This window comes from Lactuca serriola, chromosome 6 (genome assembly GCF_051521515.1).
Source record: "Lactuca serriola cultivar US96UC23 chromosome 6, Lser_US96UC23_V15, whole genome shotgun sequence".
NCBI classification, from domain to species: Eukaryota; Viridiplantae; Streptophyta; class Magnoliopsida; order Asterales; family Asteraceae; genus Lactuca; species Lactuca serriola.
Window position 1 is genome coordinate 86,955,649 of NC_136413.1, and position 72,089 is coordinate 87,027,737.

The 72,089-nt window shown below is 39.4% G+C and overlaps 2 protein-coding genes and 1 non-coding gene across 3 annotated transcripts; 2 read left to right on the forward strand and 1 right to left on the reverse strand.

Annotated features, from left to right (window-relative positions):
* Nucleotides 1-6,055: 6,055 nt before the first annotated feature.
* On the reverse strand, nt 6,056-17,740 carry LOC145059981 (uncharacterized). The gene is made up of 3 exons (XM_079007728.1): nt 17,099-17,740; nt 7,335-7,510; nt 6,056-6,509 (listed from the first exon to the last, which is right to left on the reverse strand). Exons 1-3 carry the CDS (start codon nt 17,738-17,740, stop codon nt 6,056-6,058), a joined length of 1,272 nt encoding a protein of 423 aa, XP_078863854.1.
* Nucleotides 17,741-18,832: 1,092 nt separating this feature from the next.
* On the forward strand, nt 18,833-18,939 carry LOC145060782 (small nucleolar RNA R71). The gene has a single exon (XR_013686966.1). It is a non-coding gene; the product is annotated as a small nucleolar RNA R71 (small nucleolar RNA).
* A 12,518-nt stretch (nt 18,940-31,457) lies between these two features.
* Nucleotides 31,458-32,006, forward strand: LOC145059982 (uncharacterized). Its single transcript, XM_079007729.1, has one exon. The coding sequence runs from the start codon at nt 31,458-31,460 to the stop codon at nt 32,004-32,006; it is 549 nt and encodes a 182-aa protein (XP_078863855.1).
* The last annotated feature ends 40,083 nt before the right edge of the window (nt 32,007-72,089 follow it).

Here is a 72,089-nt window from a genome sequence, read left to right on the forward strand (position 1 = left end):
GTTGGCTAATTTCTTGATTAAGTAAATGATCTTCAAATTAGCAAGAAACAAGTGATTTTTTGTTAGTCTTACTTCACACAATCAAAAAAACATTTTCTCCAACATGGTAGTGGAAGCTTTTGACTCCTTTTGGATTTGGTAACTTTTTAATTCTTAATGCTTGTTGACTTTCACTAATTACATGCTTAATGGAATTTGTGACTTTGACTAAGTAAATTGTTATGAGCTTCTCTAACCATTTCAACAACTAAGAAAAGTCTAGGTAATCTCAAGCTTGTTTGATTTCTATAGACAAATTATGGATTTAAAACAAGTATTCCACCATTGGATTCTAATGATATGTTCATAAAAACAAGACAAAGTGAGTAAACCTCAATTCAACCATCTTTCTCTTACTGATTTTACATCAAACTCTTATTCTTGTCGAAATTGTCCATTTAAATGTTAGTTTAATTCTAGCTTGTTTCAAGTATTTCAAAACACCAAACCCCATTTTTAGTTTATTGTCATCTTATAATTATTTTTGCAAAGGGAGCTTTCATAGAGTTCTAAAATTGAACCAATCTTCATGGAAATGATACCTTTACCACTATACACTATTTTAGTGTGTAACATTTAGGGTATTTATTTTTTGGCTTCGACAACCACCAAATTTTGGCGCCGTTGTCGGGGATTGTTTTATTTTTAATCAATTCATTTCTCTATTCCTAGATCTTAATGTACATGTGCTTTTATTTATGATGTGTATTTAAGGTGTTAATATTTTTATTCAAGTTTTAAATTTATAAAAGCTATTTCCTTCACTAGACTATTAAACACACTAGGCAGTGTACCTAATCGTGCAATAGTATAGCTATGGTAAGAACGAGTGTCAAACTCAAGGAACGGTGTTTTAACTAACTTTATTCTACTATTAACTAAATACTAATTAAATTAGAAGAGGTTTTGTTTTCCTAGTCTTACAAGATTAGATACTTTGATTATCAAATTAACTAATTATCAGTAAATTAAGCTAAAACTAACTAAAGCAAATTAACAAGTATGAATTAACCAAGGCAAGTAAGCGACTTTCATTTAGCTTAGATTAATTTGTTATTATGGTTAATTTATGGAAGTGCAATGGATTTAGTTTCTTTACTTACCGATTCCTAAGATGACCAAATTAATATTCACTAATTTAATCCTTTAGCAAACTAGTTTATTTATTCGGTGATCAGGCGGACAAACTTACAAGTTCACTAGTGTTTAGTTAGAATTGATTAGACTTATAACTGATTGATCAATTAGTTTATTGATTCAATTCAATATATGATTTGTCGTCATATATTAGCTCCTATACGTTTTTACCCACTTTTCTACTTAACCCTAGGTTTTGTTCAAAACTCTAGTCCTATAATTTTGCAAATCATAAGATCATAGGATTCAAATTCAACTAAGATAGATGGTCATACTAGCCTAATAAAATTCAACAATAAGTAGAGAAAATAGTTATCAAAAATACTTGAGGTTCTTTAGTAAGCTAAATCAACAAATAACCAAATATCTAAATCCAAACCATAAATCAACAACAAATGCGTAATTCATCCAAGGCTAAACGAAAGCCATGAGTATTTAGCTCATGATTTCAGTAAACAAAAGCACAAAAACGAAATTCAAGGTATTTGACATAGCAAAATCTAATGAAAAATCGAAGTGTAGAATTTAGTTGCCTTAATGCTCCTCCTTCCAAGGTTATGAATGAAATTCTTGCTTCCAAGCCTTAGAATCAGTGTTTTAGTCATCAAAAGTGTCGAATTCTACAGAGCCAAAAGTTCCAATTCGCGGGTTATGATGATCTATGTATACTTTTCCCGAAATTATAGCACCACATCATGGTGATCGTCTTTATCCCGTGTTCTACAAGTCTTCAAAGCTGATTGGGATTCTTCAAGTTGCCACGCCGTGTGGAATTTACCACCGTGTTGGGGTATATTTTCTTCATTTTAGAGATTTGGTTCAAACTCTTAGCTTCCAGCATCCAGCTTCCAGCTTACAACTACCTTTTGTGCCAAGCATGTCTTTTGGTCCCTACAACATAATTCATAGCAAATTAAGTGTCTTTTGTTCGAATAACGGCGTAAATATAATTAAAAATATTAAGATATGTTGTATAATTATGTGCATAGATATGCACATGTCGAAATACCCCACACTTATTCTTTGCTTGCCCTCAAGCAAATTGATTTTGAATTTCTCCTGCAAAATACAAAAAATTGATTTCAAACTTAGCCATTATCCCAAGACCTCAATGCATGTATTTGTGTCTATAATTCCTAAGAACTCCCATTCCTAAATACTCACAGTCCTTATGAACCTTCACCCCTTAGCTTATACGACACTCAGTTTTGCAACCCTCGAAATCAATCCTCATAAATCTCTCTTGAACTCAAGATATTTTTGGCTAAAGAACCAAGCATACATAAATTCTAGAAATTACAACTTTGATCCCACAATGGAGCTCTTTGAATTCTTGAATTTCTTGTTTATTTGATTTTTGATTTCTTTGAATTCACCACCTTCTTTTTTTGATTTTTGCTATCTTCAACTTTTTTCATTTCTTCAGAATATCTGATCTTTTGATCTTCATACTATGATAGCTCCAAAATTATTTTACTTTTTGGTAATTTCTCTAATTTTTTTACATGCATTCTCACTCTTTTTTCTCTTTCACTCAAATCCTACATGTTTAAGCAAGGAGCTTAGCTTCAACCTTTATTGGTTAAGGTATTAGTCTAAGTGCAATGACTACCTAAGCTTTCCTTGACGGATTTCAGGTTTAGGCTGCAAAACATGTTATGTCATATAAGCTACCAGATTACCTTTCATACTTCATGACTTTTAACTAGAAAATGGGAAGCCACAAATACACTATAACATGTGTTGGCTTGGGTAAACATTTGGGTTCTCATCGGATCATCCCATACATCATTGGACAAATTTTTAATTATTAGATAAGTTTCCTATGTTATACTATTTAGAAACTATTAATGCAAAAAAAATTAAATCAAATTATTTTTCTTATGCAATATACCTCCTACCCCACACTCGTTTCATGTAATGCCCTCATTGCATGGTAAGCAAAACATAAACTTAAAAATAGGGAGAAAAAGGAACAGACTCCCCTGGGATAGAAGATGCATCTTCAAATGTGGAAAATACTTCTAGCTTGCTTGAACATACGGGAACAAAAGTAAAAATTAGAATAGCAGCCTCCTTGTGCTTTGAACAACTCCCCCACAGCATAGGAAAGTGTCAACCATGTCGTAGCAACCAGGATAATTCTTCATTATGTCGTGAAATTCTATGGTGTGGGAACAACCCATCCATACCATGAGAATGAATATGAGATAGGAAACACTACTCTTGATCATGTAGAATACTGAAATTGCTAGAGCAAACTTGGAAAATGGACTCGAAAATCAAGAGGTCGTGGTGGATATCACCGCGTCATGGTAACCCAAACAAAACATTTTTTGGTGTTATAACTACAAAAACACGACGTGGTGTGGAGTACCACGTCGTGGTGGCCTTGAAAGTGCAAAATCTGGTGCCCTTGAGTACTTAAGTGAGAACTATATGCTGAACTAATTCATGTATAAAGCTATTGGACGTGACTCCTCACTCTATGACTCAAATAAACTCCCGAAAATATGCTCAAATCTTGCTTCTCTTGACGTCTCCTAAGCGCGATCTATAAAGAGCCTTCATTTGACATTAAATTCCCTTACTTGGAGTCTAGAATAATACTTGGAACTAAAACAAAGAAATGTAATGCAAGAAGGAAACATGTTCAACAACCAAAACACGAAATAAGTTTCCAACACACCAAACAAACAAAATAAAAACATAAAGGAACAAGTCTTAAAACCAAGAAATCAAAAGGATAATTCTCAATCTTCTTAATCATCAGCTCCTTCACCACTACCACAAGCCCCACCTTGTTGTTCCCACCATAGTTCCTCCCAACTTGGTGCAAAAGGGTATGTAGGAGGAAAATGAGCGGCCCTGGCAAAATGGATTTTCTCCATAAGATAGTCGATACTCATGTTGATATAATTGCCACTCCTTCCTAAGTTATCTTAAAACCTCCGACTAGCAACAATGTACTGGTCCACGGGCATCTCATCAACCTCGGGTACAACCGGTGGCTCGTCCTCTCCAGCTTCCCTACCCCGCTGCCTTCCTCGGCTTGGAACTCGCTGTCGGGGAATATCATCCGGAATGCTAAAATTTCCAAACCCACAATCAACAAAGATATTTTATCACTTGTAAAGAAGGACAGAAAATGGCTTTTATGGCTCCACATTCAACATCATAGCTTCCCACTTTTCAAGTACTCCAAAGGAACGTGCAAGCCACGTAATCAACATTCCACCATATAATGGGGACCCACGCCTATCTTTGCCTGCCCAAGCTGTAAGGAATTCATCCAAGTGAAAAGGTAAATCCAAAAATATATCGTTTGAAGTAATGGCCCACAAAAAGAAGACATCAACAGTGGGGCGTTTGTCCCCTTCCTGAAGCTCGTTGATGGTGTTAGTGATGAGAGGGTGCAAAAAGAGGTGAATGGTTGACCAAATGTCGCTTTCTTTGGCAGTTCCCTTATCGTAAGTCCTGTTGGCAATGGCATTCCAATGCTCCTCTACTTTAAAACCGTTCAAATTACTTATAGCAGCTGCAATGTACTGTTGATAAGACTCCGAATGAACCTCGGACGGAAGGTAAATTTCCGTCCTATGTGCAAACTCGGAAAGGCTATGAGAGCGTCTTTCACCACCAAGGAAAAATGTTAGATTGTCATTAGCATATCTCCCGGTTTTTCGTGCAAAAGAAATTGTTGCTAGATACTCTTGAACCAATTCCTTATACACGACATCTTGAATTTCAAAAATTCGACGCCACCCCAAGCACATAAATTGGCCATGAATTCCATTAAAAACCTTGTCAAGATAAGGTTCAATGGCTTCCGTTAACCCTGTTTGTCCCATCTAATACCAATCCAAGACCGCGGGAATATGCACTTTTCGTTTCTTCATCAATTCAAGTTTAGCATTCCAACGAGTGTAAACCTCGGGTGCAACATCCCTTGGGAAAGAATACCACGGAAATGCGGGGCGACCTCCTGGTTGTTTGCGTCTTAAATAGTTAGCAATGCCTGCAAAAATAACCACAAAGGATACCCAAAGAACCATATATATGATTACACCCAAAATGCAACATAATAAACTGGAAAAGACCCCACCATGACGAGGACCACAATGAGTCATCTTGGTCGACGCACTGTCGGGCCTCCTAGTTAAATCGGACTATTTTCACTCCAATTCAACTCAATAAAAGTTCAGGGTTTGTTCAAGGCATATTAAGGAGTAGAATGGTAGCAAAATGATGGTGTAAAACAACTAAATTTGGGTCCAATATTTGCAAAAATCAGAACCCTAGGTTCCTAAAATCGGCCATAAATGTGTTCTAATCAGTAAATATATGCCCTTTACTAACATAATAACGACTAAGAGTAAATAAATCACTAGAGATCATACCTTTTACTGAATAAATGCAAGAAATTGAAGGAAGAAAGATGGAGTTCTTCGTGGGGTGGCAAGCACGACGAGAGAGAAAGAGTGGAGTAAAAGTGAAATGTTTTTGACTGGAGTTGAATAAACCCTAATTTTACTATAGTTATTTTGGCACCACGACGTCGCAGATTCACCACACCGTGGTGAATCATGTTTTCCCGAATTACATGCTTATTCAAATTACCACCTCGTGGCGAGTTAAAAATCTTTCTTATTTATTAAAGTCTTAAAAATATCCACCCCACACTCGTGCTATGCCATACCCCACATCGAATTCATAGACAAATCACAAGAATGACAGAATAAAACCTAAATAAAACTAATAAAATAAAATAAAAGAAAAGGGAATAAAATGCAAACTCAAAATCACAGGTTGCCTCCTGCAAGCGCTTCTTTTTGGGGAGTCATAAGTCGGACTCCTTTCCTCTTCACGTTGTCTCAGCTCATGTGAATTTGACGATTTCCCCCTCACTTTCTTCAACTGGCATTCCTTCTTCATAATGCTTCACTCTATGTCCATTAACTTTGAAAGGGATTCCAGCTTTCGATATAAGCTCAATAGCTCCATGTGGGAAAACTTGTTTGACAGCAAAAGGATCGTCCCATCTAGTTTGCAATTTACCCAGAAAAAGCATTAACCTTGAGTTAAAGAGTAGCACCTTTTGTCCCTCATGAAAATCCTTATTACCCTTAAGTCTCATGTCATGCCATTTCTTACTCTTGTCTTTATATATCAAGGAACTAGTGTAGGCTTCGTTTCTAAGTTCTTCAAGTGCATTCATTTGCATTAACCGGTTGGTGCGAAGTTCAGCATGCTCAAAATTACAAATCTTCAAAGCCAAAAATGCTTTATGCTCTATCTCAACTTGCAAGTGGAAATTCTTTCCATAAACTAACCTATATGGCGTAGTACCAATAGGTGTTTTAAAAGCTATTCAAAAAGCCCAAAGTGCATCTTCGAGATTATTCGACCACTCCTTTCTGTTACTTCTAACCGATCTCTCTAATATCCTTTTTAATGCTCAGTTTGTAACTTCAGTTTGCCCACTCGTTTGGGGATGATAGGATGTTGAGAATCAATGGTGGAAACCATATTTCTGCAACACCTTAGCCATTTGAAAATTTGCGAAGTGGGTGCCCCGATCACTAATAAGAGCCTTAGGAACTCCAAACCTTGAAAATTACTTTTTAAGGAAACGAACCACCACTCGAGCATCATTAGAAGGTAGTGCTTGTGCTTCCTCCTACTTGGATACATAATCGATAGCCACCATTATATATTTATTTCCTTTTAACATTGGGAAAGGTCCCATAAAGTCATTCCCCTAAATATCAAATATCTCACAAAGTTGAATGTTATTTTGGGGCATCTCATTCCGTCATGAAATGTTTCCCGTCCGTTGGCATGAATCGCACTCCTTAACAAATTGAGTAGCATCTTTAAAAATTGTAGGCCAATAAAAACTGATATCAAAAAGCTTTTTTGCCATATACTGCGCTCCATGATGTCCTCCGGTGAGCCCACTATGGCAATGTTTCAAGATTTCCTGACTCTCTTTCTCGAACACGCATCTTCTTATCATTCCATCTGGACAGCTTCTAAAAAGATATGGCTCATCCCAAAAGCAGTACTTGATTTCTAAAAAGATTTTCTACTTTTGTTGTCAGTTCAAATATTTTAGAATGTATTCACTTGTTAGGTAGTTAGCTATATCTACAAACCATGGTAACTCTCCTGCTATAACCATAAGATATTCTTCAGGGAAATCATCGCCCATCTTGTTTTCTTCTAATTCCTCCAAATGCGGGTTATCTAATCTTGATAAATTATCGACAGCCACGTTCTCCATTAACTTTTTATCCCTTATTTCAATATCAAATTCTTGTAGAAGCAAGACCTAACATATCAATATTGGTTTAGCCTCCTCTTTAGCAAATAGATTTAAGGGCAGAATGGTCGGTAAAAACTATTGTCTTTAACAGAACCAAATATGGATGGAATTTATCAAAAGCATACACCACCGCTAGTAGCTCCTTCTTGGTTGTAGTGTAGTTTTCTTGAGTTGGGTTCAAAGTTATGCTTGCATAATAGATTGGTTGAGGATGTTTATCAACCCTTGTCCTAAAACAACTCCCACCGCATAGTCACTAGCATCACACATTAGCTCGAAAGGAAGGCTCCAATTTGGAGCTATCATAATAGGGGTATTAGTTAATTTTTCCTTCAAGAGTTGAAACGCTTCGTGACATTCTTTAGAAAAGTCAAATGGGGCATCCTTCAAAAGAAGTTGAGTCAATGGCCTTGTGATCTTTGAAAAGTCTTTAATGAAGCGGTGGTAAAATCCCGCATAGCCTAGAAAGCTCCTTACCAACTTTACATTTTTTGGAGGTTGCAATTTTGCTATAGTATCAACTTTTGCTCTATCCCCTTCCTTGAAACTATGTGTCCCAACACAATTCCTTATTTTACCATGAAGTGGCACTTTTCCCAATTAAGGGCAAGGTTGGTCTTCTCACATCTTGCTAGCATTAGATCTAAGTTGGGCAAGAAATCTTCAAAAGAGGACCCAAAAACCGAGAAGTCATCCATGAAAACCTCCATAAATTTCTCGATCATTTCACGAAAGATAGCCATAATGCACCTTTGGAAAGTAGTTGGTGCATTGCATAACCCAAAAGGCATGCGTCTATATGCAAATGTTCCACTTGGGCATGTAAAAATGGTCTTCTCTGGGTCTTTTCGGACAACCAACTAGAATTTTAAAATGTCCAGAAAAGCCATCAAGGAAACAGTAGTAGAGATGACCGGAAAGTCTTTCGAGCATTTGATCGATGAATGGTAGCGGGAAACAATCCTTTCATCTAGCGTCATTAAGCTTTCAATAGTCTATACATACATGCCACCCAATCACTATTCTGGTTGGGATTAACTCATTATCTTCATTAGTGACTACCGTTATTCCTCCTTTCTTGGGTACAACGTGTACCGGACTTACCCATGGGCTATCGGAGATTGAATAGATGATACCAGCATCTAAATGTTTAACAACCTCCTTTTTAACTACTTGGATATTTGGTTTAAGTCTTCTTTGACGTTGTTGTTGGATAAGGTGTCTAAGTCCATAACTATTTTTGGTATGTACTTGACCCGGTTTGGCATGGTCTATTTGGGTTGCATGGCATCATGCTTTTCGGTAGACTAAAATGAGAGAAAAGGACACTTAATGTTTATTAATATATTATAAGTTCTAATATATTAATAATAATATTTAATTAGTATTGATCAAGGATTAATTTAGAATTAATTTTGTGATCAAAAGGAGACTAATTAAATATATGGGTTGACTGTGTAAATCATCCATTCTTTTGTAGTGGGCTAATAATCCATGGTTTATCAAGTTGGTCTAAAACCCATAAGATGGTCCATGGATGCTCCATGCTGTTTTTGAACCCATGGATCAAAAAATAAAAATCCATGTCAATTACGGTTTACATGGTGTAACCCTAATTGTGACACATTATATAAGCATCACGTTGTAGACCAAAATCGGCCACTAAGTGAGATAAGTGAGGGCTAGCCGATTTTCTAAGTGTGTGCATTTCTCTCTAAGTTATTCCAAGTGTATTTGTGTTGTGTGAAGCATTTGAGGCATCACATTTGGGGTGCTATGCTCACAAGGTTCTCAAAGGAATTCAAGCAACAAAATGTATGTTTTTCTTACTTGCTTTTATGTTTAAAAGTTCCCCATGCATGCTAGATAGGTTATGAACCTTGGAAAAACAAATTTGCATGTATCATAGTAGAGCATAGATCCGAGGTTTTTAGGGTTGCATGTACACCATAGGAGTGTTAGAATGCTCAAAACCCATCAGTGGTATCAGAGCCTAGGCTTGTTTTCTTGATATTTGATGCAAACTTCCTGAAAAATTCAAAAAATTTGTTGTCTGGACAGTGGACTCGCCGAGTCCATGGGGTGACTCGATGAGTCCAAGGCAAAATTCATCATAGTCGTCGAGTAGGTGCTTGTGCTCCACCAGTAGGAGGCTCTGACTGTAGTTTTTCGACTTTTGCTGTTGGAAATGGACTAGAAACATTACCCTAAATTGTTTCGGTGTTTTAAAACTTGTTTTAGATGGTGTAATGGTTGTGCTAATCCATTTACAATGACCAATATCAAAATTCCATGATTTATGTGTTCATATGATTCTTGAAATTTTGATATGAATGTTCATGTGCTTATGAGTTATTGTTAGATCATAGGAATTACTTACTAAATTGTTTAATGATTAATTCTTGATCAATTATGTGTTTTAATGGGATCCATAATTTTTCCTCAAGTTATGGATCACCAAAAGTCACTTTTTTTTAATGTCCATTTAAAACACATAAGTTAGATAAACATGAAGAGTCTTCACTTTTATGAACCATTAACTCATATGTTATGAAATTAAAGGTTTTGAATAGTTTCAAGGCTTTCCCTCAAGTTTGGGAATTTGTAAAGTTGCACACATTTAAGGATACTTTAATTCCAAACCCTTAGAGTTTTAAAAGTTAAAATTCAACCCTTATACTATTATAACATTAATGGTTAATAATCATATATATGTATAAGATCAAGTCGTTTTACTGTTAGTAGGCCTCATTCACGAAGCCGGTCTATAAGGGGGTATAAGGTTGTTGCCTCTAAAATGGAAGCTTAATGGGTGTCCACTCTCACCCACCGCTTCCTTGATCGGTGGAGGGTCATTACCCGAATGGGTAGGACAGTGACTTTAATTCTCATTAAAATTATAATGATTATTATGAAGTAACTAAATGTTTTATAATTCCCAATCTTACTTACTTTAGGAAAATGTGAATATGGTGCTAATCCATGAAATTCACACTTTGTACCTTACCAAGTCGTTGTTGGAGCGTGCGTGGGTAACTGAGACATTAACTTGGACTAGTAAGGAAAACAAAGGGTGCCTTAATGTTTATCATAGATCGAAGGAGCGCGTGTGGGTAACCGGCACATTGATTAGGTGATAATATTAAGGGTACCAAGTAAATTTTCATGGTTATTCACACCTTATTTTGTGATCCTCGGCATACCAGTCACAAAACTTGAAGGGTACAATCGAGATTGAAACATGCCATTGAAAAGTTCAATGAATCTCAAAAGAATCTAGGAATTTCAAAACCAATTAAAACCTAATAATTCATTTCATTTTCGTGGTGGAAATTGGTGAATCGTCATTTACCTACCTTCAAATATGTTATAACTTAGATTACAACATCCCTATTCTAAGTTATAATATATTGTGTTGGGTCCTAGCCTTGATATTACATTTGATTGTCTTATTAAGGACTCTATATATCTAATCTAAACTTGTTTTATTCTTTTCAGATGTCTTCCAACAACAATGCTTCGGGCTCTAATCCTACCGGCTCCTTCTCTCTAATGAACCTTTATGGGAGAGTCATCTTCGATGGTTCCAACTTTTTCGATTGGATCCGGAACATCAGGATGGTTACTCGCTACAAGGACAACAAATATGTCCTCGATAAGGAGCTGAAGGAAATCGATGAGTCTACTACTACTCCCTAGGAGATCGCTGACTTTAGGAATCATGAGAGAGATGCCACCAAGGTGGTATATATCATGATGGCCACAACGACAGGCGAGCTCCAAAAGTCGTATGAGGACTTCTACCCTTTTGAGATGCACCAAGATTTGATGGAAAGGTACCATCAAAGTGCTCATCAAGAGTGGTATGAAATAATCTCCTCCAAGATAACAACCCGAATGAAGGATAGTGAACCCATCACGGGCCACATGCAAAAGATGCAAAGTTATGTGGACCGTTTGCTAAAACCGAATGTGAACTTCCCTGAGGAGTTGGCAATTGACATCAATTTGCATTCCTTACCTTCTTGTTATGACCAATTTTCTATGACATACCACATGAACAAGGAGGAAGTTACCCTCAACAAACTTCAATGATTCTTGAAAACCACAGAAAGTGGTCTTAAAGGTAAGTCGGTTGTTAGTTCTACTGCTCCTACTCCTACAGCTACCCCTGTTTTGGCTATCGGGCAAGGCAAAGGGAAGAAGAGGAAGACCCCTTCAAAGGGTACCAAGGGAAAGTCTCTTGAAGGCTCCTCATCCGGAACCAAAAGTGGTTCTATCACTCCTTTTGCCAACCCCGAAGATGCTGATTGCTTCTACTTCCAGAATAAGGGGCACTGGAAGCAAAACTGCCCAAAGTACTTGCAGGATGTCAAGGGTGGGAAAGTGAAACCATCCCATGCAGGTATTTACACTATATTGTTTAATAACTCACCATATTCTAAGTCTTGGGGTCCTTGATACAGGTTGTGTTATTCACATATGTTCTAATTTGCAGGGCTTAAGAAGAAGTGAGGATGTGGTGCACGGAAAGATAAACCTAATCATGGGGAATAGGAAGGCTTCACCTGTTACCAAGATTGGAGTTGATAATTTGTTGTGAAGTAGTCGGTTAAAGTTAGATTTGAATAAACGTGTTTACTCGTCTTAAATGGCGAGAAATATTATTTCCTTTCATGTTTTGTACAAAACACGGGTTTACCTTTTCTTTGGTATTAATGCTTTCTTTAATAATGTTCTTTATTTTAAAGCATTACCTTGTGATGGTGTGTATGAAACTGTTTCGGTTGTAGATAACCTAGGAAATAATGTGTTGTGTATTAATTCTTCTACTAGCTTGGATAAAGCATCATTATGGCATTGTCGTCTTGGTCATGTAAGCAAAGAATGCATAGGCCAACTCCAAAAGGATGGAGTCTTGGAGTCATTTGACCTAAAGTCAGATGATAGTTGTGAATCTTATTTGCTTGGTAAATGGAAAAAATCACCCTTCACTGGTACTTGTGTAAGGGGTGAGGGTTTATTGGACCTTATACATACTAATGTATGTGGACCCTTTAGAACCGCCACTAGAGATGCTAATTGCTATTATGTGACTTTTACTGATGATTATAGTAGATATGGTTATGTCAACTTAATCCAACACAAGTCAGAAACTTTTGAAAGATTTAAAGAGTTTAAACAGGAAGTAGAGAATCAATTGGACAGGAGCATTAACATGCTTTGATCCGATCGAGGTGGTGAGTATCTTAGTACATATTTCCTCGACTATCTTATGGAGTGTGTGATTGTCTTATGTGAAACACCTCCCAAGACACCACAGTTGAATGGTGTAACTGAGAGGCGTAATCGGACTTTGTTGGACATGGTTCACTCCATAATGAGTCGAGCTTCGCTACCAATCTCTTTTTGGGGGTATGCCTTATAGACTGCCGCTCATATCCTTAATCTAGTCGCTACAAAGAAGGTTGCCAAAACACCTCATGAGATGTGGACTAGGAAAGTTCCCAATTTGGACCACATCATGATTTGGGGTTGCAATGCTTTTGTGAGAGGCGAGATTCAAGATAAGCTCAAACCATGAATTGAGAGATGTATTTTCATTGGCTACCCACACAAATCCTTTGGTTACCTCTTCTATAGACCCAGTAAGAATGTGGTCTTTGTGGCAAGGAGATGGGTCTTTTGAGAGAGAGAATTTATAAGCCAAGGAAACAGTGGGAGGCAAGTTGACCTTGAAGAAATTCAAGAGTCAAGTGGTGAAGGAACCTCAAACACTAGCAACCAACCTAAGGAGGAAACTCATGTTGAGCCAGCTGACGAGTCTGTACCTCTGAGGCGTTTCACTAGAGTTAGGTATGCACCTGAGCATTACTATGGTTTCCATATTACTGTGGAAGGTGATATATTTATAAGTGATAGTACACTGGTAAATTTGGATGAACCTAATAGCTTTAAGGAAGCCATGGCAGGACCGAAGTCTGCTAAATGGAAGGAGGCTATGGACAGCGAGATACAGTCCACGTATGACAATCAAGTTTGGAACTTGGTTAACAAAGTACCAGGTCGTAAAACAGTCGGGTGCAAATGGATCTTCAAGAAGAAGACCGACATGGATGGTAAGGTGCACACTTATAAAGCGTGACTGGTTGCAAAGGGTTTTACTCAAACTCATGGTATTGATTATGATGAAACCTTCTCACCAGTGGTGAAGATTAAGTCTATCAGGGTTATGCTAGCAATTGTTGCGTTTCATGATTATCAAATATGGCAAATGGATGTCAAAACTGCTTTTCATAATTGTAGTAAGTTGGCTGAAGATGTTTTCATGAGTCAACCAGAGGGTTTTATCAGTGCGGAGTACCCTGCTAGAGTGTGCAAGCTTGAGAAATCCATTTATTGATTAAAACATGCATCTCGCAGTTGGAATCTTTGTTTCGATGAAAAGTTCAAAGAGTTTGGCTTCTCGAGAAGCGAAGATGAGTCATGCGTAGATGTTAGAGCTAGTGGGAGCATAGTTAGCTTTTTGGTATTGTATGTGGATGACATACTACTCATAGGAAATGACACCCCAACTCTCCAGGAGGTGAAGTCCTGGCTTGGGAAGTGCTTTGCTATGAAGGACCTTGGAGAAGCTGTCTATATCCTAGGGATAAGGATATTAAGAGAAAGGAGTAAAAGACTAATTGGACTTAGTCAGAGTACCTACTTGGATAAGGTGCTTAATAGGTTCAGCATGCAGGATTCCAAGAAACAAGATTTACCAATCCAGAGTAACGCCAAACTGAGTAAGACTCAGAGCCCGAGTACAGATGATGAGATAGCTGAAATAAGTCGAGTACCATATGCTTCCACTGTAGGCTCAATCATGTATGCTATGACTCGTACTCGTCCTGATGTGGCTTTTACTTTGAGCATGGTCAGTAGATATCAGGGTGACCCTGGCAAGGCTCACTATATTGCGGTATAGAACATTCTCAAGTATCTTCAAAGGACTAAGGAATGTGTCCTTGCCTTCGGTGGGAGTGATGACTTGAGAGTTATTGAGTATAGTGATGCTAGCTTCCAAACTAACAGGGATAATTTCCGCTCTCAGTCAGGCTGGGTCTTTACCTTAAATGGAGGAGCAATTACTTGGAAAAGTTCCAAGCAGGAGACAATAGTTGATTCAACCTACGAATTAGAGTAGATAGCAACAAGCGAGGCGGCAAAGGAGGAAATATAGCTTAAGAACTTCATTGGAGACCTTGGAGTTGTACAAGCTATAAAGGAGCCTATGGATATTTTCTTTGATAGTGAAAGTGCAGTTGCCTTAGCGAAGGAACCAAGGGATCACGGGAGATCCAGACACATCGATAGAAAATACCTTTTTATCAGACATCAAATAGAAGAAGGAATCCTCGTGGGAAAGAGGGTATCATTGGATGAGAACCCAGCAGATCACCTTACGAAGGGATTGAGTAGGGTTAAGCATGTACAACATTCGAGGCGCATCGGGTTGAAGGATGATATTAGTTTTATAGATTAGATAGATATTTTTGACACTTGTAAAATGTAATCGACATTTGATGATGAATATAAGTTGTTGTTTATTTATGAGTAAAGTGTTGCTATCATTGTCAATTATTTACTATTGTTTTAGCTTTGCATGTTTTGACTTCCAGAATAATTATTTATTCAAATTCTCCACAGTCGGTCATATGTTGGAAGTAGGTATGAATCAAGACTGTCATGAAGTTGGCTTGTAGATGTCTAAGTTGTTGGACATAGCAAAGAGTTGATGCAACATTCTTGAGTACTCATAAGTTCTGAGTATTGGATTCAACCCACGCTCACTTGTATCACTTCATGGAACTTATCTCGAGTGATCGTGAGACGGTAATATCATATAAGTCTTCAAACTTAGAGATATGAGTTGTTGACTATGACTTGGTTATACATTGATTGTACAAAAACGCATTGCTAACTCGATGTTATAAAACATGCCTTTGTGTATAATTCAACAAGTAGTAGAACAACCATATGAGTCGATGTTTATCTGTTCCTTCTTTGATTAGAAGTGATATCTAGGCCCCTCGTTGATTTTGTTTTGACCTGTGTATCGGGCCAGGTCAGAACTGAATTGATGTGTTCAATTTAGTTCTATGTCAAACAAATCGGAAATCGGGAAACAAACTGTTGGACAATAAGTATGACATTGTTCCATGTATTTGTCCGGCAGATATCTTGAGAGTAGAGGATTATATGATCACTTATCTTAAATGGTGTATCATCATCTTCTGAGTTCCGAGAGACCTTGAAAGAGCTACGATTGCTGATCGGTTCCTGAATTCATACTTGCAGTAATAGTTATTAGACTTATCCAAGTGGGGGACTGTTAGATAAGGTGTCTATGTCCATAACTATTTCTGGTAATACTTGACCCGGTTTGGCATGGTCCATTTGGGTTGCATGGCATCAAGCATTTGGGTAGACTAAAATGAGAGAAAAGGACACTTATGGTTTATTAATATATTATAAGCTCTAATATTAATAATATTATTTAATTACTATTGATCAATGATTAATTTAGATTTAATTTTGTGATCAAAAGGAGACTAATTAAATATATGGGTTGATTGTGTAAATCATCCATTCTTGTATATTAGGCTAATGATCCATGGTTTATCAAGTTGGGCTAAAACCCATAAGATGGTCCTTGGATGCTCCATGGTGTTTTTGAACCCATGGATCCAAGAAATGAAAATCCATGTCAATTAGGGTTTACATGGTGTAAACCTAATTGTGACACACTATATAAGCATCATGTTGTAGACCAAAATCGGCCACTAAGTGAGAAAAGTGAGGGCTAGCCAATTTTCTAAGTGTGTGCATTTCTCTCTAAATTATTCCAAGTGTATTTCGTGATGTGTGAAGCATTTGAGGCATCACATTTGGGGTGCTAGTCTCACAAGGTTCTCAAAGGAATTCAAGCAACAAAAGGAATGTTTTTATTACTAGCTTTTATGTTTAACGGTTCCCCATTCATGCTAGATAGGTTATGAACCTTGGAAAAACAAATTTGCATGTATCATAGAAAAACATAGATCCAAGATTTCTAGGGTTGCATGTTCACCATAGGAGTGTTAGAATGCTCAAAACCCATTAGTTGTACTATGGGCTTTGCTCCTTGTTCTAAGTTAATCTTATGAGAACACTAGGCTGGACTAATCCCCTTGATGTCAGTGATCTTCCATGCTATAGCACCTTGTCTTTTCTTTAGTACCTTTGCAAGGCTTTCTTATTCATGTGTTTCAAGATCGGAAGTTATGATTACTAGTCTTTGTTGTCCTTTTTCCGAGAATGCATACTCCATGTGTTCGGGGAGGGCTTTTAGCTTGATTTTCTGCTTTTCGTCAATTACCACGACGTGGGCATCCTGCCACGTCGTGGTGTCACAACTTTTAATTCCAGATCATGAGAAAAAACTTTTCCACGAAGTGTTCTCCTCACCACATCGTGGTATCTCTTCTACCTCTTTTATTGCTTCATTTTACTCACCTTCTTCCAATAGCTTCTCTAATTCTTGCAGATCTCGTTCGGCATCAAAATTACCTTCTTCAAGCACCATAAATTCCTCGTTTCCTTTTCCTTCCATCCTCCTAGATCCTTTTCAAATAATTCGTCAAGCACATCGATGGAAAAGGCTATATCATCACTTGTTCTTGAATGTTTTATGGCCCAATTTACCCCAAAAGTGACTGTTTCTTCTCCTACTCGAAGAGTGAGTTTGGACTCTCTAATGTCTACTGAGGCTCGGGCGGTGCTCAAGAAGGGTTTTCCATGGATTATTGGTACTTGTTTGTCTTCCTCCATATCTAACACAATAAATTCCACAAGAAAAACAAATTTGTCAACTTTAACGAGCAAATCTTCACATATACCTCTTGGGAATGTCATGGTCTTGTTAGCTATGTGTATGACCATGCGGATTGGTGTTGGTTCGGGGAGATCAAGCTTCTTGAAAAACGAGTAAGGCATCAACTTAACACTTGCTCCCGAGTCGGCTAGAGCATGAATTGTTGCTAGATTCCCGAATGGGCATGGTAAGGTTATACTTCCCGGATCACCCATCTTCTTTGGTAGCATATTTAGCATTGCAGCTGGACAAGTTTCATTTAATACCACCTTTGATATTCCCTCCATTTTCTTCTTGTTTATTAAAAGGTCATTGAGGAACTTCGCATATTTAGGCATTTCGATTAGAGCCTCAAGGAAGGGAATGTTAATTTCAAGAGATTTTATGTGGTCAAGGAACCTCCCATATTCTTCAGCATGCTTCTCTTAAATTGCTCTACTTGGGAATGGCAATGGTGGGTGGTATGTCTTTATGGGTTCAACATTCTTCTTTTCAGCTTCTTTCCACGCCATGGCATCAGTACCACGTCGTGGTGATTGTTCAGATTTGTTTCCTTGATTTTCCTCTTGATCTTTCTTCTCTATATCCGGGTTGTTACTATCTATAGGAGTCAAATGAGTAATACTTTTCCACTCCTAATGGTGATGGCTTGGATGTGAGCTCCTCTCGGGTTTGGTTCGGTATTTCCCGAAAGTCCTCGAGGTGATTTTTCATTGAAATGCATAGCTAGTTTCCCAAGTTGTTTTTCTATATTGAGGATCGAAGCTTGTTGATTTCTCAACAGTACTTGCTGGTTTTTCATCATCTCTTGTTGTTCCTTCATAATTAATTGTTGCTCTTTAATTGCCACTTCAGTTGCCTCGTGCCTTTTTTCAGATGTTGCTGCAAATCGGGTGAGCATAGTCTCAAAATCAGTTTTCTTTTCAACCGGTGGTTCCTCTCTTTGGTAAAAGCCTCTCCCTCTTTGTTCATACTTTTCTTCCATGGTCTTCTTACACTCATCATTGGGTAACCACTTCTTCTTAGGCTTTCTCCAATCTTCATCTAGACGATCACCACTTGAGTAGCAAGCTTCAACCTTTCGGTTTTCATTTTCATCAAGGTCACATCCCTTAGTCAAATGTGGCCTGTTGCAATTTTCACACCCAACCCGAATAGCATGGATTGGTTGATCCATCTTAGTCATTCTTCTATCCATACTTTGCAACATTGCCATTACTGCTGACATATCTTCCGAAGCAGCATGGGCACTTCCCCTCGTTACATCATTCCTCGAATTATGGTATTTTCTAGAATGTTTAGAGAATTCTTCGATGAGCTGCTTAATTTCTGCCTGATTTTTCTTAGTTAAGGGGCCTTGAGAGTCAAGAAGTTGTCAAGTGGTGACGTTCACCCCATCATAAAAGATCGAGACCTCTTGTTGCACATTAAGGTCATTTTTGGGGCAATTCCTTATTAGACCTTTATAGCGCTCCCATGCTTCATATAATGACTCCTCCAATTGTTGTTCAAAATTGGCAATGTCCTTTTTGAGCTTAGCTACCTTAGATGGTGGGCAAAATTGTTCCAAAAACAGTTCACGCATCCTTGCCCATGTCGTTACCGCGCCTGGTGGTAGTGCCTTAAGCCAATCCTTAGCGGCTCCCATAAAAGTGACAGGGAGAAATCTTAACAGTACAGTTTCTCTAGGCACATTTAGGATGTTAAAGTAGCTGGTGATGTCGTTTACTTAATCTAGATGATTTAAACATCTTCGTGATCCTTTCCAGTGAAAGGAACCTCCTTTAGTGCAGTAAGTATGTACCCTTTAAGTTCAAAAGTGGCAGTGGTGGGTATGGTGGGGTGCACGAGGCCTAGTCCGGTGTCGTCTTGAACTCTCTTCTTATACGCCTCCATCGAGAGGTCAGCAATGTTTTCCATGATGTTGTCGGGGTCTGTGTGTACTTTGCTTTTTGTTTTAGATTCGGTTTCGCTTTCCTCTCCTTTGGTTTCGTACTCGGTTTCTTCCTTAGTTGGATTGCTCTTAGCGTCTTCGTCCGTAAGTGTCATGCTGGATTCTCCTACTTTTCCCTTCATTTTGCCAAAAACCGACTTAATATTCCTAAAAGGTGACTTCTTTGGAGTAGGGGATTTTCCTTCGGTTTTGTCTTTCTTTTTACGAGAAGCGGATTCCGGGTCTTCAAGTGGTGCAATCAAAGATGACTTTGATCCATGGGTCATAAACGATCTGCAAATAAACAAAGGAAACGTGTAAAAAGAACAAAAACGAAATAAATAAGAAAGTTCTAACTGCTATGATGCCACGACGTGGTAGAAATTACCACGTCGTCGTGAGTCAAAAGCAAGTAAATCCTAAAAAAAAATAAAAACTTACTAAACAACTACTCAACCTAATAAAATAGCAGAATAACTTAACTAAGATTGCACCGTTCCTCGGCAACCGCGCCAAAAACTTGATGTGTATTTAATGTGTTAATATTTTTATTCAAGTTTTAAATTTATTAAAGCTATTTGCTTCACTAGACTATTAAACACACTAGGCAATGTACCTAATCGTGTAATAATATAGATATGGTAAGAACGAGTGTCGAACTCAAGGAACGGTATTTTAACTAACTTTATTCTACTATTAACTAAATACTAATTAAATTAGAAGAGGTTTTGTTTTCCTAGTTTTGCAAGACTAGATACTTTGATTATCAAATTAACTAATTATCACTAATTTAAGCTAACACTAACTAAGGCAAGTAAGAGACTTTCATTTAGCTTTGGATTTATTTGTTATTATGGTTGATTTATGGAAGTGCAATGGATTTAGTTTCTTTAGTTACCAGTTCCTAAGATGACCAAATTAATATTCACTAATTTAATCCTTTAGCAAACTAGTTTATTTATTCGGCGATCAGGCGGACAAACATACAAGTTCACTAGTGTTTGGTTCGAATTGATTAGACATATAATTGATTGATCAATTAGTTTATTGATTCAATTCAATATATGATTTGTCGTCATATATTAGCTCCTATACCTTTTTACCCACTTTTCTACTTAACCCTAGATTTTGTTCAAAACTCTAGTCCTACAATTTTACAAATCACAAGATCATCAGATTCAAATTCAAATAAGATAGATGGTCATACTAGCCTAATCAAATTCAGCAATAAGTAGAGAAAATAGTTATCAAAAGTACTAGAGGCTCTTTAGTAAGCTAAATCAACAAATAACCAAATATCCAAATCCAAACCATAAATCAACCACAAATGCTTAATTCATCCTTGGCTAAACGAAAGTAATGAGTATTTAGCTCATGATTTCAGCAAACAAAAATTACAAAAATGAAATTCAAGGTATTTGCCTGTAACACCATGAATTTCAAAATAATTTTTCGCATAATATAAAAACATTTTCATTTAATTTTCATAAAACATCAAGTTTAAAGCTCCAATCCATATCATACAAAATCCCAAGATCACATATCATAAAAATCCCATGCGTGTGTACAGATCAAGCTGGCGCCTTCCCACGGTCATCACTAGTACCTGAAACAAACAACACTAACACTATAAGCACAAAGCTTAGTGAGTTCCCTAATATACCACACATATCACATATTAGCCACTCGAGGCTATAACTCTGTGGGTCCGTAGACCCTACTCTGTGAACCTACTGGTTCTAACTCTGCGAACCTTCCGGTTCCAACTCTATAAACATGCACAACATAAATCACATAGAAATAATGCAGTACAACACATAAAATACATATAGCATACAAATACTCTGTTACATAACTCTGATTACCTACTCAAGGTAAAGTATAGTGAGAAGACTCACCTCGTATATCTCGATAACTCGCGAATCCTGGAAATCACTCGTGCTCGATCCTTCGAGCTATAATCCTCCAATAACATCATATATCTCTAATTAACACTTTCACCACTAAGGTTGACTACCCTTATCAAGTCAACACTGGTCAACTCTGGTCAATAGTCAACAGTCAACTTTGACCGGACTCGGCGAGTGCACTAGGGTGACTCGGCAAGTCTATACGTGTTCACTGACTCCCTAGGATCCTCTCCTGACACGTCGAGTACACCCCCAACTCGATGAGTCCCACCTGGCATGAATCGCGGGGACACCACGACTCAACTCGCCGAGTCTCAAGAACAACTCGGCGAGTTCCAAATCGACTCAGTCCACCTGTCAACCCTCTCTAACTCTCACTGACTCACTGAGTCAACCCTTAACTCGGCAGGACCACTCGCTGAGTGGTTAAGGACAATCTTCATGCTACTCGCCGAGTCTGTTCTTCGGACTCGGCGAGTCCATGCCATGCATCAACTCAATCTCGCTTCTGAGGTCAGATCCGCTCCATCAACTCATAGATCTGGCCCTCCCAAGCTCATTCATCACGTAAAGTCATAGTCTTGGCTACCATGCAACACCTACAAGGCTCCTTTTGAAGAAATGACCTCTAAGATGGCAACCTAAGTCTCCAACCCAAAAGGAAGGACATAAAGCATGGCATTTGGGACTCTCTGGACCTACTAAGGTCCAGATCTAGGTACCATATCCCCATGGGACCTCTCACACTCCAAATACAAGGCAAACAAGTCATGAAGAAACCCTAGATTTGACCATATCAACAAAAATACGAGAATAAGCTCTGAATGATACCTCAACAAGCTTCCTCTGACGAAATGGAAGTAGATCCAAGCTCCCCAACTCTCCTAGCTTGATTTTCCCTTTCCTTTCTTGCAAATACACACAAAATTGGTGAATAATGGCCTCTTATCTTACTCACAAGAACCCTCAGCTGTTTAGGTGCTCACAAGGTTAAGGTAGCCGCAATGAAGGGCCATAAGGTCCTTTAAATAGGGCTTAGGACCGGGAAATTAGGGTTTCATTAAATAGCACGGACTCGCCGAGTCCAGGCGCAAACCCGTGTCCAGAACCGCGATCCTACTCGGCGAGTTTGAGCTCCAACTCGCCGAGTCCCCTCACAAAACACCAAAAATATATGAATAAAAGATACCTGGAAATCCGGGCTGTTACAATTCTCCCCCACTAGAACTAGAGTTTGCCCTCGAAGTCTTGCTTTGCAAATTGCTCCGGATGCTGCTCACGCATCTCACGCTCTCGGCTCCCAGGTCATCTCTGACCCCTTCCGATGTTGCCACTGAACCAACACCAGGGGTACATCCTTTTTCCTCAGAACCTTGATTTTCCGATCTCTGATGGCCACTGGTCTCTCGGCATAATTCAGGCTCGCATCCACCTGAATATCCTCTAATGGAACCACTGCCGACTCGTCGGCTATACACTTCCTCAACTGCGACACATGAAAAGTGTCGTGAATCTGCCCCAACTCTGCTGGCAAATCCAAACCATAGGCTACCCGGCCTACCCTCACAATCACACGAAAAGGACCAATATATCGGGGCCACAAATTGCCCCTCTTCCTAAATCGAATCACTCCTTTCCAAGGAGAGACCTTCAGGAGTACAAGGTCGCCGACCTGGAACTCAAGCTCGGACCTGCGCCTGTCTGCGTAACTCTTCTGTCGGCTCTGAGCGGTCAACAACCTCTGTCTGACCTGCTGGATCTGCTCTAACGTCTGAAGCACGATCTCTGTACTGCCCATTACTCACTGTCCATCCTCTCCCCAACAAATAGGGGTCCGACACCTTCTCCCATATAACAACTCAAAGGGTGGCATACCAATGCTCGAATGATGACTGTTGTTGTAGGAAAACTCCGCCAAGGGCAAATATGCATCCCAGCTACCCCCAAAATCCAACACACATGCCCGGAGCATGTCCTCGAGCGTTTGAATCGTCCGCTCACTCTGACCGTCTGTCTGGGGATGATATGCGGTACTAAAATGTAGTCTAGTACCCAACTCCTCATGAAACTTCTTCTAGAATCTAGAAGTGAAGTGCACATCACGGTCTAAAACAATCGAGATCGGCACCCCATGCCGAGATACCACTTCCCTCACATACACCTCTGCGAATTTCTTTGCTGAAGAACTCTCGCTGATAGCAAGGAAGTGAGTGTTCTTCGTCAATCTGTCCACAATCACCCAAATTGCATCAACTCCTCTGGCAGTCCTTGGCAATTTGGTGATGAAATCCATAGTGATCTGTTCCCATTTCCATTTGGGAACCTCCAATGGCTACAACTTACCATGCGGCCTCTGGTGCTCGGCCTTAACCCTACGGCAGGTCAAGCACCTCTCAACAAACCACGCGACATCCCTCTTCATATAGGGCCACCAATACTCCTTTCTCATATCCAAATACATCTTAGTGGCCCCCGGATGGATCAAAAATTTCGACCGATGCGCCTCCTCCATCAAAATGGTACGCGTTCCTCCCACAAACGGTACCCAGATACGCCCCTGGAATGTCATAAGCCCCCGACCATCAGTAACGAACTCTGAAACCAAACCAACAACCCGTTCCTTCTTTTGCATATCAGGTTGCACAGCCTCGGCCTATGCCCCACGAATGGCGTCCAACACTGGAGCTATCACGGTCAATCTCAAACATACATCCCGCAGCGGGGTGCTCTCCGCCCTGCGACTCAATGCATCGGCTACCACATTAGCCTTGCCTGGGTGGTACAGGATCTCACAATCATAATCCTTGACCACATCCAACCACCTTCTCTGACGCATATTCAGGTTGGGCTGATCCATCAAATAGTTCAAACTCTTATGGTCCGTGTATATCATAAACCGAACCCCATACAAGTAGTGACGCCAAATCTTGAAGGCGAATACCACTGCCCCCAACTCTAGATCATGGGTGGGATATCTCGTCTCATGAGGCTTCAGCTACCTCGATGCGTATGCTATCACATGCCCTCTCTACATCAGCACCGCTCCCAACCCCAAAATTGATGCATCACAGTACACCACAAAGTCCTCCATCCCTTCCGGGAGGGCTAACACTAGGGCTTCGCACAACCTTTGGCGAAGTGTCTCAAAGGAGGCCTGCTGCTCGGGGCCCCATGAAAAAGCAACACCCTTCCGGGTCAATCTGGTGAGTGGCACTGCGATCTTAGAGAAATTCTTGATAAACCTCCGATAATACCCTGCCAACCCCAGGAAACTCCTGATCTCGGAGGGTGACCTCGGCACCTCCCAACTCATCACCGCCTCAACCTTGGCCGGATCGACCAATATGCCTTCCTGGTTAACGAGATGTCCTAAGAACTGGACCTCCCGCAACCAGAAATCACACTTGGAGAATTTGGCATAAAGCCTCTCCGATCTCAAAACTCCGAGAACCTCTCTCAAATGCTCCTCATGCTGCTCTCTAGATCTCGAATATACCAGAATGTCGTCGATAAATACAATCACCGACCGATTCAGCATCGGCCTACACACTCGGTTCATGAGATCCATGAACACTGTCGGGGCATTGGTGAGCCTGAAAGGCATCACCACAAACTCATAATGCCCATAACGCGTCCTGAATGCTGTCTTCTGGACGTCCTCATCTCGCACCCTCACCTGATGATATCCAGACCTCAAGTCGATCTTGGAGAACCAAGATGCTCCCTGCAACTGATCAAACAAATCGTCGATCCTCGGCAACGGGTAATGGTTCTTGACCGTCAGCTTGTTCAACTCCCGGTAATCACTGCACATCCGGTGTGAACCATCCTTCTTTTTGACAAACAGGATAGGCGCTCCCCACGGCGAGCTACTCGGCTGAATAAACCCCTTTCCCAGCAGCTCCTGAAGCTGCGAGGATAACTCTTGCATCTCTGGAGGTGCAAGACGATAAGGCACCTTAGCGATAGGCGCGGCCCCCGGAACCAAATCGATACTGAACTCCACTTGCCTCACAGGAGGCACACCCAGTAACTCCTCGGGAAATACATCCGGGAACTCACGCACCACTGGAAACTCCTCAACTGAACTCGGCCTCTCGGAATCCACCCGTGTATCCAACACATACGCCACAAAACCTTTACAGCCCTGCTGTAGACACTGCCTCGCCCTAGCGGCCGAACAAAATGCTGATCCTGAATGTGTACCCTCGCCGTACACCGAAAGAACTCCCCCACTAGGGTCTCGTATGGTCACCAGCTGTCGCTCGCAGTCGATAACCGCACCGAATCGACTCAACCAGTCCATGCTCACAATGACACAGACATCACCCATTGCAATAGGAACTAGATCAATCGGGAACTCCACACTGAAAATCTCGACTACGCACCCTCGGAGAACCTCCGTGGCATATATCACCCTCTCATCAGCTATGGACACTCTCAGAGGCCGACTCAACGCCTCACGATTAATACTGATATGCTGACTAAAGGCCAAAGATACAAAAGACCGACTCGCACCTGAGTCAAATAACACCAAGGCAGGTACAGAATTCACAAGAAAAGTACCTACGCACAACATAATATAAGCATAACCTCTCAACATCAAAATAAATATATGAAAGAACACATACCAGCCACGACGTCGGGCGCTGCGCGGACCCCCTCCGCGGTCAGCTGAAAAGCTCTCCCTCGTGCCCTCGGCGCCTCGGCCTTCACTGGTCGACTCTCTGTAGCTCTGATGGCAGCAGGGGCAGATCCCTGAGGTGCTCCCTGAGATGATCCTCGCAACTGCGGACACTCTGCCTTCCGGTGTCTGGTCTGATTGCAGTGAAAACACACCGCAAACCCCTTGGGGCAGTCCTTGGCCATGTGCCCCTCCTTGCCACACTTGTAGCAAGATCCTGCTCTACAGACTCCGTCATGACCCTTGCCACACTTCCCACAAGTGCGGCCCTTCTGGCTCCCTGGTTTGGGATCAGCGGGCTTGGCCCACTTGGCTGCCGTCTGAGACTGTGCCGGTCGCCGATCCCTTCCCTGAGACTCCGCCTCCTCCCCGTCCTGAGTCTCTAGCTCAATCTCCCTCTTCCGGGCATTTGCCTGAAGCTCAGCAAATGTCCGGTACGAGGAGTTCGCCGAAAACTCCCGAATGTCTCGCCTCAAGATACTCAGATATCGGCTCATACCTGCCTGCTTGGTGGACACGTGCTCAAGGCAGAACATCGCCCTCTCATGGAACATCCTGGTAATCGCTGTAACCGACTCAGTACCCTGCTGGAGGGTCAGAAACTCCTGGGCCAAACGCTCCCTCTCCACCTGTGGAACGTACTCATCTCAGAACATGGCAGTGAACCTCTCCCAGGTCACTATCGCAAGCTCAGCAGGCGTAAAGTGCGCCGTCACAAACTTCCACCAGTCCTTCGCTCCCAAGCGAAGCTGGTTCAGCGCGAACTGAACCTTCAAATGCTCAGAGATGAGCAAGTGAAGAAACACCCCTCTATGTCAGAAATCCAACTCATAGCTGCCACCGGGTCCTGGGTCCCATCGAACTCTGGTGGTTTTGTGTTGCTGAACTCCCGGAACAGCAACGCATCACCACCATGCGGCCTCGCGGCAGCAATAGCTGCGGTGGCCGCTGCAACAGCAGCCTCAGAAAGAGCGGTATAACGCTCGTCAAAAGTCTCCATCAGCGTGGTCTTAATAGACCCGAACATCTCTGGTATCTCTGCCCTGATGGCCGCAGCCACCTCCTCGTGGATGATCCAGCGGATCTCCTCATCACTGGTATCACTGCTCTCAGGCATCAAACGTGTCCTGACCATGATCTACCTCTGAAATACAACATACGATAAATTAGATTCCATTCGAGCATACTCACACTCGATAACTCATTCCTCCTTGATCCTTGGTATTCCAAAGATTCTTACTTGGGCTGTACACCGCTCCGGTGCTTTCAGTAGTACGGGCCCAATACTACTGTCAGCACCATATCAGAATACACCCCAAGTCCTCTTCTTCGGGTCCCAAATTCCAAGTACTCTATCATGCATAGGCCACTCTCTAAAAGATCTCTCATAAGCCCCTCGCTGCTACCTACTCACTCTCAAGCATCTCATAGCAGCTCACCTCTTCCTAGGCTAAGGCATCACAAATCAGGCCACTCTAGTCCTAATAGGAATACCTAGCCTACTCTAGCATGTGGATACATCATATCAATATCAATATCACATAACATGAGGGTATTTTGGGAAATCACCGCTCGGGCGCGGACCGATCGTACACACACTCTGCTCTGCGTTTTTTCCAAAATCTTTTACTCTTTTTGAAAATACTTCTCAAATCCTCAGTTTGAGTTCAAATACACCCGAAGGTGTACTCGAATCCCTCAAACCAAGGCTTTGATACCAAATTGTAACACCATGAATTTCAAAATAATTTTTCGCATAATATAAAAACATTTTCATTTAATTTTCATAAAACATCAAGTTTAAAGCTCCAATCCATATCATACAAAATCCCAAGATCACATATCATAAAAACCCCATGCGTGTGTACAGATCAAGCCGGCGCCTTCCCACAGTCATCACTAGTACCCGAAACAAACAACACTAACACTGTAAGCACAAAGCTTAGTGAGTTCCCTAATATACCACACATATCACATATTAGCCACTCGAGGCTATAACTTTGTGGGTCTGTAGACCCTACTCTGTGAACCTACTGGTTCTAACTCTAGGAACCTTTCGGTTCCAACTCTATAAACATGCACATCATAAATCACATAGAAATAATGCAGTACAACACATAACATACATATAGTATACAAATACTCTGTCACATAACTCTGATTACCTACTCAAGGTAAAGTATAGTGAGAAGGCTCAGCTCGTATATCTCGATAACTCGCGAATCCTGGAAATCACTCGTGCTCAATCCTCCGAGCTATAATCCTCCTATAACTTCATATATCTCTAATTAACACTTTTACCACTAAGGTTGACTACCCTTATCAAGTCAACACTGGTCAACTCTGGTCAACAGTCAACGGTCAACTTTGACCGGACTCGGCGAGTGCACTAGGGCGACTCGGCGAGTCTATACGTGTTCACTGACTCCCTAGGATCCTCTTCTGACACGTCGAGTACACCGCCAACTCGTCGAGTCCCACATGGCATGAATCGCGGGGCCACCACGACTCAACTTGCCGAGTCTCAAGAACAACACGGCGAGTTCCAGCTCGACTCAGTCCACCTGCCAACCCTCTCTAACTCTCACTGACTCACTGAGTCAACCCTTAACTCCGCAGGACCACTCGCTGAGTGGTTAAGGACAATCTTCATGCTACTCGCCGAGTCTGTTCTTCGGACTCGGCGAGTCCATGCCATGCATCAACTCAATCTCGCTTCTGAGGTCAGATCCGCTCCATCAACTCATAGATCTGGCCCTCCCAAGCTCATTCATCACGTAAAGTCATAGTCTTCGCTACCATGCAACACCTACAAGGCTCCTTTTGAAGAAATGACCTCTAAGATGGCAACCTAAGTCTCCAACCCAAAAGGAAGGACATAAAGCATGGCATTTGGGACTCTCTGGACCTGCTAAGGTCCAGATCTAGGTACCATATCCCCATGGGACCTCTCACACTCCAAATACAAGGCAAACAAGTCATGAAGAAACCCTAGATTTGACCATATCAACAAAAATACGAGAATAAGCTCTGAATGATACCTCAAGAAGCTTCCTATGACTAAATGGAAGTAGATCCAAGCTCCCCAACTCTCCTAGCTTGATTTTCCCCTTCCTTTCTTGCAAATACACACAAAATTGGTGAATAATGGCCTCTTATCTTACTCACAAGAACCCTCGGCAGTTTAGGTGCTCACAAGGTTAAGGTAGCCGCAATGAAGGGCCATAAGGTCCTTTAAATAGGGCTTAGGACCGGGAAATTAGGGTTTCATTAAACAGCATGGACTCGCCGAGTCCAGGCGCAAACCCGCATCCAGAACCGCGATCCTACTCGGCGAGTTTGAGCTCCAACTCGCCGAGTCCCCTCACAAAACACCAAAAATATATGATAAAAGATACCTGGAAATCCGGGCTGTTACACTGACATAGCAAATTCTAATGAAAAATCGATGTGTAGAATTTAGTTGCCTTAATGCTCCTCCTTCCAAGGTTATGAATGAAATTCTTGCTTTCAAGCCTTAGAACCAGTGTTTTAGTCTTCAAGAGTGTCGAATTCTCCAGAGCCAAAAGATCAAATTCAGGGGTTTTGATGATCTATTTATACTTTTCCCGAAATCAGAGCACCACGTAGTGGTAAGTCCACCACGTCGTGGTGATCATGTTTGTCTCGTGTTCTACGAGTCTTCAAAGCTGATCGGGATTCTTCAAGTTACCACGCCGTGTGGAATTTACCACGTCATGTTAGGGTATATTTTCTTTATTTTAGAGCTTTGGTTCAAACGCCCACCTTCCAGCATCCAGCTTCCAACTTCCTTTTGCTCCAAGCATGTCTTTTGGTCCCTACAACATAATTCATAGCAAATTAAGTATCTTTTGTTCTAATAACGACATCAAAATAATTAAATATACTAATATATGTTGTATAATTATGTGTATAGATATGCACATATCAATTTATAATTCAGATGTCACACAAACTCCAATCGGTATCAATTATCATGTTTTAGAAGGAGGTTCAGAATTGAAGTCAAGTTTAGTCCATCAGCTTCCAACTTTTCATGGATTAGAGAATGAAGACCCTCATGAGCATTTGAAGATGTTCCACATTATTTGCACTAGTATGAAGCCACAAGGGTCAACCGATGACCAAATCAAATTAACGACATTCCCCTTTTCATTGGCTGATAGAGCAAAGGATTGATTATTCTATCTTCCATCGGGGTAAATCAACTCATGGACCGACATGGCATGAGATTTTCTTGACAAGTTCAATCTCGCTTCAAGAGTCTCAAGTCTTAGAAATGAGATTTGTGGAATCCGCTAAGGTCAAAATGAGACTTTTCATGATTATTGGGAGTTGCTCAACAACTTGTGCTATAGTTGTCCGCAACATCAAATTCCTGAACAACTCCTCATCCAACACTTCTATGAGGGATTGTTGCTAATGGAGAGAAGATTAGTAGATTCCTCAAGAGGTGGAGATGTTTTTAGTAAAACTCCACAACAAACAAGACAACTCTTCAACACCATATCCGCAAATTCACAACATTTTGGCCCGCTCCAAGATATGAAGCGAGACACACAACACAAAGTCAACGAAGTGGGTACATCGAACCTAGAGTCTCAAATTAAAGATTTAACATCTATTGTTCAAAAGTTAGCCATGGGACAAACTCCACAAGTGATGGTTTATGGAATATGTGCAACTATGGGACATCATATGGATACGTGTCCCATTATTCAAGAAGATGCGGAACACGTGAATGCCACGAGAGAGTTCCAAAACTACCATAACAAACCATCCGGTTACCAAAATCCGTATAATTCAAGTTGGAAGCCAAATCCCAATATGAGATACAATCCAAGGCCATTGCCTCAAAATGCATTGGTTATACCTTCTTACCCACCACAACAACCCCACTACCAACATCCTCAACCTCACTATCAACCCAAACCACACCCTCCACATCACCAACAACCTCCTCAATCCTAACCAAGTAGCTTTGGAATTTCCTTTGAAGACATTGCCAGATCCTTAGCCACTAGTACCCAACAATTCCAAAAAGAGACAAGCACTAGAGTCTCCAATCTCGAAACTCAGATGGGAGATATAGTCACATCCTTAAGCAAGTTGAAAACCAGTGGTAAATTCCCTTACCAAACTGAAAAGAACCCAAATGTCAATATGGTTACATTGAGAAGTGGAAGAGAAATCGGAGAAAGTATCACAAAGGAGGCTTCTACTGAATATGAGGGTGAGATCGTCCCGAGTCAAGACACAATGGAGAAAAGTAAAGTTGAAGGAGAAGCTCTAGGTATTGTCACACGCATAGAATTCCACCACCATTCCCCTCCTGAGATGCCCCCTCGAAGAAGAAAGAGGAAGAAAGAGGAATCGTAGACACCCTTCGAATGATTGAGGTAAACATTTCGTTGTTAGATGTAATCAAGTAAATCCCAAGATATACTAAATTTTTTAAAGAACCTTGCACTAACAAAAGAAAACTTCAAGGACATTAAAATATTTCAATGAGTGAAAATGTTTCCGCTATTTTACAAAGAAAGCGTCCACCAAAATGCAAAGATCCAGGAATGTTTATGCTTCCTTGCAAGATAGGGGACGTAACTTTTTGTAGCACCATGCTCGATCTCGGTGCTTTTATTAATGTCATGCCCTATTCAGTATATGAATCGCTAAATATCAGACCTTTAAATAAAATGGGTGTTACTATTCAACTTGCAGACAAATCAAGTGTTATCCCTAGGGGTGACTTAGAAGATGTTTTAGTTCAAGTAAACCAATTGGTTTTTCCAACGGATTTTTATGTGATTGATTTAGAGGAACAAGTTTACTCCAAATCGGCTCTAATCTTACTTGGAAGCCCGTTTTTAAAAACGGCTAGAACAAATATTGATGAGTATGCGGGTAAACTCACAATGGAATTTGACGGTGAAGTAATTGAATTCAAAATTAATGGCCCTATGAGATACCCTAGCGATATAGCTTTGCTGTATTTTGTTGATGTCGTTGAGCCTTTAACTCAAAATTTCTATGAACCTACTAACCATGAATTGTAGAGATAAGTTTGAGTAAAGGTCGTAACCAAAGAAGCATAAAAGGGGAGATACAACACCATCCTTCAAAGCCAGAAATTGATGAAGCGGTTGACAAGTTGGATACGAGACAACTAAGGATACATGGGAGGTTGAAAATCCAAGAGCTTAAGGAGTCGAAAAACAAAGTATTCAAAAATTCCAAGGTTTACAAGGAGGAAATAAAAACTTTCCATGACAAGTCCATCACCCGGAAGCATTTTGAATTGGGGTTACTTTACCATTCACGATTGAAGTTATTTCCGGACAAGCTAAGATCAAGGTGGATTGGGCCTTTTGTTGTGATAAAAACCTTCGACCATGAAGCGGTAGGAATTCATAGTGAAAAGACAGGACAAATTTTCAAAGTCAATGGGCACTGTTTGAAGCCATTCTATGAAGGTTTCAATGAAAATTCTCTTGAAATCGTCCATTTGGATATCCCGATGTGTTGAAGCAAGCTAGGAAGACGTCTCACCAAAGACATTAAAGAAGGGCATTTTTGGAAAGCATTGTTCTTTCACTTTTTCCAAATACAATAAAATATTTTGAAAGCGTTAAAGAAGGGCATTTGGGATTTTCAAAAATTATTTTTTTGAAAGATATCACCATTAATTCCCATTTTTGTTCCAAACTTTTGTTAAATTTTCGAAAACGCCATAAGACCTCAAATTTTGAAGTGTAAGAAGTTGTGCGAATTCCACGCGGCCCGCGTAAGACCTCACGCGACTAGCACGTGGCCCGCGCAGATCCTACAACACGTGGATAATTTTTTTGTGTTCAGCTCATGCGACCATCATGTGGGTTCTACGCAGCCAACATAGATTTCCGATACTTAGCTTTTTTATTATGTTCAACACACACGGCCACCATGCGGACAGCCCATGGCCCGCGCGAGAAAAACAGAAGATCTAGTAGGTTTTCGAGAAACTAGACGCGGCCTGCACGTGGTCCACGCCCTGCCCGCATGTTACACGTTAACTAGATTTTAAGTTGCAGACTTGTCTTGACTTTTGTTAACCAAGGTGTTTAATGATTTGACTAACATTGACCGAGTTTGACCTCTCTTGACAAAGGATTAAAACACCCCAACTCTATTCTTCTTCATTCAAACCCTAACAAATTAAGCCATTTTCTCTCTAGAGCTCAAGAACACCAACACCCACTTCTCACAAAAATCCAATTTCCAGGAGTTCTACCATTCAGAATCTCATGAAACCACCTCCATTCTCTCCCATTTTACATCCTCTACAAACCGTACCCAAAATCCGGTCTGATCTGTGGCCGGAATTACGGGCACCACCACCACCCATCGCCACCTTCTTTTGCATTTTCCGGCCAACTCTGACCACCATTGAGGATTCTGAGCATGGGGTTTTGTTTTTCTCATCAAGGGCTTTCTAACCATACCAATTTCCCCCCAAAAAAATCACCAAAAATTTTTGCCTGATTCCAAGTCCCACCATACTAGTCACCGGAAAATCGCCTTGAAGCTCGTTTGTGGGGTCGTTCTAGCAATTCAAGTGTCAAACACAGAGAAAAATAATAAGATTGGGGTGTGCCTTGGAGATTCTCTTTGGTGGTTCTAATTCCACTATAAGCAAATTGGGTGCACTTATTCCTTTCATTTGATTATTTTCATCTTCAATACCCATTTGTTGTTGGAATTGTGCTGTCGTCCTTGTGGTCTTTAGTGTGATTTGCAAATTATTATTGCAAATTGTCAAAATTTTGTCTCATGCCACAATGTCTAAGCGTGCCAAAACCAAACCTAGTTCATCTAAGGGTGGGTCAAAAGGCAAATCCAATGACCCCCCCCCCCCCCATTTCGTTTGTTGAATCGTGATGACCGCAAAACATATGAATTTCTCATTTCCAACAACCGCAATGTCAAATCCACAAAATTCCTTCATAAAGAGTCCCTTGAGGATCTCAGGGTGCTCGAAGGGATCCAAGCATTATTTGACAACATTGGGTGGGGTCAATTCCTTCACAATCACGTTGCCACCTATGTTGAACCAACTTTAGAATTTCTATCCACCTTTCACCCCTATGAGGAAACGAACTCCATCACTTTCCAAATGCTCGGCGAGAATCAATCACTACCATTTCGGGTTGTGAACGCCCTAATGGGCACTCAAGTGGACTAAACGGATAACCAACAAGAACCATGGCCTGCCAACTTTAACAAGCATAACTTTCGGCAAAAATTCACCCATGAACCATGGTATTCATCATCCTCTTCCAAGGCCTCTTCTATTATTCATCCGTGTTTGTGCCTCGCCCATCGAGTCCACGCATGTACCTTTTGTGCCCTCGCCGAAGTGGGTCAAATTTCTAAAGCTCAGCTATTTTTTCTTTGGTGCATGACTCGCGAAAATGGACCCCGACCAAATTTCACATCATTCTTTTTCACCAAATGCTACAACTTCAAGACCATGGACACCAGGGACATTTGTATCGGGGGCTTGATTACCCTTATTGCATCTAGACTCCCACTTCAACTTCATCTCTCCACCCTTCCATTAAAAAAAGCAACCGGCCCCTCTCGTCTCGACATAAATGCGCTTCGATGAATTCTCATCATTCGTGAATTAGTTTCTGGTCACATTTGGAATCTTGACAATCACCCATACATCATTCTTCCTCACGAGTATATAGGTTCTTTCGAACCAACAGAACCCAAACAATGGGTCATTCCATTCAACTACCCTCCTCCCGTGGATTATTAAGATGACCAATTTCAGCCTCCACAACATTTTGCACATCATTAATATCAGCCACAACAGCAGAGGGGACACGAGATCCCACCATATTTCCCCCTAACTTCTTCGACCAGCTTGCCACGATGTTCTCAACAGTTCAACGCATCGACACCCAGACACAATAGAAGATCCGAGCCATCCAAGATGTGGTAACCCATGTTGATCGGCTAGAGCAGTCTTTCCCGCCCACTTCCCGCCAGGTCCTGGATATGTGGGACTACCATTATCGCCACGGGCATTTCCCGCCGCCCGACCCTACGATTTAGGTCTTTTCCTCCCCTTCCTTAAACATTGATGACAATGCTTGTTCTTAAGCTTGGGGTGGAGCATTTCCTTTTACTTTTACTTTTTCATGCATTTTTTAGTTAGGTTGCATTTCATTTTAGTTTTAAGCTAATTTGCATTCTTTTTTTTTTAAATTCCAAAGGATTTTATTTTCTTCTTTTCCATTTTTTATTTTTTTGCATAACATTTAGCTTAAAGAATTAGCATTCATGCATGTTTGTTATCTGTTTATTCTCACCCCCCCCCCCTTTGGATGACATGGAACATTTCACAGCTATTATATCATTATAGGTCTAGGATCTTGTTGCTATCTCACTCATCGAACCGGGACCCCTAGCTGCAGCTTGGGACTTCATACTCGGGATCAGATCCTGGAAGCTTAAAGGGGTAAGTGATCATGGCCAAGTAGTTTCACGAAGAATTATGCATGCAATACTAACAATTATAGGATTTAATATAGCAACAGATGTTCTTAGCCTTGCGGTCCATACCACCGAGAGGATCACACTTGATTATGTTTGAACCGTTAGGATGAAGCACGGGTGCTTGTCCCCGAGTAGAATCCATACCCGATCTATTTACATCACCATATTTTTTGCGATTTTCTTAGGATTATAAAGAGTTTTTTAGTCAACATTTGGACATTTTCATTATTTTTGAAATATCACAAGTGTGAAAAGGAGATTACATCTTTACTCTCCACACATGGTTATTTTCACATTTAGACCCTTCGGGTTATGTTATTACCCTCTCGGTTCCACTTACATACTCTTGGATCCAAATTTTGAGTAAAAAAGGTTTCTTGATAAAAAGAAAAAATTCAATATGTTAGTGCATTACCTTAAAGTTTACTAGTGCATGTTCTTCTAACATCCAAAAAAAAGTTAAAAACTCAAGCAAATTCCAAGAGGCGATTATCTTAGATGGGTGACCGGTTCAATTATTGAACAAACTTTCCTACATTTTGGTCACCCAACATTTGATATTCATTTATTTAGGTATGTTTTATTGTATATAGATCGAGTTGTTTTTTCCAATATGGTGTTGTTAGGGAGACTGTTGAGTCAGATACTACGGGAGGTTTGGGCCAACACTAAGTGAACTGATTCCTACAACGGTGCCCGAGCGATGAAACCCAATTCACATATGAGAGTGGCCGACAGACGTGAGATCACACAACTTTCATGATAAGAGTGTACACTTAAAGAAGAGCTCCAATCGATCCCATCCAGCTGTTTTCTCCCTACTATAGATGTTCTTCATTATATGCATGTTCCATTGGGTCTGCGACAGACCATCCCTCCTTACTCACCTAGATGAGTTGTCCTAGCTATGGTTTATGGTTTCATTGTCATTAGATGAAAAAAAAACTCGTGAGATAATAGCAAGATAAATTCTGACCATGTTGACTAACGGTGTCCAAGTAGGTACTTTGGCTAAGTCCTATTAGCCTTTTACTCTTGTCTCTCAATATCCTTATCCCTAGGATATCAACAGCTTCTCCGAGTCCCTTGATAGCGAAACACTTCCCAAGCCAGGACCTAACCTCCTGCAAGGTTGGGATGTTATTTCCTATGAGAAGTATGTCATCTACATACAATAGCATAAAGCTCACTCTACTCCCACTAGCTTTGACGTATACACAGGACTCATCCTCGCTTCTCAAAAATCCAAACTCTTTCACTTTCTCATCAAAACAAAGACTCCATCTGCGAGATGCTTGTTTCAATCCATAAATAGATTTCTCAAGCTAACACACTCTATTGGGGTACTTTTCAATGACAAAACCCTCTGGCTGACTCATGTAAACATCTTTGGCCGAATTTCCATTAAGGAAAGCGGTTTTAACATCCATTTTCCATATTTCATAATCATGAAATGCAGCAATGGCCAACATAACCATTATAGATTTAATCTTTGCTACTGGTGAGAAGGTCTCATCATAGTCAACTCCTGGAGTTTGAGTAAAGCCCTTTAGAACCAGTCGCGCCTTATATGTGTGTGCATTCCCATCCATGTCGGTCTTCTTCTTGAAGATCCATTTGCCTCCAACTGTCTTTCGACCTGGTACATTGTCAACCAAGTTCCAAACTTGATTTTCATACATGAACTGAATTCTCGTTTTCCATAGCCTCTTTCCATTTTGCAGACTCGGGGTCTGCCATGGCTTCCTTGTAGTTGTTAGGTTCATCCAAATTTACAAGTGTGCTATCACTGATAAATGTATCACCTTCAATAGTAATATAGAAACCATAAAACTCGGGTGTATTCCTAACTCTACTTGAACGCCTCAGAGGTAAGGACTCGTCAATTGGATCAACTGGAGTTTCCTCCTCAGGTTGATTGCTAGTGTTTAAGGTTCCTTCACCACTTGGCTCTTGAAGCTCTTCAAGGTCAATTTGCCTCTCACTGTTTCCTTAGCCTATGAGTTCTCTCTCGCGAAAGACACCTCTCACAAAGAAGACAACATTGTCACTTGGACTGTAGAAGAGATATTCAATGGATTTTTGTGGGTAGCCGATGAAAATACATCACTCACTCCGAGGTTCGAACTTGTCATGAGTTTCTTTTCTCACAAAAGCCTCGCAACCCAAAACTTTGATATGATCTAATTTTGGAACTTTCCTAGTCCACATCTCGTCAGGTGTTTTGGAAAACTTTTTGGTAAGGACTAGACTAAGGATGTGGGTGACAATCTCCAAGGTGTACCCCCAAAATGAGATAGGAAATGAAGCTCGACTCATCATGGAACGAACCATGCCTAGCAAGGTTCTATTGCGCCTCTCAGCCACACCATTAAGCTGCGGTGTTCTAGATGGCATCAATTGTGAAACAATTACACGTTCCTTAAGATAGTCAAGGAACTCGATACTAAGATTCTCTCCTTCACGATTGGATCACAACATCTTTATCTTCCTTCCTAATTAATTCTCCACTTCTTGCTTAAACTCTTTGAACATTTCAAAGGTTTCTGACTTATGCTTGATTAACTAAATATACCCATATCCACCATATTCATTAGTAAAAGTCACATAGAAGCGGTTAGCATCCATTGTGGTGGTTCTGAATGGTATACACACATCAGTGTGTTTGAGATCCAACAGACCTTCACCCCTTTCACAAGTAACAGTGAAAGGTGACTTGGTCATCTTTCCAAGTAAACAAAATTCACAAGTGTCATCCGACTTTAAGTCGAATGACTCCAAAACTCCATCCTTTTGGATTTGGGCTATGCGCTTCTTGTTGACTTGTCCAAGATGACAATGGCACAAGCATGCTTTATCCAAATCATTGGGAGAATCAATATTCAACACATTATTTCCTAAGTTACCTACAATCATCATAGTTTCATATATACCATTGCAAGGTAATGCTTCAAAATAAAATATACCATTACAATAAGCATAAATTTTGCCATTTTCATTATTAAAGGAAAAGGTAAAACCTTGTTTACACAAACTGTGAAAGGAAATCCCATTTCTCACCATATCGGCCGAGTAACAACAATTATTAATATCTAAATTTAAACCATTACTAAGCACTAAAGAATAAACTCCAATCTTGGTTACATGCGACACTTTCCTATTTCCCATGATTAAGTTTTTCTTCTCGTGCCCCATATCCCTACTTCTTTTTAGTTCCTGCAAATCAGAACAAATATTAATAACACAACCTATATCAGGGACCCAAGAATTAGAATGTGATGAGATATTATATTGAATAGTGTGAATACCTGCAAAGGAGTGCTTGATCTTGCCATCCTTTATGTCCTGCAAGTACTTTAGGTAGCTTCGTTTCCAGTGCCCTTTTTCATGACAATGGAAGCACTCTTCTTCCTTCAGATTTGAAGAGGGATATCAGAGCCAGCTTTGGTCCCACTTGAAGAGGATCCATAAAGAGACTTTCCCTTGCGGCTCTAGGAGGGAGCCTTCCTCCTTTCTCCCTTCCCATGTTCGATTGCCAAAATAGGGGCAGAAGTAGTAGTAGAAGTAGAAACAAGTGACTTGCCTTTCATATTGATTTCTATAGTCCTAAGAAGGCCTTGAAGCTTGCAAAGAGTGACCTCTTCCTTGTTCATATTATAAGTCATACAAAATTGATCATAACAAGAAGGTAAAGAGTGTTGAATTATATTTATAGCCAACTCTTCATCAAAATTGACATTCAATTTTAGCAAGCAGTCCATGAATCTCTACATCTTTTGCATGTGAGCCATGATGGGTTGACCATCCTTCATTTTGGTTGTGATCATGGAGGCAATGATCCCATACCTCTCCTGCCGAACACTTTGATTGTATCTTTCCAACAAATTATGATACATTTCATAAGGATAGTAGTCCTCATAGGACTTCTGCAACTCAAGAGTCATGGTTGCAATCATTAGACACGACACCTTTGTCACATCGCTCTCATGAGTAATGTGTTCAGTGATTTGTTCAGGAGTAGCAGTGGTGACATCAATCTCTTTTATCTCTTTATCTAGGACATATTCTTTGTCCTCATAACGAATAGCCATCTTTATGTTTCGAATCCAATCATTGAAGTTCGAGCCATCGACAATGACCCTCCAACATAGGTTCATGAGGGAGAAAGAGCCTAAAGGGATTGGGTTGGAATCATTGTTTGGGATAGACATATGTAAAAGAGGAAGAACAAAGTTGAGTTTAGATGATAATCCTTAATATTACTCCCAATATGAAAAATTAATTCTAGGACCCAACACAATATTCTACAATTGCGAAGAGGGATGCCATAATTCAATATAAAATATTTGAAGGTAGGTAAATGCCGATTTACCAATTTCCACCATGAAAAATGAAATAGATTATTAAGTTTTAATTGGATTTCAAATTCCTAGATCTTTGAGATTCATTGAACCTTTTCAATGGCATGTTTAAATCTCGATTGTGCCCTTCAAGTTTGTGATGGGGATGTCGAGGATCACAAACAAGGAGTGAATAACCATGCAAATTAGCTTAGTACACCTAATGTTACAAATCACCTAATCAATGTGCCGATTAACCACACACGCTCCATTGATCTATGATTAACACCAAGTTACCATTTGCCACACATTATCAGTCTCAAATTAGTGTGTCACTTAACCACACACGCTCCACTAACATCTTAACAAGGTGCAAAGTGTAATTTTCTGGATTAGCACCATTTCACATTTTCATAAAGTAACTAAGATTGGGAATTTAATAAAAGTTTAGTTACTTTATATTTTTATCATTATACTTTTAATGAGGGATAATTAATGTCCTATTCTACCCGTTTAGGTAATGAACCTCCACTAGTCAAGGAAGTGGTGGGTGAGAGTGGACACCCATTAAACTACCATTTTATAGGCAGTAACCATATACTCCACTTATAGACCGTCTTCGTGAATGAGACCTACTAATGGTAAGACCGACTTTGTCTTACACACACACACACACACACACACACATATATATATATATATATATATATATATATATATATATATATATATATATATATAAACTTGTAATATTATAAAGTATAAGGGTTGAATTTTAACTTTTAAAACTCTAGGGTTTGGAATTAAAGTTTCATTTAATGAGACTTTGCAAATTCCAAAACTTGAGGGTAATTTTTTAAACTTGTCAAAACTCTTCACATTCATAACCTATGAGTTTAATTTGATTTTAATGAAGAGATCTTTCATTTTCCATAACTTGAGGACAAGTTATGAAGGTCATTAAAATGCATTTAGATCATTATTCAAACAACTAAAATTATCACGTAATCTATGATCTAACTAAACTCACAATCAAGATAATTTCTAGTCAACAATTTGAAAGCAATTTTGTTTATCATATAAAACAACAATTATTTTAAAAACATTGACAATTATCTTGTGGTTGGATGGGTACAAGCACTACCATGTCATTAAAAACATTTCCAATGATCCAAAACAATCTGTGGTAGTGTTCCTAATCCAAACCAGGTGAAGAAACTCGAAATTCTGCACACAGAGCCTTCAACTCGTCGAGTACATGAACTGGACTCGGCGAGTTGCTCTGCTACTGAGTGGACTCGTCGAGTGTGTTCATCTACTCGGCGAGTTCACCAGTCAGGGGCAAAAATTTTGACTTTTTCAGCTTAGAAACACTAGTTAGCATCAAATATAATTGAAACAATCCTAGGCTCTTATACCAATGGTTTTGAGCACTATAACACTCTTATGGTGCACATGCAACCCTAAATGCTTTAGATCTATGTTTTCTCTATTATACATGTATATTTTCAATTTTTCCAAAGCATTGTCCTAACTAGCATACAAATTGCCAATTGTATAAAACATCTAGATAGATGACATACCTTTTGAAGGACTTGTAGTTCTTGACCCTTGAAAGCTTGAGCACCTCAAGTGTGATGCCTCTAATGGTTCACAAACATCAATATGCAAGAGGATGATTTAAGAGAATAATCTATTTATCTCCAAGAGAATAGGCAACCAATTTTGCTTTATGGAGTTCTATTTATAGTGTTTGATATGTTATGGTTACACTTGGTAAACCCTAATAACCCATGACTATCCACATTCTCATGTTCCATGGGTTTAACCTCTATGGACTATCCATGGATTATTTTAACCCATAATCGTGGATCATTAGCCCACACTACAAGAATGATTGAATTACATAATCAATCCCCATATACTTAATTAGTGTCTTCGATCACAAAATTAATAAATTAATTCTTGATCAATACTAATTAAATAATTTCGTATTAATATAGTATACTTGTAATATATTAATAAACCATAAATAACCTTATTCTCAAAATTCATCCTATCAAATTGCACTGGTGAAGGCAACCCAAAAGGACCATGCTAGAATCGGGTCAAGTACATAACAGTTATATTTTTGGGCTTATGAACCAAATCCCACAGAAACATCCTATCTACCAAGATTATGATCTAACAAATCACACTAACAATAAAACAGGATAACAATCCAAAGGGCCAACCTTGGTACCTTCGACCCTTGAGTATGGTGAGGAAAACTCACCTCACAATGTCGATCGAAACTAAAATATCAAACTCCCAAAACATAGCTCCAACCACCAACACCTACAACCACAATTGATCCAATTCCATAAATTCCCAAATTACCAAAATGCCCTCGAAAGTCAAACTTGGTCAACCATTGGTCAAATTCAAAGTCAATGGTCAAGGTCAACAGCCCATGTTGACCCAGCTCGTCGAGTGCAGCTTACAGACTCGTCAAGTTCCTTCAGAACTCTGAAAGTCATGAAAACTCCAGTCAACTCATCGAGTTACCAAGTAAGTCGCCGAGTCCATGAAACATCCCGAATATTAGGAAAAACCCTAACCAAGTCGTCAAGTCATCTCGCTAGCTCGCCGAGTTCATGCAGAATCCAGAAGCGGGAAACCCTCATCCAACTTGTCGAGTTGACTATGCAAATCGTCCAGTTCTTTCAGTCCTTTTCTCATTCAAATGCTTTTAAGTGAAACCAAGGTTCCAAACCGTAGATATAGCTTCGTTGTGTGAAGTTACCACGTAAAGTTCCTAACTTTACGAGCATGCAAGGCTTCAAGAAGTTAAAACACTCAAAACTAGCCTTAGGAAGAGGTTTAGGGCATTGAGAAGGAACAAAGTGTTGGATATAGTGTCTAAGTCCATAACTATATTTGGTATGCACTTGACCCGACCCAGCATGGTCCATTTGGGTTACATGGCATCATGCACTTGGATAGACTAAATGAGAGAAATAATACGGTTATGGTTTATTAATATATTATAAGTTCTAATATATTAATAATAAGAATAATAATATTTAGTTACTATTAATCAATAATTAATTTGGAAGTAATTATGTGATGAAAAGAAGGCTAATTAAATATATGGGTTGATTGTGTCAATCATCCATAAATTATATAGTGGGCCAAGGCTCCATGGATTATCAAGTTGGGTTAAACCCATAAGATGCTCCATGGATGATCCATGGGGGTTACGTAACCCATGGGTCATGGAAATGAAAGGTCATGACAATTAGGGTTTACATGGTGTAATCCTAATTGTAACATACTATATAAAGAAGCTATTATTCACCATTTTCAGCCAATAGAGTGAATCAAAGAGGGCTAGCTGAAAATCCAAGTGTTCTTATTCTCTTAGAGTTTATTCCAAGTGTACTTGGTGTTGTGAGAAGCATTTGAGGCATCACACTTAAGGTGCTAGGCTCACAAGGTTTCAAAGGAATCCAAGCTACAAAGAGGTATGTAGTTCGTACAAACTATTAGAATAAAAGATCCCCATGTATGCTAGATAGGATTATGAACCTTGGAAAATCATTTTGCATGTATCTTAGTCAAACATAGATCCAAGGTTTCTAGGGTTGCATGTACACCATAGGAGTGTTAGAATGCTCAAAACCTAACAGTGATATCAGAGCCAGGTTCTTTTGTTTGATACTTGATGCAAAATAGCTGAAAAATGATTTTTTTTGTTCACTGCACGTATGAACTCACCAAGTCCATGGGGGGACTCGACGAGTCCATGAAGAAATGCATGCTACTCGTCGAGTCTGTTCATGCACTCGACGAGTGGAGGTTGTAGTGTCCAAATTTTCGAGTTATGCTGCTGGAAATGGACTAGAAACATTACCCTAAACTGTTTTGGTGATTTAAAATGTGTTTTAGTTGGTGTAATGTTTATGCTAATCCATTTTCAATGGCTATTATCAAAAATTACAAGTTTTATATAAGTTTGTTACGATTCTTGAAATTCTTGATAATCATGTTCTTGAACTTATGAATTTAGATGATCATAGGAATTATGTGTAACCTCCATGTTAGTTAATTCTTGATCATTATGTGTTTTAATGGAGTCCATAACTTGTCCTCAAGTTATGGAAAACCAAGAGTCACACTTGAATTAGAACTATTAAAAGAACACAAGAGTTATGAAAATGAAGACTCTTCATTTTAATACTCTAATAAAATCATAAGTTATGAGAAATGAAAAGTTTTGAATGTTTACAAAACTTGCCCTCAAGTTTTGGAACAAGTAAAGTCATAATTAAAACCTTAGTTCCAACCCTTAGACTTTTAAATATTAAAATTCAACCCTTATACTTTATAATATTATAAGTGAATAATAATTATATATGTATAAGATAAAGTCAGTCTTACCGTTAGTAGGCCTCATTCACGAAGCCGGTCTATAAGGGGGTATAAGGTTACTGCCTATAAAATGTCAGTTTAATGGGTGTCCACTCTCACCCACCGCTTCCTTGACTGGTGGAGGGTTGTTAGCCGAACGGGTAGGACAAGGACTATAATTCCCCCTTCATTAAAAGTATTAACGATAAATACTAAGTAACTAAACCTTTTATAAATACCCAATCTTAGTTACTTAGGAAAATGTAAATAAGGTGCTAATCCATGAAATTACACTTTGCACTTTGTTTAAGTCGGTTAGTGGAGCGTGTGTGGTTAACCAGCACACTTACTCGTATTTAACAAGGCAAGAAAAGGGTAACTTAATGTTTATCATAGTATTTCCCAAATCTCTTGAAACAAGCTTTCCTAAATGAAGATGATGTCCCATGGAAATCATACTTCTTTCAGCTCCTCCAATTATTCTCCCTAACCCACAAGTTCCTCAAAAACTTAAGGTCACTCAATCCCTATTAGCAAGAAAAGGTCTATGTATGATCACATCTTGGAGATGTAGTCACATATTGACAAGCCGGGAGAGTTGGGTGTCAAAGTCTTGAGAAAGTTGGAGGCTCAAATAATTTCTAAGTCACATAGTGAGTTCCTTTGGGACTCCTATGAAACAGACTATGACAAGACCCTTAATGATCTTATCTATTTGCTAAGATCAACTTCCTAAAACTTTATGGACATTGACAATGATGACATTGGATATCCAGTAAAGCTCTCGCTTCCCAATGGAAAGGGATCGGCCATAGTCAGCTCAGTTGAACAAATGGTAAAGAGAGAGGCTAAGTTTGAGATAGTCCCATTATCAAAGGTCCATATGTTTATATTGCCAAAGGAAGGGGCATTACTTGCGAAGCTGCCAATTTTACCTAAGAATGTTAAAGTCAATAAGTTTGACTCTACTTCAGGTAAAGTCCACTATCTAACTCTGCTAAGTTTCTACTCTGAGATTCTTGATACATGATGTGACTGGATCAAATGTTGATGTTTAAGAATCAAAGAAAAATTGAAGAAACTTAAAGAAAGAATATGCTAAATCTGATCGCGTAGATGGATTTCTATCGCATAGTTTGAAAATCGAATTCTTGAGCTACTTCTTAGGAGTTATGATATATTGCTTAGGAATAGATAACAACAAAGTTTTCATGTGCTTTTGCACTGTAAGGATAGTTTTTCCGCAAAGTTTTTAAAATAAAAGGAAAAATTTTGATTATATTTATTTTAAAATATCCTTACAATGGCATTCGTGAAAATTTTTGTTGCTAATAAGATTCCATTAAGAGCAAGAGTGGATATATGAATTTGATTCTGTCATTTGTAGTGTGTCTAAATTTACCAAATAAGGAAAGATTCTCATCACCCAGGTTTCAGTTGGAAAGAAACTTGGAATCATGCAATTTATAGTACGATGGATGAGAACTTTCAAGCATTGGAAAAATTAAGACTAACTACTTGTTCACATGGATGTGTGAGTCAAGTAAAGGAATAAGGGATCGCGTACACATTCTTGTGCGCTAGTTAAGTCCACCATAAAAGATCGATAAGACTATTTGCCATAATTTACTATAGCTCAGTAAATGTGGTTATACTTACAAGCTTAAGTAAAATTCTCAGACATTGGAAAAGGTTCCAATGTATAGCAGAGCGAATAAGAAGAATCAACTTAGGCAGAAAGATAAATGTTTCTCAAATCTGAAAAGATGGGAGAGTACTTTAGTATCATGTTTTAAGACCATCTTAATGATTTTGAGACCTTATCACAATTCATCCTCTAAGTGCATTCTGGTAGCTAAGAAGAGGATCTATGAATTGTTGAAGTGGTTAAATCAAGAAGATGATTCATACTTCCAAAAACAATTCTTAGAGTTATACTCTAAGATTCTAACTTGAGCGACATATCTTAAAGAAGGTTTAAAACACTTGTCAAATGTAAGAGTAAAAGTTTTTTTTACTCTTGTACATCTGAAATTGGTAAGTTGTGATGTTTTGGATAAAACAAAGACCAACTAAGGCCAATTGTGTGAAGTGTTTGTCTTGATAAAGAATCTGCACTATCATTTGAATATTTGGCAAGAAAGTCTTATATGTCAAGAGGACAGTGGGAGTCTTAAAGGTCTTGAAAGTCTCAAGAACTAATCAAGAATAAAACCTGAAGTTCTTAACTAGCACACAACTTGAGGTTTATAACCTAGCATGCTGACATATTATGTGCCCATTCCAATTAAAGTTGGCTTTGCATAAGAGTTCTTAGAGTTCTCAATTGGTTGCATATCAACTTGGAAGAAATGGCAGGCCCTTGAGCTGCCAGGTGGCAAGAAATTAAAATTAAGTTCAGTCCATATGAGTTTGGATTTGTCATTATCATTGTCTTGTGACTATGGCTTTGACAATTCACATGGATAAGAACACATACACCATTAAATCTAAGTGTCATAAGGTTTCTCTCCGATTCATGCAAATGATGGCGAGGAAACACTTTCACTAAGTAGATTTTAGCTAGATAGCAATTGTGATATTTGCATTCTCAAAGTCGTTAAAGTTATTCCAATTATTAGTAGTTTTGTGTGATTCCATTTGAGGTGAAACACTTAGGGCACTAGGTTCTTAAAGGTCCAAGTCTTCGAACTACAACAAAAGGTATGTTTTCTAACTTGTTTTATTACCCAATTATTAAAGTTTGTATGCTAGTCAGGGTAATACCTTGGACAGTTCAAGTTTGCATGCATAACAGAGAAAACATCGATCCAATGTATTTAGGGTTGCATGTATACCTTAGGAGTGTTAGAATGCTCAAAAACCAACAATTGTATCAAAGCTTAGGCTTGTTTCCACTTATACTTGATGCTACTTGCTTTGAAATGATTTAAAATCGATTTTCTGCTATTCTGGACAGTACACTCGCCGAGTCCACTAGGGGACTCGCCGATTCCATGCATAAATTTATCCAACTCGCCGAGTAGGTTCATACCCTCGATGAGTTGGTGCTCCGGAATGCAGATTTTAGAGGTTTTTAGCTAGAATTGGACTATGATCATTACCCTAAGTTGTTTTGGAACTTATAAACCTGTTTTTGTTGTGGTAATGATCATGCTTATCCAATTTATAAGATAATTGTCAAAGTTTCATGTTTTGTATTAGTATGTTTAGGCTAATTACATGAAATTTATTTGATATGAATTGTCTTGTTCTTATAAGTTTAATTTAGTTCATAGACAATTTAATTGTTTTTCTTGTTAGAAATTTTGATCTAAATGGATTTTGATGAATTCCAAAACTTTTCCTCAAGTTATGGAAAATGAAAAGTTTTCTTTTAAAAAGATCATTAAAATCATAGGTTATGAACTTGAAAAGTCATTTTCCCATAAATGGTTTTATGAACTCTAAAACTTGTCCTCAAGTTATGGAATGTCAAAAGTCTTTTCTGAAAACCTATATTAAACTCATAAGTTATGGATTCCAAAAGGTTTTGAAAGTTACAAAACTTTCCCTCAAGTTTTGGAATTTGTAAATGTAAAGGTCTAACTTTTGAAACATTTAATTCCAAACCCTAGAATTTTAAAAGTTTAAAATTCAACCCTTATACTATTATAATATTATAGGTTTAATATATATATATATATATATATATATATATATATATATGTATATGTATATGTATAAGAGTAAAGTCAGTCTTACAGTTAGTAGGCCTCGTTCATGAAGCCGGTCTATAAGGGGGTATAAGGTTACTTCTTATAAAATGGCAGTTTAATTGGTGTCCACTCTCACCCACCGCTTCCTTGACTGGTGGAGGGTCGTTAGCCGAACGGGTAGGATAGGACCATATTTCCCCCTTCATTAAAAGTATAATGATAAATATAAAGTAACCAAACACTTTTAAATTACCAATCTTAGTTACTTCAGGAAAATGTGAATATAGTGCTATCCCATGAACATGCACTTTGCAACTTGTTAAGCCGTTAGTGGAGCGTGTGTGGTTAACTAGCACACTAATCTGGACTGACAGTACGTGGCAAAGGGTAGCTTGATGTTAATCATATATCAATGGAGCGTGTCTGGTTAACCGGCACATTGATTAGGTGGTTGTAACATTGCATGTACCAAGCTAGTTTGCATGGTTATTCACACCTTGTTTGTGATCCTCGACATTCCAGTCACAAACTTAAAGGGCACACTCGAGATTTAAACATGCCATTGAAATGTTCAATGATTCTCAAAGGTTCTAGGAGTTTCAATTCACTTAAAACCTAAAACTCTTTTTTCGTTTTTCGTGGTGGAAATTTGTAAATCGTCGTTTACCTACCTTCAAATATTTTGTGGTTTGGATTACGGCATCCCTCTTCCAATTTGTAAAATATTGTGTTGGGTCCTAGCCTTTATGTTTCATTTGGTTGTTATATTAAGGACTTAAATAAACTAACTTGAATTTCTCCCATTGTAGACGTCTAGTTCAGACAACTATGGTCTTCTTAAATACTTTGGAACAAGCTTTCCTCTTGAAGATGACGTCCCAAAGTTGGATCGTTGTTGTCATACTTCACTTTATCCACCTCCTCCAATAATTCTCCCTAACCCACAAGTTCAAAGACTTGAAAAAGTCAAGGCCACTCAAGCCCTACTTGCAATGAAACATCAAGATGGAAGGCATGTCTGTACTCATGTCTTGGAGATAAAGTCACATATTGACAGGCTGAGAGTAGTGGGTGTTGTTGTCTCGAGGAAGTTGGCGGTTGACTGGGTTCTTCAATCACTTCCTGAGTCATATAGTGAGTTCATTAAGGACTACTATGTGACAGATCAGGACATGACCCTTATTGATCTTACCTATTTGCTTGTTACTGCTGAATCAACAATGATTTGGCACGCTGGAAAAGCAAATTTGATTGGAAGATCTACTCCCCAAACTTCCATGGACATTGACAATGGAAACATTGGATGTCCAGAAAATATTTCTCTTTCCAAGGGAAATAGAAAGGCTACATCTGAGATTGTCCCGTGTATCATTCCCAAAGAGTCTATATGTTTCTGTTGCCGAGAGAAGGAGCATTCGTTGCGATGCTGCCCTAACTACCTGAAAGATCTGAGAAAAGGTAGAATCGAAAAGTTTGACTCTGCTTCAGGATCATGCAAAGGGAAGCAAGCTTAAAGGAAGAGTATAATGAATCTGATCGTGAAGATAGATTTCAATCGCATAGTTCGAAGATTGAGCTGTTGCTTAGGAGTTATGATAGATTGCTAGGAAATATGTAATAACATAGTTTTCATTTGTAATTGCATTGTAAGGAAAAGTTTTTTCCACGTTTTATAAATAAATAAAATTGTGTTGTTATTATTATTATATCTCCTTGCAATAGCATTTGTTAAAATTGATGTTTGTATGTTTTCTACGTTATCAATATGAATTTGATTCTTTCACATGTGGTAGTGTCGAGTATTTACCAAATAAGGAAAGACTCCCATCATCCAAGTTTTAATTGGACAGAAACATGGAATCATGCAAGTTGTATTGTATGATGAATGAGAATTTTCATCTTTGGTAAATTAAGGCTAATTCCTTGTTCACATGTATATGTGAGTCAAGTAAAGGACTAAGGGATCGAGTACACTGTGTGTGCACTCATCAAGATCCACCACAAAGATCGATAAGACCACTCGTCATGATTTACTAATGTTTAGTAACCATGGTTATGCTTACAAGTTTAAGTATAATTCTGAAACATTGAAAAAGGTTCAATGTATTGCAGAACGAATGAGAAGAATCAAATTAGGCAGAAAGATAAAAGTTTCTCCAATCTGAAAAGATGGGAGAGTACTTTAGTATCGTGTTTTATGATCATCTTAATGATTATGAAAACCATATCACAATTCATCCTCTAAGGTCATCTTAGTGCATTTTTATGGCTAAGAAGAGGAATCGTGAATTGTTTGAAATGGCTAAATCAAGAAGATGAGTCATAGTTCGTTCCAAAACAAGTCTTAGAGTGATACTCCATGATTGTAACTTTGAGTAACATGATCTTAAGAAAGGTTTAAAACACTTATGAAATGTAGAGTAAAATTTTTCTACTCTTGTACATTTGAAATTGGTAAGCTGTGATGTTTTGGATAAAACAAAGACCAACTAAGGCTTATTGTGTGAAGTGTTTTGTCTTGATTAGAATCCGCACTAACTCTTGAATATTTTTTCTCAAGTAATGTTCCTTGACAAAGTGAATCATATATGTCAAGAGGTCAGTGGGAGTCTTAAAGATCTTAATAAGTTTCAAGAACTAATTAAGAATAAACTTATTGTTAAACACTAGCACACGACTTGAGGTTTGTGACCTATCATGTTGACATATTCTTGTTTATGTGCCCATTCCAATTAAAGGTGACTATGCATCTGAGTTCTATGAGTTCTCAATTGTTTACACAACAACTAGGAAGCAATGGTAGGCCCTTGTGCTACCAAGTGGCAAGAAACTAAGATTGAACAAGTTCAGTCCATATGAGTTTGAATTCGTCACTAACCATGTATTGTGATTATGGTTTGACAAATTCACATGGATAAGTGTTTCTCACTTAACCCATTAAGGACTTAATCTATTAAGTCTATCAATCTACTAGGCCATTCATACGATTTAGTCGGACATAATTAAAAATTCCAATCGAATAGTCCAAATGCGAGTCCCGACAAGTCCAAATTAAAATCTCCAAGATTACGGTTTTCTAAACCCTAATTAGGGTTTCCAACCCAAAACATGCCAATTAGGCCCAAAAGCTAAGTCTTTAGATCAATTAGGGTTCCATCACGTTAACTAGGGTTTCATTAGGTCGAGCACCACCCATTACAACCTCATACGGTGATGGTCGACGGCGGCACCCGACGGAAGCCACCGCCTCACAGTGGTGGTTATGGTTCTTGTCCAATCATGTCCAAGCATCCCAAAAGAAATCTAAAGACATAAAAAGCACAGCGCCACCTAACACACTACCTTATGGTGGTGGTTATGAATTTCCTAGATCATTCTAGTCACTAATTACAATTATACAGCACAATATCCCAAAAGAAACACACACACACACACACAATAAGATACACACACAGCCACCCTTGTGACGGAAGGCGGTGGTTGGAGGTGGCAGCCACCACCTCACGGAAGTGGTGGTGGGTTTTCTCGTGAATTCTGGCCAAACAGCTACACCTACGACATGCTCTCTAATGGCAGAAACACCCCTACACGTTTTTGCCCAGAAAATAAACCCAACCACCGACCTGGTGGTGCATAGTGATGGCAACAACAACACTAGCGGCCACAGCGGTGGCTGACGGAGGTTCACAACAACAATAGAAGCCTAGCGTCCGGCGACAGCTTTGTCTTGAACGGAAACGGGTAGCGGCGCGACATCAGAAAGTAACGGCGAAGGAAGAGAATAGAGGATGGTGGCAGTAGAACGGAAAAGGCAGCGACTGGAGTAGTCGTCGGAACCGCAGCAGCGACAGTCACTGTCTGACATCATGGTCAGTAGTGGAATGACAATAATGACGTTTTCGCCGACAGCAATGGTTCGCAGTGGTGGCTACGATGGTCGGAGCCAATAGCGGAGGCTGGAGAGTCACGAACGGCGGCCACCACGACGTCATTTCTTCTCCGGCCTTCAACTGATGTCGCGCCATCCCCGGATTACCATCGTCTTCACTATTGCCGGCACAAGAGTCACCGGCGGCTGGAGGAGAGCGAGAGGTATAAGGTGGTGGCAGCTGAGTATCTTTAGGGTTAGGGTTACTGTGGTGACAGGTTATATACCCCGATCCCCCATAAACATGAGTCCATAATGACAACATTGGTCCCTCCCCATAAGAATCTTTTTAAGCAAAGTCCATAATTTACCATTTATACACTGTCTTCTAAAATCCCTTTCAAATCAAGTCCATAATTTACCCAACAACCCTCGGTTTTCAAAATCCTTTCATAATAAGTCCAATACTTACCAAACACCCCCTATCTTCTAAAAGTCTTTACAAAATAAATCCAGAAATTAAACTTTAAACCCCGAACAATCCAAATTATAACATTTGGCTCCCCAAAACCAACACCCCACTAAATATTATGGATTTAGGGAAACTATTTATTCATTAATTTTATCTATTTATTTATTTAATAAATGGGATGTTATTAAGGGTAATGAAGGATAAAGGTTATCATTATCTCGAATCAAACTCTGTCGTTTATCCAAACTTCAAATGCACAGATGATGTTGTCTTTCCAAATCAAGTGTTTGTTACCTCAAGAAATGGTGACAAAGTAAAACCGAAGATCAACAAAATTGTTGTTGAGGACAACAAAGCAATTTCGAAAGAAGGATTTTTCTCAACTTAAAGTACCGTCGAAAACAATCTTAACAAAAACTCATCCGCTTTTCAAAGGCAAAAACCAAAAAGAGTTTGGGAAGTAAAGAAAGAACAAGACAACGATGACAAACCTTCTAATTAATCACTTTCTAAATCTCAAAACACAAAAGCTCAAATATTTTATGAATAAATTCAAAAGATTTCAAAAGATGAAGGAATTTTGATGTCTAAAGCAAGGAAAAAGGTTTATTGGAAAAATGTTCAGTCTCATAAGAAACAAAAAATTTTGTTAACAAAATTATCTGAACATAAAAAGGTTGAACAAGTTAAGACTTCTTCTCAAAATAAGTCTTTTGTTCGAAACAAACCTGCAAAAAGACAATGATTTATCAAAAAGCCATTCCAAAGTTCAAAAACCAAGTCAAAAACCATATGTTCAAAAACAAAGAAATGAAAACTTTGTTAAAATCCAACAACAAAGGACTTCTGTTCCTTATCAACAAAATGCAAGGTTTTCACAAAACAATTTTCATATAAATGGTTTTCCAAAAAATAAACAAAGATTTTTTCCTCATGTTCAAAATCAAAGATGGTTTTCAAATGAACAACATGTTTTTAATCGAACAAATTTTGGTTACAATAAACTTTTTTCAAAACCCTTATAAACCACATGTAAAACCGACGTTTCCAAAACAACACTTCAATAAGCTGAAAGTCAATGGGAAGAGAAATGAACCATACAAACCCACACAACCTCACTTTCCAAAGCCTATTTCGAAACAACAAGTTAGAGCTTCATTTGCCAAAGGGAATCTGATGTGAAGAATATTAATCACAGGCTCGAAGGCAAAGGAAAACCTTATCAATATGGGAACTTTTTTCAAAGGGGAAATCGGGTATGCTTATGAAAGCTACTTAAATGAGTCTCAAACTGGTATTTCTTCTTCAAGGGAATCAAATCCTTCTATTCAAAAGTGGAAAGTTGTTCCCAAAGCGAAAGTTGAGTCATAACAAACTGTCAATGGTAAAGGGAAAGTCTATATCGACTCTAAACCATAGAATGATTTAATTTCGATACTTAAGTATTTGGAAGTTGACTTAATCGATAGTTTGAAATCTAAAGTTCATAATTGAGTTTTAGGATCTTTAGTTCATAATGCATTTCAATCTAATCACCAAGGACCCAAAAAAGCCTTGGGGACTAAATTTTTTTCATTGATTGCAGGTTTTATGTTACGAGCAATACAATGAACATTCGTACATAGATAGTGGTTGCTCACGTCACATGACTAGTAGGAAGGAAAATGTGTGAGATTATAGAAGCCTAGAAAATGCTAGTGTGGTAAATTTTAGGAATAACAATAAATGCAAAGTTAAAGGATATGGCAAAGTAACGAATGGAAAGTTCGCAGTTAATCGGGTGGCATATGTTAAATGTCTTCAGTGCAACTTGATAAGTTTCTTGCAACTTGTTGTGGGCACTGGCAATCAAGTAGTGTTTGGCAAAGAATCAAGTGTCATTTCAAAAAAGAAACCAAAGAAGTGTTGCTCAAGTTGAAAAGAAAAGAAGATATGTTAACTCTTGATATCAAGCCAACCATTGGTGTTCCTTCAATATGCTTGCTTTCGAAGGCGTCGTCTGATATAAATAGTTGGCTATGGCATTGCAGGCTTTCTCACTTGAATTTCAAAAATTTAACCAAATTGGTGGTAAATGATCTTGTTCGAGGCTTACCTATTTTAAAGTTTCATAATGATTTGTTATGTGCAGCATGCGAACATGGGAAGAAACATCATCAAGTTCATCCGATTGTCATCGATTCAAAGATCGTCGAACCTCTCGGACTACTTCACATTGACCCTTGTGGTCCTTCGACTGTTGAGACTCTCAACAAAAAGAAGTACGTATCGGTCATTGTTGATGACTTTTCAAGGTTCACTTGGGTGTACTTTCTTCAACAGAAGTCTGAAACTACTCAAGTAGTGATCCATTTCATTAAGCATATCGAACTCCGTTTGCGGAAGAAAGTGAGGAAGATCAAAAGTGATAATGGCATAGAATTCAAGAATCAAGATCTTGATAAATGTCTTACTGATCTTGGAATAGCTCATAATTTTTCATCTCCTTACGCATCACAAACAAAATGTTTTTGTTGAAAGGCGGAACAGATCACTATGCGAAGCAGCAAGGACGATGCTCATATAAGCAAATTTACCTCAATATGTGTGGGTCGAAGCCATTTCGACAGCGTATTTCACACAAAATTGAGCTTTTATTCATCGTCGTTTTAACATCACACCTTATGAAATTATTAACAATAGAAAACCAAATATGAATTTTTTCCATGTTTTTGGTTGTAGGTGCTTTATTATGAATCTTAAGGATAACCATTCGAAATTTCAGTCAAAAGCTGATCAGGGGATATTCTTGGGATATTCACATAATTCTGTTGCATATAGGGTGTTGAATAAGCGAACAAGGAAGATTGAAGAAACATTCAATCTAACTTTTGATGATTACTATGTTAAACGTGTCGAAAAGACTTTCAAACAGAAGCCTATTCTTAACAAAAATTCTGATGAGTCAACAACTTCAAACTCTTTCGATTTTCATTATGAATTAATTTTTCATGTTACTGACAAGGCTATCAATGCATAAGTACATGCTACAAACAATCAAATTTATGAAGTTTCGAAACATTCTGATGATTCGACTATAACTCAGGATGATGATATTTCACAATCCACAATGAATTCTCCAATACATGTCGAAAATCACCTAGTGTTGCAAAGTGATCAAGTGGAGGGGGAGCACGTGAATTTGATACCTAATGTGGAGGGAAAACATACATTCGAGGGGGATCAGTGTCATACGAATGCAAATGTTGAGGGTGAGCATAATAATATTGATCCTATTGTCGAGGGGGAGCAAAATGGATCTATATCAACTACTTCTACTACTCAAGATGATGTTTTTCACAATATGTCTGATAATGTGTCGAATATATGTGAAGGTTCTAAAACAGACTAACTATTCAAAGATGCACCTTTGGATTTCGATCCTACATATCCACCACTGGACAAATATACATGAAATCATCCTAACGAACAAGTTCTTGGTGATCCTCATGTTGGCGTTCTAACGAGGACTCGACTTCATGCTAAAAATGAGGTACTTAATCTACATCAAGAAAAGGTACAAACACTAATATTAATATGTAACAGCCCAATTTTGACGACGAAAATTTTCATTTAATTTAAATAACATAATGAAATAAAACCATGAAGCACACATTTGGTTAAAAACATCATCTTTTACATTATATGAAATATCAAAGTGTGTCCCCAAACATATTTGTGAAAAGAGAGATAGATAGAGTGCACGCTGCGCCATCACACATTGCCCTTGCCTTTCGGCTCCAATGTACCTAAAACAATTCAACAACCTGTAAGCGAAATGCTTAGTGAGTTCCCCAGAGCATACCACACACCACACATACACAAATACTAGTACAGGTCATATAGGCCATGCATACAAAGAACCAGCAAGAATGTCATGGGCTACCCTACATGGACTTTACCTAGGACTGTCATGGGCTGCCCCACATGGTCTTACATCCAATGTCATGGGCTACCCCACATGGTCTTTACTTGGATTGCCATGGGCTACCCCACATGGTCATACACCCAAGGCCATGGGCTACCACACATGGTCTTTACTTGGACTGCCATGGGCTACCCCACATGGTCTTACACCCAAGGCCACGGGCTTCCCCCGGGGTCTTCATGCAAAACATACAATCACAATACATATCAAGACATAGAGTAATTGCACATATATCATAAACACATAATTGGCTGGCCTTGGTGCCGTAGACCCATGGGTATGGTAAGAAGACTCACCTTCGTCCGAAGATTACGAATACTGCACTCTTAATGACTCGCAACCTCCCGAACTGAATAATAACAAAAATAATAATATCATCAATGATTGGTCCATAAATTATCCCAAGGGAGGGTCCAACCTATAAACCCTACCCTAAAGGCCCAATCACCTTTTCATTGCAAATGGGCCCAAGATCTAAGTCCAATATCCTTAATGGGCCCGCTTGGCCCAAAAAGGCCCAACCAAATAGTCCATGTCCGAACTGATAGAAATCCTTTAACTCACAAAATTCAATCAGGCCCAATAACCCAAAAGAGGCCCAACAGTTCGATAGCCCAAAACAAGAACGGCCCAAACTGCCCTGCGTACGTCCAGCGTACCCTCTCAGCACTTTCTCCATTAAGTGCTTATTACTCCATTCTTTTACGTCCAAAATCTAGATCTGAGTCCATTAACGCCTCCTAGGGCATAAAGTTGCTAACTTTATGCCTTTGCATGTCATTAAGCCCCCAAAATCATCATTAATACCTTTCCCAAGCCTCTCATTCATGCACAAGGTTAAGACTTCCACCAAGATCCAATTTTTATACTCTCTAATGGCTTAAGGACCCCAGATCTGACCTTATTAATGAATGGGGACGATCTAACCAATAAATGAGGCCGGAAATCCATCAAAAGGACCAACTACAAAAACCCTAGCTAGATCTAAAGAGCAAAAAGGAAATGTGCAATCTTTTTACCTCTAATGGCTCTGTAAGATGATTATGATGCAGGATCTTCAAGCACCCTCTTGATCCAAGCTTGCTTGACCAGCTCTTCTCTTTGAAATGAACACTAAGGAACACAAAAGCACACTTCTAAAGCTCAAAAATGGTTTCTCAAAGCTTCCAGCAGTGAAATGACGTCCAAGGGAAATGGAGGCTCTCCAGGGTTTAGTGCTAAGGGCTTAAGGTCGTTTATATATAGGTCTCATGTTCGAAATTAGGGTTTTTGGTTCCTGGCGCGTACGCCCCGCGTAATCCATAGTACGCCCAGCGTACCTCCAAACAGCCGCGACCAGGAAGGGGTCTAGTACGCTAAGCGTACACCTAAGTACGCCTAGCATACTAAGGGACTAATAATGCCCAAATTCTAATTTGAAGGGGGTCAAGTCGTACCTTTTATTTCTGGATGTTACAACTCTCCCCCACTTGAACTAGACTTCGCCCTCGATGTCCATGGATGAAAACAGATCAGGATAATGCTCCTGCATCTCCTCTTCTGGCTCCCAATTCCACTCGGAGCCCTTTCGATGCTACCATTGCACTTTTACCAACTTTACTTCCTTATTCCGAAGTGTTTTCGTCTTCCTGTATAGTATAGAAATTGGCCATTCAACGTAATTCAGTCCCCCATCCACCTGAATGTCATCTAGAGGTATGACCGTGGACTCGTCAGCAATACACTTCCGAAGCTGAGATACATGGAAGGTGTTTGTGAATCTGGTTAAGCACCTCAGGGAGCTCTAATCGATAGGCGACCTTGCCTACTCGGGCTAGGATCCTAAACAGACCTATAAATCGAGGGCCCAACATGCCTTTCTTGCGAAACCTGATAATCCCCTTCCAGGGCGACACCTTCAATAAGAAAAAATCCCCCACTTGAAACTCAAGATTTGATCGCTGTCGATCAGCATAACTCTTTTGTCAGCTCTACACGACCCACAGCCAGTCGCGCACCTGCTGGATCAACCCGGTGGTCTTAACTACCACCTCCGTGCTCCCCATGACCCGATGGCCAATCTCATCCCAGCATATGGGGGTCCTGTACCTCCAACCATATAACATCTCGAATGGAGCTCGATCGATATTGGCGTGATAACTATTACTATATGAGAACTCTGCCAGTGGGAGATATGTATCCTACCTTCCCCCAAAATCTAGCACGCATGCTCGCAGCATGTCTTCTAATGTATGGATCGTCCTCTCACTCTGTCCATCAGTTTGAGGATGATATGTTGTACTGAAATGTAGCTGAGTACCCAGTTCTTCGTGAAACTTTTTCCAAAAACTGGATGTAAACCGAACATCCCTATCTGAAACTACCGACACTGGCACTCCGTGCCTGGCCAGCACTTCCCGAACGTAGATGATGAGTTCAAAAACTCTTTGATCGATTAGATCTTTGTAACAGGTAAATTAATAAACACAAAAATTAATGTAAAAACATAAGTATGGATCTGAATGTGTCGAATGATTTGATTAACTCAATCCTCAGCAGAGCTCGATGAAGAACTTCCGTTGTAGAGGATTCTAGGGTTACAAAAGATAAGAATTTGTACGCTATTAAATCTCTATCAATCTTACGTTAAGAATGCATGCAAGCATCTATATATAATAAACCCTAAACAAAACTCACGGATGGACAGGCCCATACCGGAGACAAAACTTGGACTAGCTAACGAGCCCAAATACGCAACACTAAACTGGACCTAACAGTAGATGTGCGCTAACTTTTCTGCGGATATGCTCTCGGGGATTGGAATGAAATGGGCACTCTTTTCCAGTCTGTCTACAATGACCCATATGGCATCCACTCCCCTTGTCATCCTCGGTAGCTTCGTAATGAAGTCCATAGTGATCTCTTCCCACTTCCACATAGGAATGGGTAATGGCTAAACCTTGCCATGAGGCTGCTGGTGCTCGGCCTTGACCTTCCTGCCGGTCAAGCATTGCTCCACAAACCAAGCGATTTCTCGCTTCATGCAGGGCCACCAGTAACCAAGCCTCAAGTCCCTATACATCTTTGTTGCCCCCGGATGTATAGAGAACTTAGACTTATGAGCCTCTTCCAACCACCTTTGCCTCACTCCCCCGCCAACGGTACCCACACTCGTGCACACTGAGTCACAAGGTCGCGGTTGTCCTTAACGAACAATGGATACTGGCCCCGTAACTTTTCTGATTTCCATTTCTCCCTCTTTCCCCCATCAACTTGAGCCCCTCTAATCATATCCAACAAAGGTGACATCACCGTCATCCTCATACAAATGTTCCTAACCGGAGACCATACCGCCTTGCAACTCAGAGCATCACCCACCACATTGGCTTTCCCTGGGTGATACAGGAATTTGCAGTCATTATCCTTAAGTACGTCCGACTATCTCCTCTGTCGCATATTAAGGTTCTGCTGATCCATCAAATACTTCAGGCTCTTGTGATCGGTATACATGGTAAACCGCACCCCATACAGATAGTGCCTCCAAATCTTGAGGGCAAACACCACCGCCCCCAATTACAGGTCATGCGTGGGATAATTTGCTTCATGGGGCTTCAATTTCCTCGAAGCATAGGCGATCACATGCCCCCGCTGCATTAATACTGCACCCAATCCTGAAATTGATGCATCACAATATACCACCAAATCGTCCAACCCATCGGTCAATACGAGGACTGGAGCCTCGCATAACCTCTGTCTCAGAGTCTCAAAAGCCTTCTGCTGACCCTCATCCCACCAAAAAGTCACGTTCTTCTTGGTGAAACGGGTTCAATGGTGTAGCAATCTTGGAGAAATCCCGGATGAGTCTCCGATAGTAACCTGCCAAACCTAAAAAGCTACGAATCTCCGAGGCATTTCTCGACACTCCCCATCGCATCACAGCCTCCACCTTTGCTGGATCAGCTGAAATACCCTTTTGATTGATGACATGCCCCAAAAACTGCACCTCCCGTAGCCAGAAATCACATTTGGAGAACTTTACATAAAGTTTATCCACCCTCAATGTCTCTAGTACCTCCTTCAAATGTTATTCGTGCTGCTCCCTGGTTTTGGAGTAAACCAGGATATCGTCGATAAAAGCGATCACTGACCAATCCAGCATCGGTCTGCATACCCTATTCATGATATCCATGAATCATGTTGGGGCATTGGTGAGTCCAAATGGCATCACCACAAATTCATAATGCCCATACCAAGTTCTGAAAGTTGTCTTCAGTATATCCTCTTCCCTAATCCTCATTTGGTGATACCCGAATCTAAGATCAATCTTGGAGAACCAGGACGCACCCTGGAGTTGATTGACAAGTCATCGATCCTTGGCAAAAGATAGCGGTTCTTCATCATCAACTTGTTCAGCTCCCTATAATCGATGCACATCCGGTGCGTCCCGTCTTTCTTTTTCATGAAAAGGATCGGTGCGCCCAACGGTGAACTACTCGGACGAATGAACCCTCGATCTAACAGTTCTTGGAGTTGCACTGACAATTCTTGCATCTTAGGTGGTGCCAACCGATATGGCGCCTTTGCTATTGGGGTGGCACCCGACACCAAGTCAATACGGAACTCCACATGCCTCTCTGGAGGCACCCCCGGTAGTTCTTCGGGGAAAACATCTTGAAAGTCCTGAACAACTGGCACACTGCCCACATCCATCACGGTCCCCATCCTTTTATCCGCGATATAAGCTAGAAATCACATGCAACCCTGCTGAAGAAACCTCCTTGCTCTCATAGCCGAATAGACGATCGGTCCCTGCAAGGCTCCCTCACCATGAATAACCAGCTCTCCCCCATTGGGAGTTCGAACCCGAACCAACTGTCACTCACAATCGATCATAGCCCCATTGGCCCCCAGCCAGTCCATCTCGACAATCACCTTCAGCCCTCGTAATGGTAACGGGACTAAGTCGACTCGAAATCTCTCCCCAAGTACATTCAGTACATAATCCCAATATACCCTCGCAGCACTAACAGTTCGATCATCTGCAATCTCAACCTCGAGTGGGGAGTCCAAGATCCCCGGCATATCCCGGAATTTCTTGCTAAGCGCAAGAGACACAAATGATCAGGTAGCACCCGAGTCGAACAAAACATGAGCAGCAATACCATTGACTAAAAAGGTTCCTGAACAACCATGGTATAAACATAAGCCATACAATTACAATAAGCAGTAAAGTAATAGATACATACCAGTCACGACGTCTGGTGTAGCTCGAGCTTCCTCAATAGTCAGCTGGAACACGCGACTCTTCACCGTCGGGATGTCTGCCTTGGCAGCTCGGCCATCAGTGATCCTCAGGGTGGCGGGCGCGGGTGCCACCACGGCTCCTCCTCCCCCTACAACCTAGGGCATTCGGACTTTTTGTGGCCTGTTTGGTTGCAGTGGAAACATATGAAGCCTTTCTTGGGGAAATCCTTACTAATGTGGCCCAGTTGGCCACAAGAGTAACATCCTGTCATCCCAAACGCCCTACACGCCCCGTTATGGAACCTTCCACACTTGGCACATCGGCCCCGGCCTTGCTAGCCCTTGCCCGAAGAATTAGAGGTCTTAGGCTTCTTAGCCTGACCCCCCGCAGCCTGTGCCTGATCAATCTTCTGCTTCGTGCGGGTATCCAACTCTATTTCCCTCTCGCGGGCCATCTCCACCATCTCGTTTAGGTTCTTGCACCCTGTAAAACTCACAAACTCCCGGATATCGTCCCTCAGCATGGAATGGTATCGGGCCCGTCTCATTTCTTCATCGGTAGCATACTGTGGAATCAATAAGGCTCGTTCTCGAAACTTGGCGGTGATTTCCGCCACAGTCTCGGTGGTCTACTGCAAATCATGAAACTCCCTCGCTAGCTGTTGCACCTCAATGGGCGATGCAAACTCCAAATCAAATCGTCGAACAAACTCAGCCCATGTCATCTCAGCCACTCCGGCTGGCCCCACCTGGCTAGTCACCTTGCCCCACCAATCGCGAGCCCTATCTCTCAACATACACGAAGTAAACCCAACCTCTGCCACGTCCGGGCATGAACTCGTGTGCTGAGCGTTCTCATTATATGCCACCCAGCGACGGCTGACAATAGGGTCCTTCACCCTGAAAAATTCTAGTGCTCCACACACCTTGAACTCCCGGAATGAGGGAGTTCGGGTCCCAATCTATCCCGCTGCCAACTCTGTCCTGAAGGATCTGAGTCTCTCCTCCATAATCTCCATAATATCCTCCTTGACCGTCCCAAAAATGACTGAGGTCGCATCAAGGATGCCCCTGGTAACCTCGGTGTAGTGACAAAGAACATGGTTTGGCATACAGAATTAAATCTTGCACAATTGAACATGGTGATTTGGGTGTTAAAAGATATATTCGATCATAGTAAATGAGTACAAAAATGGATCTAGTCTAGAGCTTCATAAATATCTCACTCACTAATCACTATGAACTACATCTCTCAAGCACACCTCTACAAGTGGACAAACCCACCTTATATAGAGGTGTTTACATGTCTCTCTCTCACTCTAACTAACAATGGGTCTAAAGGCTAATGCACCACATGCTAGTGGGTTTTACAAAAGTCAAACATTTACAAAGTCAATCATGAATAACTTTGCACCCCAACATTCTCCCCCTCAAAGTTAGGAATGAATGACCCACTTCAAATCTTCCAAAGTCAAGCACTACACGGTTCGAGCCTCAAAGGTGACACATGTCGAAACAAACATCAATCTTCAATTCTTCCATGACTCTTCAATTTGGGCTCTAGGATGTGAGACCATACAAACCGAGCAGCAACGAATGATCAATAGTATTCCAAACTCCAAATAATCACCCAAATATTGCGCATAAAAACACACCCTAAAAATCTTCAATAAAACCAAACCCATTTCGAATACATCACTTCCGAACTTCCAATTGCATCATCTCGTAGGCTTCAAAACTTCAAGATCACTTTGGTCATCAAATCCGCATAATATGAAAAATTCAAGTTCGAATTTCCATATAAAACTTCTCCCCCCTTTTTATAATCGAAATTTGATTATAAAACCTCCAAGGAAAAAGAACGTACTCTATTCGGAATTTTTCGTGTCAAAACTTCCCCTTAACATGTGGCATAAACTTTGTGCTTCAATTCGGAAAACCCAAAAAATAATCAATTTTTATTGTCGTTCACAGACTGCCTTTGACAAAAATTCTCAAAAATGGGTAGAAATTGTCAATTTCAAAATTTTACAGTGACCCGTTAAGCCCAAAACAGCAAAATATGCAAAACTCTCCCACTTTTTCAAATTTGGGTAAAAAAACGTCAATTTGCACAAACTACAGGTGCCTGAAATGCACATTCTTCAATTTTCAGCAAAAAATAGTCTTTTTTCGAATTTGGGTGCAAACTGCCAAAAATTCGAAGTCTCAAGGTCCATTTTCGAAAATTCTACCCTGTGTGCACAAATCATACGAAGCATCCCAAAAAGTATGAAGCTCCAAAAAAAAATTTCGAATTTGGGTGAAGTGTCAATTATTCGAAACTTGAGGTAATGTGCGAACTGATAAAAATTCGAAGGTTCAGAGGCCAGATTCGAAACATTCCCATTTGTTCAATTCATTCGAAGTACGAAAGTACGAAGCATACGAAGACCCATTAATGAACAGTAATATTCTTCGTACGAATTTCCAATATACCCCCTATGAATTTAAAACACTCTTCTTTTAAAACTCAAACACCATTCGTATAATTCATTAAGAATGCCTTCGTACATTTACTCCTTTTATCCTTCGTACGAAAATCAAAAATACAGAAACACTTTTACTCTTCGTATCATAGAATCACATCCTTCGTATACATTCCAAACACATATCACATCTAAATCCAAACATCCCTTCCTTGGAAATCATCTTCCCAGATCATCTCGTTCCCAATTGATACCCATAAACAAATGAACATTGACCATCACTGTGACGCACACTTCGTTTCTTCCTTTTCGATCCAACCACAATCAAACACAATCGAAACAATCAACAAAAAACAACCAATTTTGATTTTATCATCAATCTATTTTGACTTTTTGGTTGACTCGACGAACAACAAAACATCAATCGATTTCTGTTATGATGATATTCGCTTCGAATTTCACTTCAATGTTCTCAATCATCAACAATCAATTCAAAATTATCAATTGAAAAGTGCACTTGAATAACCAAGCAACCAAACACCGACTTCCAAATTCATCGTTCTTGACTCCAAATTAACCATTTGAAAGTAATCAAAAGTGAAATCAAAATCATCCTTCCCTTTCAAAGTCAAGTATTCAAACTCGATTCTCACTGTCAATCATTGACATAAATCTGACTCATCGATTCTCAATATTCGATTTCCAGAACGTGTTCTTCTCCAATTTACATCTCAATCAATTATTGTTCGACCCAAAATTGATTTCAATGATCGTTAACTTCAAACAATCGAGCATAAATTTCAGATTGTTAAGTTCAAACAAATCGAAAGTCGATTCTAGAATCAAAATGGAATGAACATTGATCGGGAGAAAAAAAATGAGATTACGAGATTAAGAAATCAAACAAATACTGACAGTCGAATAGAAGATGCAATATTACGATACACGGCAATAGATGAATATTTAAACAACTAAATGAATCAATCAATAAAATTGTATTGAATTTATATTCGGGATACGATGAACAGTAAGTAGATGATAACTTGGATTGGGCTTGAATAATGACCGATTAGTGGACTCAATAGTTTGGATCGAATGGAAAATAATATCAATATATTGGGCTTCCAAAAATGGATTGATGAACAGCAAACAGATCTCAATGAAGATTAAATGAATTTAGGATGAATTCGAAGATAATCAATATTAATTCCAAAAATGAATCAAAATGATTTTTGGAAAATCTATTGATTTAACCAAACAATTTCAACCGAGAATCAAATCAAACAACAGATATGAGATTAGATCGGTTTTGATCCAAAAAAATTATAGGATCATAACAAGTGGGTTTTTCAAGAAAAATTTGATCCAACGAGTCAAATGATCAAAAATCAAGAACGCAACGCACGATTCAAATATTATGAGAGATCATAGAGAGAGACTCACCAAAATTGATCAAATTGCGACAAAATTGTCAAACCGAGAATCATTCTTCAAATATCACCTTGATCTTGAAGACCCGCTCTGATACCAATTGTAGTGACAAAGAACATGGTTTGGCATGTGGAATTAAAACTTGCACAAATGAACATGGTGATTTGGGTGCTAAAAGATATATTCGATCATAGTAAATGAGTACAAAAATGGATGTAGTCTAGAGCTTCATAAATATCTAACTCACTAATCACTATGAACTACATCTCTCAAGCACACCTCTACAAGTGGACAAACCCACCTTATATAGAGGTGTTTACATGTCTCTCTCTCACTCTAACTAACAAACGGGTCTAAAGGCTAATGCACCACATGCAAGTGGGTTTTACAAAAGTCAAACATTTACAAAGTCAATCATGAATAACTTTGCACCCCAACACTCGGCTGCAATGAGTTCTCGCAGCCTCTCATCAATGACATCAGCAATGTCTCCCGATCCTGCCTCGGATCCTGATCCTGACCCTCCTGCTCCAAATCGTGTCACCACCATGATCACTGAAATTCACAAATATCAAAGATCAAGGTTTCCATATAAGGAATATTTCCCCACTGGTTTCCCCCCTTGGGGTCGTCGGATCCATCAGTGCTTTGCGTACAGGTCATGTGCTTCCAGTAGTACGGGCCCAATACTACCTTCCACACCTACATGTACCTTTCTCCACTGCTCGATCCGACAACTCCAATTCGACCCATAATCAAATCATACTCCGCATAGCAATCACATCATCATAACAAGTTGCTCTTATGCATGCAAATTATACACAGATAAGGGATCAAATAGACTTTCAAATAAAAGATTCTACCCTAAAGCCACAACCAAACAAGGAACAGGAAATAAGGCCAAATCAATCATTCTGAGGCTATAAGCTCCTAACCGTATACAATTTTAAAAGCATACACATAGCAAATTTCACATAAGCAACATGGTTCAGCTCAGTATAACATGGCAAATATATAGGGGAACTACTTACTTGGCTCGGTTGATCACGCGCGTTGCACTCTCATCTTTTGTTTTTATGTTATTATTTTGAAAACATTTCTACCATTTCCTTAGTTTGAGTCCAAACACACTTGAGAGTGTGCCTGAATCTCTCAAACCAAGGCTCTGATACCAACTTGTAACGGCCCAATTTTTATGACGAAAATTTTCAATAAATTTAAATAACATAATGACGTAAAACCATGAAGCACACATTTGGTTAAAAACATCACCTTTTACATTATATGAAATATCAGAGTGTGTCCCCAAATATATTGGTGAAAAGAGAGATAGATAGAGTGCACGTCACGCCATCACGCCTTGCCCTTGCCTTTCGGCTCCGATGTACCTGAAACAATTTAACAAACTGTAAGTGAAATGCTTAGTGAGTTCCCCAGAGCATACCACACACCACACATACACAAATACTAGTACAGGTCATATAGGCCATGCATACAAAGAACCAGCAAGAATGCCATGGGTTACCCCACATGGACTTTACCTAGGACTGTCATGGGCTACCCCGCATGGTCTTTACTTGGACTGTCGTGGGCTACCCCACATGGTCTTACACCCAAGGCCACGGGCTTCCCCCGGGGTCTTCATGCAAAACATACGATCACAATACATATCAAGACATAGAGTAATTGCACATATATCATAAACACATAATGGGTCGGCCTTGGTGCCGTAGACCCATGGGTATGGTGAGAAGACTCACCTTCGTCCGAAGAATATGAATAATGCACTCTTAATGACCCGCAACCTCCCGAACTGAATAATAACAATAATAATAATATCATCAATGATTGGTCCATAAATTATCCCAAGGGAGGGTCCAACCTATAAACCCTACCCTAAAGGCCCAATCACCTTTTCATTGCAAATGGGCCCAAGATCTAAGTCCAATATCCTTAATGGGCCCGCTTGGCCCAAAAAGTCCCAACCAAATAGTCCATGTCCAAACTGATAGAAATCCTTTAACTCATAGAATTCAATCAGGCCCAATAACCCAAAAGAGGGCCAACAGTTCGACAGCCCAAAACAAGAACGGCCCAAACTGCCCAGCATTCTGTTTCAGGTACGCGCAGCGTACCGGGTTTTCAAGGGTTACGCATAGTGTATTTAGAGTACGCCAGGCGTAAGTCTCAGTTAAGCACTTTCTCCGTTAAGTGTTTATTACTCCATTCTTTTACGTCCAAAATCTAGATCTGAGTCCATTAACACCTCCTAGGGCATAAAGTTGCTAACTTTATGCCTTTGCATGTCCATTAAGCCCCCAAAGTCATCATTAAGACCTTTCCCAAGCCTCTCATTCATGCACAAGGTTAAGACTTCCACCAAGATCCTATTTTTATACTCTCTAATGGCTTAAGGACCCCAGATATGACCTTATTAACGAATGGGGACAATCTAGCCAACAAATGAGGCCGGAAATCCATCAAAAGGACCAACTACAAAAACCCTAGCTAGATCTAAAGTGCAAAAAGGAAAGGTGCATAAGAGCTCTGTAAGATGATTATGATACAAGATCTTGAAGCACCCTCTTGATCCAAGCTTGCTTAACCAACTCTTCTCTTTGAAATGAACACTAAGGAACATAAAAGCACACTTCTAAAGCTGAAAAATGGTTTCTCAAAGTTTCCAGCAGTGAAATGACATCCAAGGGCAGTGGAGGCTCTCTAGGGTTTAGTCCCAAGGGCTCAAGGTCGTTTATATATAGACCTCAATTCCGAAATTAGGGTTTTTGGTTCCTGGCACGTATGTTCCGAGTAACCCATGGTATGCCCAACGTACCTCCAAACACCCGCGACCAGGAAGGGGTCTAGTATGCTAAGCGTACACCTAAGTACGCCCAGCATACTAAGGGACTAATAATGCCCAAATTCTAATTTAAAGGGGGTTTAGTCATACCTTTTATTTCTGGATGTTACATAATAATTGACTTTGCTAATGTTAATAAGAAACTACAATAGTTAGATTCACAAATTTCTTTTCACTTTCACATTAACTTGACACAAAAAACACACATGATGGACTATATTAGCATTCACAAGAATCAAGTTAAAGTTCAGTTCAACTGAAAAACAAACATACAAACTGAATATAGGGGGTGTTTTGGATTGTTTTTTTTGTTGGTCTAACAAGTCCCTTTTAATAAAAGGACTATTAGACTTATAGCTTTTTCCAAAATGAGGCTTTAAAATGTGTTTGGATTAACTTTTGAGGAAGTAAGAGCCAAAAGTCACCAAAAGTAAAAAAAAAAAATCATGACTTTTAAAACAACTATTTTTTCTTCTTTCCAAAAAGTTATTCTAAAAGAAATTTTAGATTTGCCAAACACATTTTCAAACTTTTGGTTTTTTGAAAAAGCCGAAAGTCCAAAAAATCACATTGAAAAGTAATCCCAAACACCCTCTTAGAAAGTGATACCTTAGGGCGGAGAGTCGAGATCATCTTCATAAAAGAAAAATCAACAATTTCAAAATTTAAAGTCTTCATTAGTTTAACAGAGATCTAAAGGCATACTACATTGATCATTTATATTTACAGCGAGTCGGCGGTGATGTGTAGTTTTAAAGGAAGTCCGATAAGGAAACATGAATATTAAATTCGTCACCAGGATAAACGATGACAACCACGCTATTCTGATACACTTTGGTAATCAATTCCAAATTTAGAACCGACTAATATGTCATGGAGATATGTGAGAGACTCTCAGTGAAGAAGACGACAAGTTCACTACGACATATGATAATACAACCTTCATGTTCAAGCGATCACTCTTAAACAACCTCTTAATCCTCGATGAAGCTTCCTCCAGAAAGTCATTTCTGGACTGGTGTGTCGTTGATAAATGCAACCAAGAACAAAGCCTCGTCGATCTGGTTCACCGCGTTAAATTGCAGATTGGTTGATTCTTAGATTAATATGAAATCCTTGCCAAATAGAAGTGATCCTTAGTCTCTGCAACGATTCGATGCTCGATGTTGCGATATTTTTGGTGGAAATCGGAGTCAGAAAGATCGCATGGGGAGAGATTCGTTGGAAGGAGGCGGACGATGGAGTTGGGAGCTCATCGTGAAGAACTTCAGAGATAGGAGAGAAAGGGAGAAAGAAGACGTGTTTTTTTTGTGTGTGAGTGTTCGTTTTTTAATTTCTTAAATTGATTATTTGAATGATATTTTTAATTCCTAATATGTCGTTGTGATTATTTATAAAATGTGTAAAGTATCATTGAAACAAGTGATAATTACAATTACATCACGATCAATCCAAGCCATTACAATTTTTGATCTAACATTCCTCTTCTAGTTCTCAAGTTATCAGGAAACTGTATGTTCTCAAATGATCATATATATATACATATATATATATATATATATATATATATATATATATATATATATATATACTCTAATAAATGAAGGTTTTTTTTGTCAATTGTCACACTCTCATTCAATTTGTCAAATGTTATTTTGTGGTTATTATGAATTAATTTTTTTTCCACATGTCATTTTATGAATTTTTCTATTTTATTAAATTTCACATAATATTTTAATATAGTAATTGCAAGAAATATAGTAATAAATGGATATCAATTTCATTAATCAACTTACCTTTTATTTTCACATTTCCTAAAATTAAAGCTCATTAGTTTTTCTGTTTATTTATTTAAATCATTTGTTTAAATTTAAAAGATAAAAACATTTCAATTAAAATAATTCATTATTTTTCTTATTTTCTCATAAACTCAATGTTCTCAAATATTTTGACCTTTATATTTATTTTTAAATTAACTCATATAATACATGGGTCTCACAACTAGTGTGTGTGTGTGTGTGTCTATATATATATATATATATATATATATATATTGCGGAGCATTCAATCAAAAACATTTTTTATTACGAAAACATTTGACAACAAATTTTGACCATACAATTGTTTTAATCAAAATTATAAAATAATATTCATAAAAAACAAAAAATAGTTAAAAACAATTAAAAACCCCACTAACAAAAACCCGTCACTACCCAACCAACACCACCCATCACCACCACCAACCACCACCACCCACTACCATGCACCACAACTCATCACTACCGACCACCACCACTCATCACCACCACCCCACCTCCACCACACCAACCCATTACCTACCAAAACCACCACCCCCACCACCATCACTGCCTACCTTCACCACCCCCAAACACCTCAATCACCCATCGCCACCACCTATCACCACCCATCACCACCACCTCCACCCACCAAAATCACCACCCACTACCACCCAACCAACACAGACCACCACCACTACCTACCACCCACCACCACCACCCCTACTCATCACCAATCAAAACCACCACCCGCCACCAACATTGCTACCACCTCTACCCACCTCAATCACCCATCACCAGCACCTACCACCACCACCCACCACCACAACCCATGACCACCATATGTCACCACCACCACCAGATGTCAAAACTACCTCCACCCATCAGTTTTTTGGCTAAGTTTTGGATTAGAATCATTACCACAAATAGTTTTGACCATTTAAAAGAACCGTTTTTTGTGATAAGGTAATGATTTCCATCATCCAAAATTAAAAAGACAATTGTCAAATTTTAAGATAATATTTTGATTATATGATAATTTGATTATTTGTATCGTTTGATTAGAATTGTCTTGCAATAAGAGTTAAACTAGGTCAAATTGGTAAATGATAAGTTATATGATAATTGTATTAGTTTATATTTTGATCTAAGTGTTTCATGAAGAGATTCATAACTTGTCCTCGAGTTATGAAATATGAAAAGTCTCATTCATGAAACTTTAAACTCTTTAAGTTATGGAATCCAAAAGTTTTGAAGAGTTTCAAAACTTGCCCTCAAGTTTTGGAATTCAAAAAGTTTAATTTAAACGTTTTAATTTGAAATATTGAATTCTATGACATCTAGTAATTGAAAGGTTTCAAAAAGGTGCAACTATTGGCTTCATAACTTAAAAATTAATTAAATAGTTTTTAATTTTCAATTTTTATAACCATGATGCTTTGAATAGTTCAAGTACACCTTATGGATTTTATAAAATTGATTTAAGGGTTTAATTAAAAGATAATTAATAAATCCATAATGATAAGTTTTAAGTTTAATAAAATAAAAAGTTTAATTATTAATAGATTAAACCACTTAGTATTTTAAAAGTTTAAATTACACTTTTATACTATAAAACATTAAAAGTTTAATACATTATATATGTATAAGTAAAAGGTCAGTCTTACCGTTTGTAGGGCTCATTCACGAAGCTAGTATATAAGTGGTGTTTAAGGAAATTACCTATAAAATGGCTATTGAATGGGTATTCACTCTTATCCACCGCACTCTTGACTATTGGAGGGTCGTTAGCGGAACGGGTTTCATGGGACATTTAAATCCTCATTAAAAGTATGACGAAATATTAAGTAACTAAACCTTTCATAATTTCCCAATCTTAGTTACTTAGAAAAAAATGTGAATCGATGCTAACCCATGAAATTGAACATTGCACCTTATTAGTCGTTTGTGGAGTGTGTGTGGTTAACTGGGACACTAATATGGGACTAATGAAGGATGGCAATGGGTAGCTCGTAGTTTGTCATAGATCAATGCAGTGTGTGTTGTTAATCGACACATTGATTAGGTGATAAATG

What these genes read in the sequence shown, in the direction of transcription:
- LOC145059981 (XM_079007728.1), bottom strand. Translation starts at nt 17,740, where the DNA reads ATGCCTAAATATGCGAAGTTCCTCAATGACCTTTTAATAAACAAGAAG. An exon ending in ATTTATGGTGCTTGAAGAAG is followed by an intron (nt 7,511 to 17,098) that starts GTAATTTTGATG and finishes TTGATATGTTAG; the next exon opens with GTCTTGCTTCTACAAGAATT. An exon ending in ATAGCAGGAGAGTTACCATG is followed by an intron (nt 6,510 to 7,334) that starts GTTTGTAGATAT and finishes TACGCCATATAG; the next exon opens with GTTAGTTTATGGAAAGAATT.
- LOC145059982 (XM_079007729.1), top strand. Translation starts at nt 31,458, where the DNA reads ATGAGTGAAAATGTTTCCGCTATTTTACAAAGAAAGCGTCCACCAAAA.